Raw genomic sequence first — 53,256 nt, 5'->3', positions numbered from 1 at the left:
AAACTGAATGTGGTTAAAGCTTTCGCTCGCCACGTTTGTTTCGTTGTTGTTTAACGCCGCACTCAGCAATATTCCAGCTATATGACGGCGGTCTGTAAATAATCTGATCTGGACCAGGCAATCATGATGACATCATGAGCATCAATCCACGCAATTGGGATACGCACTCGTGACGTCGCAGGCCCGTGTTTGTTTCACCCCATGGATAGACTATGTGAAGCCCATTCCTGGTGTCCCCGTCTTGATATTGATGGGATATTGATAAAAGTTTGGTACAACGACACTCACTCACACATATACAGGCCATCCCACAATGTGACTATCTTCAATAAGGCCTTCAATAAGTTTTGCAACTTCAATATAAGACCAAGTCGCAAAATATATTTTGCACTTTTATTTTTCAATAGAATATCCATTCACCTCTATACACTTATTCCATTTGTCCTTCAAGCTTTTAATACCATTTTTACTGAAATCCTCAGATTGGCCCCCTAACCACGCCTCTGTGGAAGCCTTTATGTCCTCGTCATCCTGGAAGCGTCTTCCACGTAGGGCAGATTTCATTTGCCGGAACAGGAAATAGTCACTGGGGGCTAAGTCTGGGCTGTAGGGTGGGTGATTTAACTGTTCGAATCCACATTCAAATATGGCTGTCTGTGCAATTCTCGACTTGAACCGGGGCGTTGTCATGCAAAAGTAGAATACCACATGTTAACATCCCACGGCGTTTCTGGCGAATAGATTTTCGCAATTCTTTCATTACATTAACATAATACTGTCCATTTACTGTAGTTTTTGGTGGCATGTAATCAATCAGTAATATGCCTCTTGCATCCCAAAATATGGTGGCCATTACCTTGCCAGCCGATGGTTGAATGCGAAACTGCCTCGGAGGCGGAGAATTGGGGTGCTTCCATTGCATGGATTCCAATGAAGTTTCTGGGTCCCAGTGGTGGATCCATGTTTCATCACCTGTCACTAGACGAGAAAGAAATCCGGCTTCATCAACAGTATAGAGATCGAGGCGGTCTCGACAACTTTCAGTTCTATGATGGCGATCATGAGCTCTGAAGTTTCTGGGTACCCATCTTGCAGATACCTTGGACATACCTAGATGCTCATGAATAATGGTTACAACAGTTTCAACTGATACTAGTATTTGGAATTCCCTAGAATGTTCAGATACTTTCACTCGTCGGTAAGACAAAATTCTCCTTTTTATAGTAGCAATGGTTTCCGGTTGAGTGGCATCTGAAGGCCTGTCTGACCTTGGGTCATCGTCTATGGACTCCATACCCCTTTTAAACTGTAGAGACCAACAGTAAACTGTGGAATAGTCATGAGCATCCTTACCCATCACTTTACACATGCGATCATGGATTTCTTTTGCTTTACATCCCTCCATAGTAAGGAACTTTATTCATGTTTGAGAGAATCCATGATTGTGTCCACCCTTAGGTGAATAAAGCCATCACATCTAACTTATTGTTGTGTCTGGAACTTGTTATGACACGTGTCAACCTAATGTTATGACTAGTGTCACACCTGCCACAAGTTGACATTGTTTGTGTAAACACAAATGCCCAAGTTGCAAAACTTATTGAACGCCCCTCGTACCATACGCCGACCTTACAAACAGACAATAAAAGAGTACAATATGGACGTTTTGTTTGTTTGTTGTTTAACGCCTCCCTCGGCAATATTCCAGCTATATGACGGCAGTCTCTAAATAATCGAGTCTTGGACAGACAATCCTACGGCTGCGCCATATACAACACCCTATACAACTCTCTATCTAAAAAACTTGACTCAATACAATATCAGGCTCTCAAACTAATTACACGCACCCAACATGGCACCTCCTACACCTCACTTCAGGCCTTAACAGGAGAAATGCCATTAAGTCTACGCAGGGAACAGCTAAGCTTAAATTTCTGGGCCGCGTCCCAATCAAACCCTCTCATCCAAAACTTAATAAACCAAAACATCAGCTCCCAAAACCAAGCTCTAGCTCGTAAACACCCCTTACTTACCCCAATATCCCAAAGAATAACAAACTACCTAAATGAACACCAAATTAAAAATCTTAAACAAAACTGCAAACAATCAAATATCTTCACCCCTAAACTTAAAATACCCAAAATAGACACAACACTAGCTAGCCAAATAAATAAACAAACCGACCCAAACATAGCTAAAACTACCACACTAGCATACATACACGAAAATTGGCCAAATTGGTGTGACATTTACACGGACGGATCCTCAGATCCGACCTCCAAACACACAGGTTTCGGAGTCCATACCACAAAACCAACTAAAACCACGCAATCCTTCCGACTCCCAAACAACCAATCAATATTCACGGCAGAACTAATGGGCAAGGCCTCAGCCCTCCATAATCAAGAATCCAAAAAACACACAAAAAAATCCTAATACTTACCGACTCCCTAAGTGGACTGCAAGCCCTCCAAAACAAAAATACCAAAAACCGACCTAAATTAATAAATCAAATACTTAAAAGCTCCAACGACCTAACTAAGGCAGGCAAACAAATAACCTTCTTGTGGATACCCGCCCACGTAGGAATATACGGTAATGAAAACGCCGATAAAGCAGCTAAACTATCCCTCAAAATCCTAGAAATAAGCTTAAACTTACCCATCTCAAAATCAGAAATTAAATGTGTAAACAAGCAAAAAATCACCAAAAAATGGCATAACCTATATCTTAACTCAAATAGCCAAATCAAAAAAGTGCTCAGCAAACCACTAACCAAACCAAACATTCTCCATCCATCCAAAAAAATCGACAGAGTAATCACTAAACTCCAAACAGGACACACCAACCTAAATAACCATCTAAAAAAAATTAAAAAAACACACTACAGGTAACTGCCCACACTGCAAACAACCAGGAACCCCAGAACACGCACTCATCCACTGCACACACTACCTACCACATCGAACCGCATTACAAACCACCCTCAATCTAAACAAGGCTCTAACTCTAGAAGCAATACTAAACCCACAAAATAAACTAGAAAAATTCAAGGCCTTAGGCGTATTCTTAATAAAAACGGAACTAATAAAACGCATCTAAAAACACAATAACCTACCAAATCAAAATCACATAAACAAACAAACAAACATCCACCATACCCAGCTCCCTTAGTTCTCCTCCCCAATCCCATCGGCATCTATTCCAAATCTCAAAATTACCAAATTCTATATAAGCAACCCCTAAAACCCCCCTCTTGGGTTGCACAGACCACTTTCGCCCCTTTCGCAAACACAGTCACTGGCATCTTGAGGATCGATCTACGCAATTGGAATACGATGACATCAGAGAGTCTGACCACCCGATCCAGTTAGTCGCCTCTTTCGATCAAGACCAATTCAAACCCAACTCTTCATGGGGACAACAATAAGTTGTTATGGTAATTATTGACTGTCCGTGTAATTAAATCATTATGTGTAATGGCCTCGTTGATATCCATCAAAATGGTTTCGTTTAAACACGGAGCAGCTTTTGAATAACGCTGTTGATCTGAATTGTGACATATGTAGACTGTTTTCTTGGAGTTTGGTTAGAAAATCTTAAAACGTCCTTGACAGATCCATATGATGAATTATTGGCGTTGCAACAAACATGCAATATTAGGTCATTATTACATAAATATAGTATTTGCCTTGTAAGGGTTTGTTCACAAAAAATAATTAATTGAGGAAGTGATGCAATAATGCCATTTACAGTCTCAATTTGCAGCCTGCGAATTAAAAGTTTCGCAGGTTCTGATTCCCCTCCTACATGTTCACTCGCCGATGCCAATGTTGCATTCTGGGTGTCTTCTTGTGATTTGGCTTAAATATTTGCCGAATACTTTAGTCACCAGTTTAGAAATTGTGTGAAATTTATCTTAATGACAGAAAGATCTAAATATTGCAATCGCCGATCTCTTACACAAGCTCCCCAACTTCGATTAATTCGTTTCCCACTATATATGTATATTTATCACAGGATTGATCGTCTTTCTGTAATGTTTATGAATGCTGTTTAAAATACGGCGAGTGCATGTAACCTTAAAAAGAACTGCCTATGAGAATTGTATCAACACGTCCCATTTTAATTCTGGAAACGCATATGGTCGGAAACTTTCGTGTTGTGGGTAGTCTCGAACAAATGTATTTTAAAATTTCAACATGCTAATTTAATGGGTATATTCGAAGGAAGCAAAATATTTCTTTTTGTTACAATCACTGATGAAACATATATGTAACACATTTCGCCCGATGTACTAAACTTGCTGATCACCAGGCTCTCTTTTCCTGTCCACTTTGCCGGTAACCTGTGTTGTCGCACAGTGACAGTGAGTTGGTGACATTGGTTTAACGCCGTGCTGAGTGGTAGTTCACTCTATCGTGGACTGTCGAATGTGGGGGATTGGCGCAGGTCGTGGACGTTTATAACTTACGTGAAACCTAGGAGCACGGGTATGGTGCTGACCAGAACACTGACAACATACGCCAAACTGATACTTTTTCCGGTCTTTTCAGACAAAAGTAACGGAAACAATCAAACTCGCGGTTTATGTTTATCTAAACACTCGAACTATAAGGTTCAAGAAGCACTTGCACGTTTCAGACTTGGTTGCAGTAAACTTCACACTTGCACGTTTCAGGCTTGGTTGCAGTAATTTAAACTACACACCTGCCCGTCTCAAACTTTTTGCAATAAGTTTACAAATCTGCACGTTTCAGACTTGGTGCCAGTAAGCTACACGCCTGCACGTTTTAGACTTGATTGCAGTTATTTAAACTACACACCTTCATATTTCAGATTTGGTTTCAGTAAGCTACACACCTGCACGTTTCAGGCTTGGTTGCAGTAAACTACACACTTGCACGTTTCAGGCTTGGTTGCAGGAATTTAAACTACACACCGGCCCGTCTCAAACTTGTTTGCAATAAGTTTAGTCACCTGCACGCTATAGCCTTGGTGGCAGTAAGCAACACGCCTGCACGTTTTAGACTTGGTTGCAGTTATCTAAGCTTCACACCTTCATATTTCAGATTTGGTTTCAGTAAGCTACACATCTTCACGTTTCAGACTTGATTGCAGTAATTTAAACTACACACCGGGCCGTCTCAAACTTGTTTGCAATAAGTTTACACACCTGCACGTTTCAGACTTGGTGGCAGTAAGTTACACACCTGCACAGTTTAGACTTGGTTTCAGTTATTTAAGCTACACACTCGCACGTCTCAGACTTAGTTGCAATAAGCTACACACATGCACGTCTCAGACTTGGCAAGCTACACACCAGGTCCTATACGGTCGAAACACACATCGCTAAAAATGCATGTGGCACTGCTATAAAGGGACACTCCATCAACAAGGTTCTGAATCAATATGTACCCACAATGCCATATGGTTGATCACATAATGATGCATTTGTTTTATATACTCAAAACATGCTTTAGCTGCATCATTGCGTTCCAGTACACACTTTCATGACTATCATGGGTTGTTGAATCTCAGATAGTGTACTGCAAAAGACACGGGTGGCTTGTGAAACAATCCAGCCATTATATGGATAAATACTTTTATCCATATGCGTATCTCTGTACATGGGTAGAATAGGTCTTCAGCAACCCATGCTTGTCGTAAGAGGCGACTAACGGAATCGGGTGGTCAGGCTCGCTGACTTGGTTGATGCATGTCATCGATCCCAATTGCGTGTATCGATGCTCATGATACTAATCACTGGATTATCTGGTCCAGACTCGATTTTTTACAGACCGCCGTTATGTAGCTGGAATATTGCTGAATGCGGCGTTAAACAACCAATCAACCAACCAACAACCTAAGTCATAAAACTTGAAGGGGCTGAGCTGTGTCTATGAAGCAGCAAGATATATTGTTATGTTGTCGATTTCCAGATCGGGGAGCCCGATATTACAAGACTTTAAACTGATAAAAAATAAAGTTTATAAACCGCTAGTATCTGCTAGTATGTGCAACGTCGCGACATTTTTAAACAATATTCTTGGGAACCATGCAGACTGCTTGTAATATGGCACGGAGATTGTTGTAAATCTATTTGTCGTTATTGCTGCAACAAATGCTTGAAGTGTTAGTAAAATATCTGGTGCTTTCGGTGACAGCGAGTTGGATTCAGTTTTCGCCATTGCATACATGAACATGTCAGGCTTAATCATTGGGGAAGTTTCGGGAAGGGTGAGAGTGAGTGAATGAATATGTTTTACGCCGCTTTTGGCAATATTCCAGCAATATCACGGTGGGGGACACCTGAAATGTACTTTACACATTGTACCCATGTCGGGTCTTCTGCGTGACGAACGAAAGCTGTAACAAATAGGGGATCGGTCGGGTAGCCTAGTGGTTAAAGCGTTCGCTCGCCACGCCGAAGACCCGGGTTCGATTCCCGACATGGGTACAATGTGTGAAGCCCATTTCTGGTGTCCCCCGCCGTGATATTGCTGGAATATTGCTAAAAGCGGCGTAAAACCATACTCACTCACTCATGTAACAACTAGGCTACCCGACCGCCCCTTTCAGGAAGTGATCCGCTTCTAGAAGGCTGGCAGTTCCTGTGTAAGAGCGACGTCAGGGCCATTCGACACGACTTATCTACTTGACAAGGGTGGATTGGACACCTGATTGTTTCACGACAGTCGGCAACAGTGACAAAATTCCGGACTTTCGTTATTGCACTCACATTAATTTTTGTACCTGTTATCTTTATTTGACCCATTGAAATCATGACCTTTTTAATTGTAAAACCATGATAAAAATTGTTATTATTCATTGATCATTTGTTGTCCTTTTCTTATTGCTACGTTGTGTGCGTATTTCTGGGTTCACCGTTGGGTTTCAGTTTGGAAATCACCTTGTAACACTTGTTATTCACTTGTGAATGAGCTGTGTGGTTATTCAAGTCTTCCTGTGTTCCTGGTCTCACTCACAAACGACTGGTCTAAGTGACAACACTTTGTTATAAGGGTAACGCTATTTTTCAGGGCATTATCATTTGCAGAAGCTCGAGGACTTCCATTAACTGCCCGTCGAAGGAGGGCAGTTGAAAAGACCGATTACAATCGTGACTATGTCGTTACAGATTTTGCTGTTTTGGATCAAAATCGTAACAATGTCCTGTGTTGACTGGACGGTGTCCTGTGGATCGGGACGCAGTCGTGATGAACGAGCATGAATAGTTCCTTGCCGTTTCTTGTCGAGAGTCCAGATTGCGTCCAGATCTTGCAGAATGCGAACCGTCTTTGTCGGTTCACTGTCGGATCGCATTGGGGTGAATCGGGACGCTGTCGGGGCAGATTCGGTCGTTTTTTACCATGCGGAAGATACAAATTGGATCAGATTCGGATTGAGAAAGGGAGAATCGGGACGAACTCGGCTGGAAACGGCTGAATCTGGACGCTTCCTGAACAATACCTGATTATTTGTGAATTTCCCGCCACGAATCACAGGATCTTGATCAGACTTTTGACAAATTTTAATCGGGAATGGTCCTATCAAGGACGGCAGTCACAATCCTGAATGTGCGACTGAGCCCTAAATAATCAAGGGGGTGATTGATAATCAAAATTAGCCACCTCTTACAGTCGCCTCTTTCGACCAGCGTAGGTTGCTGGGGACATATCCTAACCTGAAATGCCTGCACTGAATGTCTGTCTGCCTTTAAACAAGTTTATCAGAAAAAAATACATAAAACTATAAATTGTGTGATGCAATGTTCAATCTAAATACCCATTGTAAGCCCGGATGCAGCTGTCTTTATGGTGATAAATATGACAGGTCAGGTCATAATAATCCCGCATGAAGATGTAGCCTATCAAACAATTCACCACCATAACGATAGTCTTCATTATTTGTTACAATGTCCAATTTATTGTGTTATCAGATCAAATTGATATTTCTATTTTAGGTTTTTATTATGTAAACACTATCCAGTGGAAATTATAATTTAACAGATGAGATAAACTTAAGAATAATTGAATCTGTTCAAGATTAATTTATCATAAGGTTTGTCTTTCCGGATTGTTAAAAAGGTATATTATAAATTAAGTAAAGCATCTGCTTATCTGCACTCAAAACAAAGTCCACCCATTTGGTGGTGGCTCAACATAGAACAAATAAAACATTGGTTGTGTTTTGTACTTTAACTTTGCAGTGTTTCGGTGATTGTTGTCAGTCCAGTAACGTTTTCAATTGTTTGGTAAAATCTACTTTAAAGTGACAAGATACTTCCTTTTCTAGGCAGTTTATGTCGTGTAACACACGGATGGAAAACTGGTTGAAGACCGAGGGGTGTCATGATACCAAAAAAACTCCAACAACTCCAAAAACAACCAAAACCCGTCTCCAAATCGTAAAACCGAGTTAAGTGTGGAGGACATCAAAAGGATTGGCATGTGACTTTGTTTTAATAAAAAAATTGATACAATGTCATTAAGGTAATCGGGTTGTCATCATAACCTCACACTGTTGTCTTAGCGCTCTCTTTATCTGAGAAGGGGTTGGTCAGTTGTTGTTTTACCAATCAGTACTGATCAGTCAGTGGGGACAGAGTGGGTTTAACTGTAACAACAGAGATGAGAGACGCCGACCATCAAAGGTTGGACTCACCCGGGTATATATTTGGCGTGAACATTGCGAGACTCAACCTGCGTGCCACAGAAGGACCGGAGTGTTGGTGGGTATACATAACTGACCATTTCTATTTAGGATGTGCTTATAGATCCAGGACCGGTTGGCATAATCAACTGAACTCGATATGCCTATACTATCCACATATGTATTCGTAACATTCTATACAATGGTGTGACAATACGTATTAAAGTGTAGAATTAATTTTTCATACAATTAAAGCTGGTTGGTTATGTAAATACAAGAAAATATCAAATATCATTTATACAGTGTACTATACCCTATAGTCTGTCACAGTCCCTGAACAATATTATTTTCCCTTTCATTCAGCCCATACTGTGATGTCATAGCCCAAAATGAAGTCTAGATATTCCACTCGTTCAGAATCTTCCATCTCACTGAGGCTAATTGTAATTGCTTGTTTCTATCGACATTATATATTTTCATAGTCTAAGCGTTCGTCTAGGTGGTCCGTGTACTTCCGTGTACTTTAGTAGACATGTTAACAATAAGGGTAATATGATTTATTTCAGTCATGCGCAGAACACGCCCTTGTCCGGAATACCCCCAGGAGTCATACCGTCCAATTTTGGGACATACTTTGTCCCAACCCCAGGCTGCTGGATATCCCTCTCTTGCCGACTGGCCACATCCTGACCATCTACGGAACCAACGCCAGCCATCACCTTACGCGTCCACAGCTTACATCCGTGACCATAACTACACTTATGGACCCTGGAATGCCTTCGTGCAGCCCATCTCACACGAGGCGGATCACAGCTATGCTAGCCGAGCGTTATTGTCGACCGCACATAATCTGGCCGATATATCCTTCAATCACCACAGGGCCGTCGACCACCAGAACATCCCCATCCCCTGCACGGCAGTGCCCAGCTTCACCAACACGTGGACCAGACTTGAAACAAACAGCCATGCCAATCTCCCCAGACCAATAACTTCAGTGAAGAGGACAAAATTTAGACGAAGTGTCACCGTTCCATCCCTCGGTACCAAGAAGACCGTATCTGACCAAGTCCCCGCCCCAGAAAAATGTTCCGATGACAAGGCAACCATGTTGCAATACTACAGGGACGGTAACGACAAAATGTCTCCAGAAGAACCAAATCCAAAGAAAACACGAATTAAGAAATCCAACTCTATCGGATCGCTCAGAAGTTACAACGTTGTACCAAGAGTACAGATGGGAGCCAAGTTTCAGACGGACGTGGTCACAGCTGTGGAAATGAAACCTACAGCTGGAACCCGTGGCTCTGTACGTTCTGGTCTTGAACAATTGAAGCATATCGGAGAGCAGATTGCAGAAGCCCAAAGTCGACGTGAATCCATCCGCGTGTGCGTGGAACAGGATATTCCATTGCGAGATGAGTCCGACGGTACACCGCCTCTTGTCATCGACCTACCAGATGAACTGCCTACTGAAGACTCCCCACATTCCAAGCCGAAGACCCGGGTTCGACCCCCCACCCCATCTACACTTGAAAGATCTGACTACACTGAAGATGGCCTTGATGATGGATCAGTTGTGGAGAAAAATCATTCCCCTTCTCTACGAGATGATACTGATGAATCTCCGCCACTTGTCATCGATCTCCCTGGAACGGAAGACAGCAGTAGATGGCGGTCTCGACCGACCTCAGGAAAGGCTCTAGATACCTCTAAATCAACCCTTGGCGCCGCTAAGGATGTGCCTTCTCAAGCTGTGTTCGCCAAACAGACATCTATACAACTCACAGGTGAGCAGCAGACGACAGAATATCCACAAGCTGCGCCGTATTGGCAGACAACAGCGCGTGCACAAGCTGCACAGTATAGGCAGACGACAGAATACCAACAGGCTCAATTCATCGAAAAACAACACCGTGACGTCATCCAGAGAACCACACCCGTACCCCAAGCTTACTACTCGCCCATCGCCGCTACCCGGTCAGCACATCCTGTACTCACACCCAACTTGACTAGACCCACACCGGACAGTGTGGTGTCCGGGAAATACAAGTGTATTCGATGCAGCATGTCTTTCCCCAATATCCAGATGTTACTACGTCACCGGATAACGTGTTTGGCCAAGGGATGCGTCACTGAACGCCTGACCTGCACCCAGTGTAACAAAACATTCACCAGCACTAAGACCTGTTCTGACCACTGGAAGGAATACCACAGCACAGAGAGGCAACATGTCTGTCACAAGTGCGGAAGGAGGTTCACTTTGGCCAGAGCTCTTGAGAAACACAGCTGGACTCACAAGTAGATGCAGGCTGTATCATCAAACCTGGATCATGTGACATGTCCTTACCTGCCCTTATCTTCCAGAGGGAGATAAGGGTCGTACCTTACCTTGTCGTCTGGTTAAAAGTTAACATGTAAATTTTGTTGAGTGTTGTTGAGTAGTCGTGTGATTAAAATTAGTTCTGATCAATTTGTATCTTGTGCTTTATTGACAACAGTTTTCGTGATCCTGGGCGCATGTTAATTAATTTCTTCAGCCTAAACAAACAGACAAAAAGAATGGCGGAGTTCATAGGTTGTCGTCATTTGAAAATACCCCTGATTGTTATAGCGAATAAAAAGTATCAATGCAGTGAAAGCCTTTTTAGGATTTCGGATTGCGTCGATAATACGATAATAACTCCCTTGTCATCCCTTGTTTTCTGGTGTAACCCTACACTTGTATATTTGTCGTCATTCACTTGATGCTCAGTTAATGAATTTATTACAGGTATAATTGGTGGTAGCACCACTCCAAATACCTGAGGAAACTTCCCATTTGGCATTTATTGTGTCTGGGGTAATTATTCAATCTAAATCCAGGTTTGAAGTGAGGTGAAATGTGTGTTATGTAATACGCACGTGGCCAGTCCAGCAAGAGATGAATGATCAGTTGATTTATTTTTTTGTAAATCAGCGGATCGTTCGTAGTCATCAAAGGATTAACAGAAAATACATTGATTGATTAATCACTTTTATCTTGCACGGTGGATATGCCAAAAGTGAGTGCTGACATGTCTAGGTTTACTAAAACAAAAGGAATACACTCATATCATGGCGTGAAGTGCCGATGTAAAAACAACATATTTTGTTCAAAGGTTTAACCGATAATATATTGATTCATTGCTCAATGGATTTGTTTAGGAACCGTGGACGTTATGAAAATAGTTGTCACGTGGGCTTTCTCAGCCGACCTTTCAGACTTGACGTCTATGTGAAACACGCGAAACAATCTAAGTGATCGGTTGAGAAACGAACACGGGTTAAAATATCCCGAAACGATATATATATTTTAAAATTTTTGATTGTTACAGAGACACGTGACATCGAATACATTTCTTTGAACAGCTACACACGTTTGGGATATTGTTGCTTTGTGTGGATATTCACGGATACATTCCTCGAACAAGGAAGCTGCCTAAAATTATACACATACATTTGGTAGGTTGTAATTAAGATATTCACATTTTGTTTTCCTTCATTTGCAGTAGCATTGGACAGCTTGGTTGGAAAATTCTTCGATGCACGATAGACGTTGTTTTCACAAGTCTTTTCCTTTGCATATTACAGCCTATTTGTAAAATGTGATTCTCTCAGGCAATTTATAAAATGAGTAAATATTTCAGTCTATTTTGGCTGAAAAATCTGTCCATTTCTTTAAAAGATTATCCAAAATTGATTAAGACGACCAATAGGACCTAAAAACATCACAATAGTTTATTATGTTGGATTAAAAGCCAAACAATATAGAAATGTACTTTTCAGTCTCTTGGTAACATTTTGAGTCTCTTGATGATGATATTAAACATAAAAAATGTTTGGAATTCGATGTCATAATAATACAGATGGACATATTTTTCAGTCAATTTGTAAAATAACTGAATCTTCAGGCTTCAGGAGAAATATTTACTTTGTGTTGTGATGCTACCCACAAAATACCGAATTTTCCTTATTATTTCCAAAACTGTATTTCATTTTGTTGATTAATGTGACCATACGCACTTATACTATCAATAAAAGTGACAAATGCTCTTACGAATTACGCAGCACAGGTTGCGAACTAGTCTAGGTTTCTGCTTTATCATCCGGGTACTCACGGGAATAAAAAAATATAAAAGGCAACAACCAGTCCCGGGGAATTGCTTTATATCAGTGCCCCATTAAAACAATACAAACAAACAAAAAACACCATAAAAAATGCGTACAATTACATTAAATATTTACTTATTATTTGCATAGTGTAATATGTATATTCTTCAAATGTTAGATCTGCAGCTCCTATATATGACAGTCATATCCAAATATGCGAAGTTGTGAATTTCCGTGTGTTGGTTCGGCAGGGGCAAATGTGTGTGGTATGCGAAGACGTTTAATGTTTTAGAGTTACCTCCCATTTCGATCCACGATGGCTGCCAGGAATCCCGGAGTCGAATTCGGTCAGTAATCAATCTGTCTGTGTCGTTGAATAATTAGGGATTCATGGTACATTTTATGTGAAAGTTCAACAAATTGTTGTCTGGTATTGACAATGCAAAACTATTTTGCATAAATTAGAGAGAAATGAAGGATTCACGAGATATGGGATTGGGAACGACCCTGACCTAAGTAGACCAAGTCCCTACAGCTGGGGTTGGTATGGGTTAAGCACATCTACACAACCAAATCTTGTGACACACAGGCCTATATCTGATAGTTTTGTTTCTTTGGAACACCGCAACAGAGGAACGCGGTATGAGTTTCACTTGTCAAACCTTATACTTGTACTCGTAGATCATTATTTGGATGTGTAGGTGTTGACCCTTATGCTTGTCAATTTGTTTACTGTTTTCTTTTACGCAGATCATTCATGAAGATGAAAAAATACAGATCTATACAGGTGTCAGGGACAGTTATTAAATGTGTGTGTGTGTGAGAGAGAGAGAGAGAGGGGGGGACAAAACATTTGGGGGACTCGGAGGCACAAAATTAATACGCATTGTAAAGTTGGCATGAATTGGTTTTTGAATAAGTGCATCATGCATGTTTTGACGACTCTTTAAACACTGATAATATCCAGGGTTTCGATTGTAAAATAATACAAAAATTACACAAAGAATTTTCAGAAAACTACTAGGCTGCCCAACCGCCCTTGAATAGACAACAATGCTACCTATTATGCTGAATAAAAATTAAATACAGACCATAAATCAATGTTTGGATTAGTCGGAATTTATCATGAAAAAATCAAATCATCGTTTAGAGCACAGGGGTTTCTATTATAGTCACAACACACAGTAAATGATAGTCACATGATGTTTGATGCAACGCACACAAGAATTTGTCAGATAATACTTGAAACCAAGGTAACGTTTCAATGAAAAATGTAGGCTGATATTAAAGGTGTGTTTTTTGTTAACAGATACTAGTTCTGTTGTAGCTATGTTCTGGAATCATCTGTTGTAGCTATGTTCTGGAATCATAAATCAAAGAGAAAAATGACTAAACAATTTTAACATGCAAAAAACTTACAAAAAACTCAGATGCAATATACACATATTTGGATGTAACATGATCACTACACCAACAATCTAATCTGCCCTCTGCTCTGGCTGCATTACAAGTCAAGTTGAAGAACTGCATTGATGATCATGTGGTTATGTGTGTGATGAATTGTGTGAGGGTCAAAGTGTGGTGCATTGTCAAAGTCAAAGTCTGATTCTGAGTCTTCGTCATACTCTGACTAAAACCCACTTTTCCTCTTTATGAATGTCAGCAATTCATGATCAGCTGTATATCAGCCTCATCGTTTATGAGGAGACACAGGTTGAAGATTAACCATGCTCATGTCAAATTGAATCAGAATGGCAGACCTGCCCTAAAGCACAAGATGCAGATGACCAGTCTGTCTATTTGCAATCTATTAAGGAACTCAACAACTTTTCAGGCCATGTGCATCATTTCAAAGACTCATGGACAGGGAGGGGAGTGAAAATATGTGAAGGGAATCTGACTGAAAACTATTAGTGTGGGTGGTGAGGTAAGCTAGTGGTTAAAGCATTCCCTTGTCAAGCTAAAGGCCTGGTTTGATTCCTGTAAGTGTACAATTTACTGAGCCCATTTCCGATGATCACAGCTCATATATTGCTGGTATATTGCTGAAAGTTATGTATGACCTCACTCATTCGCCTACTCACTTACTCTATTGTAATGAGCACCACCTCTGTGGCCTAGTGGTAGAGTGTCTGCCTGGAGAGCGGAAAGTCCGGGATTAGATCCCCGCTGCATCATACCAAAAGAGACCCGTGAAGATCCAGGGTAGAATAGGTCTTCAGCAACCCATGCTTGCCATGAAAGGCGACTATGCTTGTCGTATTGGATCGGGTGGTCAGGCTCGCTGACTTGGTTGATGCATGTCATTGATCCCAATTGCGTGGATCGATGTTCATGATGTAAATCATTGGATTGTCTGGTCCAGACTCGATTATTTACAGACCGCCGTCATATGGCTGGAATATTGCCGCGTAAAACAACAAACCAAAAACAATAAACATACCAAAAGACGTTAAAAGATGGTACTTGTGTTGTTACCCTGTCTGGCGCTTGGCATTAAGTGGCTAAAATAAGGACTGGTCGGCTGGGAGTCAGTATACTGTGTCTGAGTGGGGTATTCATGTTAAACTGCGGCATGGTATCTCAGTGGACTAGCGCTATAAAATCAGCATTAGTAAGGACGAGCGACGCACGCACAGCACGCACACATGTTGCTATATAAGTGCAATTATCTTGAATGTGACCTAAAACCCCATTTTGGGGCGGGCGGGTAGCCTAGTGGTTAAAGTGTTCGCTTGGCATGCCGAAGACCCGGGTTTGATTCCCGACATGGGTACAATGTGTGAAGCCCATTTCTGGTGTCCCCCGCCGTGATATTGCTGGAATATTGCTAAAAGCTGCGTAAACCCATACTCACTCACTCACTCACTAAAACCCTATTTCACCTCACCTATTGTAATGAATGTTTGCTTCTCTGTAGATGAGAGCTGGTTTCAGAATGTCAACATCAACCTGGCAGCTGTGAAGCGTCGGGCAGACACTCTGGGCACACGGAGGACAGTGAAGAAACAATGGCAGGTTGGTGATATATTAATAATATAAATCATTGCTTTCTACAAGTGGACTCTGTAATGATATCCTGTTTCAAGTGGGAATTTGGGACTGGGTGTTCCAGTGATCTAAAACGCAGTAACTGACATTGCAGACTTGTGTCTCTTATATGTGTGAGTGAGTGAGTTTGGTTTAGCGCCCATTTAACAATATTCCAGTTATATCACGGCGTATCAGCTTAATATGGAAGGAAAGCCCGAAGTAATGCAGGTCTCAGACGTTTACCACTTCGGTGAAACCCACGAGCACAGGTATGGTGCTGACAAACCTAGAAACACAATCGGGGCGAACCGTGATTCAAACCCACAATCATAGGTTTCTGGCGTGCCCAAGGGACGCAACTCTGCACAGCGAATCGCGGTGCCTTAGACGACTGGGCCACCCGTGCCCCTCGTCTCTTATATGATCTTCCAGGATCAACTATGGAATATGATGCTTGATGGTTATAACCAAAGCCACTGGTTCAACTAAAGTGGCAAATGTGTGCAAGAGGGCTTTAAAAATCTGGTCGTCTGCTCGTATTGACAAGTGGCAGCATGTGCAGGGTGAGAAATATTTGAACAAACGCTCGTCCTACCGAGCAAGTACATATTTAAATCATATTCAATTCATCTCTAATCGTTTTCAATAAAATATGCAGGATAACCTAAAATTAAATGAGAGTTTATCTTTTTAGTATAAACTCTCATTTAATTCTTGAATTTTTAAAAGAAATTGAATTAATTTTTAAATTTTGATATAGAAAGTTATATATATTATAAACTGGTAGTATATGATTATGAACTGTGATTGTTAGTGGCTGTACCCTTGATGGGGGTTGAAGTAGCGTAAAATTATTGTCCCCCTGAGAGGGTATGTAAACCCACTTCATTCAAAGTATTATGTATATACCAGTGTTTTAATCGTAGAATATGTGTTTGTTTTAATCTTTGGCTAACCTTCTCCATAATCACCTGTGACAAAAGGGATGGTGTCAATCCTGCTGGGGTCCATGCAGGTAGCAAAGTCCCCATGGTCCCCAGTATGGTGGCCTACCTTTAGTTGCTGGTGATATATAGCCCACTTTTACATTGTATTGTTATGAACATGATGAATAGTTAAGTCTTATGGTTATTTACTAGTTTTAAATCTACATCTGTGATAATCTAGTTCTTTTACTGTCCTTTGTCGACAGGTTTTTATTCTAAATTTATGTATTGTATAATTTGATATAGTCACTATATGGCTGAAATATTGCCGATGTGACTTTAAATATAAACTCAATAAAATGTTTTCATCTCTCGCACATTTACGTAATAACAATAAATACATAGTTGCTCGTATGATAAATTGGCGACATTCTTGGCCACAGTCTATTACAGAAATAAACTGGAAGTGCATTTGCGCAGCAGGCATTGATAGGGAGACAACTGTATTTATGATCTTTCTAGTAAGCGACTCGTTACTGACGCTCCAGCGATACTGAACAGTTGCTGAATGAATATGTGAGGGAAGTTTTAAATCCGGGGTGGTGTGGATGATGAGAAAAAACATGATTTTATTAACCATTGTTAACAAGCAGGCCAAAAAAAGGAAAATTGCTCATAAACAGTAATGAGTATGACTGTAAACAAAGAAAACAAGCTGTGGAAGACGCATGATTGGGAGAGTTTTAATGGGCAGAGATGAATGAGACTGTATTTTGTACTGTCTGCTGTAAATAATAACGGAGAACATAAAACTCCACAAAATTTAACAGGTCAAGTGAAGATACTGTCATGATTGTAGGACGAGTACAAAATATTCTCTATTTGCCCTTCAGGACAAGTTAGGCCTAAGAAATATTTTGAGCCCTGGTACAAGTACAAGATAATACAACATGTACAACCCACCGTACGGGGCGCACTGGGGCTCGTCTCCTTCATGGAGCTTAAACTCTGTGGGTGGTGGGGTAGTCTAGTGGTTAAGGTGATTGCCTGTCACACCGAAGGCCCTGGGCCCTGTTCCACAAAACGGTCTTAGCGCTAAGATGATTGTAACTCCCATACTTTAACATAGGCTTACGACAATCATAGCACTAAGATTGCTTTGTGGAACAGGCCCCAGCTTTGATTCCTCACATCGGTACAATCAGGGATTACGCTGGAAATTTTTACCTGTGAGAGAAAATCTCCCGTGGTCCAAAAGCAATGAGATTTTTGGGCGTGTGATGAGATTTTTCTAATTTCCAGAGATATTTTATTTTCACACACTGGAAACTGTTGTTGATTTTTGGTATTTATGACTCGAATTATGTTGCAATTAATGTTACTAGATACTGATTATATAGATATATTCTCAGATATCCTATTTGTGAACATTAATTTTTCCATTTCCACTGCAAATATTTAAAAATATTAGCATCAGTATGAAAAGAAAATTACATTTGTATTTATGTTTCTGTTCATTGTCGACTTTAAGAGGAATTATTCACTAGGACAATTATGGATAGTTTAGGAGGCGTGTTTACTACCATCAGCTGTTCATGTCATTGGCATGCAATGGACAACAATCTGCAGTTATCACATTTCGGGGTCTTTGACAATGGGTGTCCAGATGGTAATTTAATATATTCAAAGTGATGACCTGAAATAGCGACTGTTGTAAATGGTGTTACAGTTTGTTGGTGAAAATATATTATTTACATTCCCGAATGAGATGAAACACGATGCTTTCACCAGTTTTGATGTCTATTTCCATCTGTAGGATGTAATGTAGTGAAGGAACAATTATTGAATTTTCAATTAATTAGAAGTGATAGTTTATTGTTCCTAGTTCACTCTTTTGCTTAATTAGCAACAATTACCTCATTTTTTTTCCCACAGAAGGCTGTGTGTTTACCATGAGCAGCAACCAGAAAATGTTGACCATGTTTACGAGTATATTCATTGTACCTACAGCGCATCAAAAGCAGTTATGGGAGTCAGTCACTTCATCCATCAATCATGTCCTCTGTCCACATGATCTTTGATTCATTCCTCTTTCTAAAGTAATTATGAACATGTAGAGTACTTTACACCATTTCATTACTTTACAGGACCCTCATATTGCCTGCAAGGGCACTTAATTGAGAAATAAACGACAAGTGGTCGTTGTTTATCGTACAATAAAATGCTATCGGGAGAATAAATTATGAGGGCAGCTCTGAGTGGTTTATTCTCCCTGCAGTGTTTTATTGTATGATAAACATCAACCACGAAACATTATTTTTTATATGAGATTTTAACATTTGTATAGCCTTTTTAAGAATGTCAATAAATTGTATAAGCTTTAAAACATTTACCAGTTTTTAAATAATGATGACTCCCCGAATACAGTCTGACCCCAGCAATGTGGGACTACTTCTTTTTATGTACAGGTGGGCTAAATTTGGTATTCTCACAACTTTCTCATCAATTATCTGCACCATTTCTCCCAATACCGGTTGTCATATTCCTCCCACTTTTGGGTGTGATCGTTCAGCCATTGTGTTCATCTGCGCTGTCCAGCTACATCCATCGGGAGCAACTCAATAGGCATGTCCCTCTCAAAAATAATGTCATCCTATTTACGACGTCATGAAGTTGCGAGCGTGTGTTCGAATCTTCAGAAATGATGTCATGTTAGAACAATGTTTTGTTGTGAAATAAACCATGCTTCGTTCTTCATTGTTCTTTGCCATTTTTTGCATAGCTATCTAATCAATTATTGGGGTCCCTGGTCCCCAACTTTTGTAAGTCAAGGTAAAACCCTGACACACTAGTTTTGAGATATAAAACTATAGTTTTTCTTTCTGCTTAGAATACGCTACAAATCAATCAAATATTATTTTTTTTCTTCAAGGCTGCATGGCTGTTGCGGGCAGTCACCTGTATCGATCTGACGACATTGGCTGGAGATGACACGCCAGCCAACGTGTCACGGTTATGTTTCAAAGCCAGACAACCGATCCGAGAGGACCTTCTGAAAGCAATGGACATGTTGGACAAAGGCATCACTGTCGGGGCAGTCTGTGTGTACGCCAACAGAGTGTCTGACTGTGCGGCTGTGCTCAAGAAGGCCAATGCTAAACAGATCCCTATTGCATCAGGTAGGAAGCTGGTGACATCAAATTTGCTGAAAATGTTTAAGAAATAATGTTATTTACGTTTTTTGCCTTCCTCAGTCATTTGACACAAAAGGTTTTGAGAGACTGCTGGTGCTTTATCAAAAGGGCAAGATGGCCCTCTGTAAATATTTGATGATTTAACTTAAATGACTTCTGACTCGAACAGAGGAAGCCTGTAGATCAAAAATATCATTTTGAGGAAATCATCAGTCTGTCTAAAAAATGTCCTTAATTATCCAGATCATAATCAAAAATAAGAATTATCCCTTTGTTTACCCAGCAGTGAATGGGTACCCGGTAGGATGAGATGGTAATGTGACTGTTAACCTTCTAGCGCCTCACGGGCTGCTTGTGTTGTTTTCTTTCCCAGGAATTGAGAATGAAAATGAAATGCCCATTAATAATAATAATAATAATAATTCAAATTATAATAATAATAATAATAATAATAATGATATGCAACCATAGCTTCATTCCGGAAGTTATGTCTCCATCTCTCCTACCTCTGACCTTGTGAATCGTCACGATATGGCTGAAATATTGCAGATGTGACGTTAAACTTTAACTCACTCACTCTGACCTTGTGAAGAATGTCTCCAGCTCCTCCTCATGGTTAGTGCAACTTGTCATGTCAGGCAGTTGTGTCAGTGTTATCATCTCCAGGCTGACATTATCATTTAAATTAGTCCAGTCTGAACTGATTCTTTGTTTTCCTCCCCATCTAGTGGCCACTGGGTTCCCCACGGGACAGGTGCCCCTGAAGACGAGGCTGGAGGAGATCCGAATAGCTGTAGCAGATGGAGCCTCCGAGATAGACATTGTCATCAACAGGCACTATGCACTCACAGGCAACTGGAAAGGTGTGTAAACATGATTGACAGGTCTGGAGACTAGACATTAATCATCCCTGTGGAAGTGTTAAGCTGACTGAATCAGGTAGTCAGGCCTGCTGACTTGGTTGATGCATGCCATCATATTTATATTGGGTAGATCAATGCTCATGATGTCAATTACTTGATTGTCTGGTCCAGACTTGATTAGTTATGTAACACTGTTAAACAACAAACAAACAAATTAAGGCCTGGACAGCAAGTTCTAAGCATAGTTCAAGGTCATTCAAAAATGAGAAGCACTTACTGTAGGTCAATGAGACTTGGTACATGTCACCCATTGGGCAGGGCCTTATTGGAAATGGTGAGTGACCTATATATGTGAGGTCAAGGTTGCAGTTACCGGTAAGGTGATTAGTAAAGTATGCTTTTTGACTATGCCTTTCCATATTATTGTAGTGGTTTTTTAATTTGAATACTGTACTTACGATGTGTGACAGGTGATGGCAATGTTTTGACAACAAAAGGTCACAGTGACCTTCTAGTGAGAAACGTGAGCCACTTTGAATTCTACCCACTTCACATATTTGGGTTATTTGCTGTGTGGCTGCATTTAACTGACACTGAATGTCTAATTCACACTCAAGACCATACATTATATAATCAGTGTAAGTCCGCCAAGACCAGTTATATTTCCTTGTACACTATCACTTTTGCCATTATTAACATGGCTACTCTGTAGCAGATTTTTTTGTGCAGACTGGTGAAAATAACAATTATTTCTTTTCTCAGGTCTTTACGAAGAGGTGAAGCTGATGAGGGAGGCTTGTGGGGAGGCTCACATGAAGACGATCTTGGCCACCGGGGAGCTGGGGTCTATGGTGAATGTGTACAAGGCCAGCATGGTGTGCATGATGGCAGGTGAGTGTGTGGAGGGGGAGGTTTGTGAGTGGGTGGCATGTAGGGGCTGGGGAGGCTTGTGAGGGGGCGGTGTGGAGGGGAGGCCTGTGAGTGAATGGTGTGGAGGGGTTGGGGGAGGCTTGTGAGGGGGTGGTGTGGAGGTGCTGGGGGAGGCTTGTGAGATGGTGGTGTGGAGGGGTCTGGGGTAGGCTTGTGAGGGGATGGTGTGGAGGGGAGGCTTGTGAGGGGGTGGTGTGGAGGGGCTTATGGAAGGCTTGTCAGTGGGTGGTTTGGAGGGAGCTCTGGGAGGCTTGTGAGGGGGCAGTGTGGAGGGAGCTGGGGGAGGCTTGTGTGAGGGCGGTGTGGATGGGCTTGGGGAGGCTTGTGAGGAGGTGGTGTGGATGGGCTTTGGGAGGCTTGTGAGTAGGTGGTTTGGAGGAGGCTGGGGGAGGCTTGTGAGTTGGTGGTGTGGAGGTGGTTAGGGAAGGCTTGTTAGTGGGAGATGAGGAGGGGGCTGAGAGAGGCTTGTGAGTTGGTGGTGTGGAGGGGGCATCTTCCAGATGCAAGGGAGTTAATTGACTTTAAATGTCCAGTTATTACCCTTGCTGAACTAAGCTGCAATTGAGTTATATTTTGGATGAACTATCAAGTCTATGCTTAGTCCAAAATCAAAATCACATGACGAAATCGACATCCGGCGCTTAAACAAAATCACCAAGATCCACATAAATATTGGGTGAAGTGTTTATGTTGAATATTGAGAACATGGTGTCTGTGCAGGTGCTGACTTCATCAAGACATCGACTGGGAAGGAGGGAGTGAATGCAACATTCCCTGTGGCGCTGGTGATGGTGAGAGCCATACGGGAGTACCACCAGAGGACCAGCTTCAAGGTACAACACTGTACAACATGGTGACTTCAACACTGTACAACATGGTACCATCAACACTGTACAACATGGTACCATCAACACTGTACAACATGGTACCCTGTCAACACTGTACAACATGGTACCCTGTCAACACTGTACAACATGGTACCCTGTCAACACTGTACAACATGGTACCCTGTCAACACTGTACAACATGGTACCATCAACACTGTACAACATGGTGCCATCAACACTGTACAACATGGTACCCTGTCAACACTGTACAACATGGTACCATCAACACTGTACAACATGGTACCATCAACACTGTACAATATGGTACCATCAACACTGTACAACATGGTACCCTGTCAACACTGTACAACATTCTAGAACCATTGTAAAATTGACCAATTGACCTTCAATTAACCTTTTAATTTCATGAGTTATCAGCAACAATTATTTCCTATTTATTATCCCCCACCACGAAGTGGAAGGGGGATATAGGAACAGGTGCCGTCCGGCCGTCCGTCACATTTCGTTTCCGGAGCAGGTCTTGAAAACCGTTACCATATTTCTTCACCCAACTTGGCACATAGATAGGTCTAGTGGTGAACTGGTGCCTTTTGATAGTTTTGGATTTAAAAAAAAATATTTTTTGAGTTTCCATGGCAACGACTTTGAATTAGACTGAAAATGGCTGTAGTCCTCGTTTCCGGAGCAGATCTTGAAAACCGTACCATATTTCTTCGTCATACTTGGCACAGAGATAGGTCTAGTGGTGAACTGGTGCCTTTTGATAGTTTGGATTTTTAAAAAAGTTATGTTTTGAGTTTCCATGGCAACGACTTTGATTTAGACTGAAAATGGCTGTAGTCCTCATTTCCAGAGCAGATCTTGAAAACCGTACCATATTTCTTCGACATACTTGGCACATAGATAGGTCTAGTGGTGAAATGGTGCCTTTTGATAGTTTGGATTTTTAAAAAAGTTATTTTTTGAGTTTCCATGGCAACGACTTTGAATTAGACTGAAAATGGCTGTAGTCCTCATTTCCAGAGCAGATCTTGAAAACCGTACCATATTTCTTCGACATACTTGGCACATAGATAGGTCTAGTGGTGAACTGGTGCCTTTTGATAGTTTGGATTTTTAAAAAAGTTATGTTTTGAGTTTCCATGGCAACGACTTTGATTTAGACTGAAAATGGCTGTAGTCCTCATTTCCAGAGCAGATCTTGAAAACCGTACCATATTTCTTCGACATACTTGGCACATAGATAGGTCTAGTGGTGAAATGGTGCCTATTGATAGTTTTGGATATTTTAAAACAATATTTTTTGAGTTTCCATGGCAACAACTTTGAATTAGACTGAAAATGGCTTTAGTCCTCGTTTCCGGAGCAGATCTTGAAAACCGTACCATATCTCTTCGTCATACTTGGCACATAGATAGGTCTAGTGGTGAACTGGTGCCTATTGATAGTTTTGGATTTAAAAAAAATATTTTTTGAGTTTCTATGGCAACGACTTTGAATTAGACTGAAAATGGTGGTAGTCCTCGTTTCCGGAGCAGATCTTGAAAACCGTACCACTTTTCTTCGTCATACTTGGCACATAGATAGGTCTAGTGGTGAACTGGTGCCTTTTGATAGTTTTGGATTTTTAAAAAAATATTTTTTGAGTTTCCATGGCAACGACTTTGAATTAGACTGAAAATGGTGGTAGTCCTCGTTTCCGGAGCAGATCTTGAAAACCGTACCACTTTTCTTCGTCATACTTGGCACATAGATAGGTCTAGTGGTGAACTGGTGCCTTTTGATAGTTTTGGATTTTTAAAAAAATATTTTTTGAGTTTCCATGGCAACGACTTTGAATTAGACTGAAAATGGCTGTAGTCCTCGTTTCCGGAGCAGATCTTGAAAACCGTACCATATTTCTTCGTCATACTTGGCACATAGATAGGTCTAGTGGTGAACTGGTGCCTTTTGATAGTTTGGATTTTTAAAAAAAGTTATTTTTTGAGTTTCCATGGCAACGACTTTGAATTAGACTGAAAATGGCTGTAGTCCTCGTTTCCGGAGCAGATCTTGAAAACCGTACCATATTTCTTCGTCATACTTGGCACATAGATAGGTCTAGTGGTGAACTGGTGCCTTTTGATAGTTTTGGATTTTTAAAAAAGTTATTTTTTGAGTTTCCATGGCAACGACTTTGATTTAGACTGAAAATGGCTGTAGTCCTCATTTCCGGAGCAGATCTTGAAAACCGTACCATATTTCTTCGTCATACTTGGCACATAGATAGATCTAGTGGTGAACTGGTGCCTATTGATAGTTTTGGATATTTTAAAACAATATTTTTTGAGTTTCCATGGCAACGACTTTGATTTAGACTGAAAATGGAGGTAGTCCTCGTTTCTGGAGCAGTTCTTGAAAACCGTACCACTTTACTTCACCATATTTTGCACATTGATGGGTCTAGTGGTGAACAGGTGCCTTTTGATAGTTTTGGATTTTTAAAAAAGTTATTTTTTGAGTTTCCATGGCAACAACTTTGAATTAGACTGAAAATGGCTGTAGTCCTCGTTTCCGGAGCAGATCTTGAAAACCGTACCATATTTCTTCGTCATACTTGGCACATAGATAGGTCTAGTGGTGAACTGGTGCCTTTTGATAGTTTGGATTTTTAAAAAAGTTATTTTTTGAGTTTCCATGGCAACGACTTTGAATTAGACTGAAAATGGCTGTAGTCCTCGTTTCCGGAGCAGATCTTGAAAACCGTACCATATTTCTTCGTCATACTTGGCACATAGATAGATCTAGTGGTGAACTGGTGCCTTTTGATAGTTTTGGATATTTTAAAACAATATTTTTTGAGTTTCCATGGCAACAACTTTGAATTAGACTGAAAATGGTGGTAGTCCTCATTTCCGGAGCAGATCTTGAAAACCGTACCATATTTCTTCGTCATACTTGGCACATAGATAGGTCTAGTGGTGAACTGGTGCCTATTGATAGTTTGGGATATTTTAAAACAATGTTTTTTGAGTTTCCATGGCAACGACTTTGATTTAGACTGAAAATGGAGGTAGTCCTCATTTCCGGAGCAGATCTTGAAAAACATACTAAATTTCTTTACAAAAAGGCCTAGTGAACATAGTTCACAGGAGCTAATGCATTGCACACACCTTCGACATGTCATACTGGCAGGGGATGTGAATATTTCATGCTTGTTTACGATGTATTCTATATGCCGAAATATTTCTATGGGGCCTCAGCAGATCACTTATATAGCGATGTACATGCACGTGTGTGTGTGTGTGTGTGTGTGTGTGTGTGTGTGTGTGTGTGTGTGGCTGCTTTTAGTAGTCCAGACTAATGCCGAGGTTATAGTGCTAGTCCACTGAGAGACCATGCCGCAGTTTAACATGAATTCCCCACTCCGGCACAGTATATTGACTCCCATCCAACCAGTCCTTGTTTTAGCCACATAATGCCGAGCGCCAGACAGGTTAAGTTCCATCTTTTAACATCTATTGGTATGACGTGGCCGGGGATCAAACCCCAGACCTTCCGCTCTCCGGATGGATGCCCTACCACTAGATCACAGAGGCAGTCATGGTGCTGAACAAGTATAAGGGGAACAGATTTTGCATCACAAACACCTACAATCTGTCAATCTCCTTAAAATCAGATCTTAGTTCTCGCTATCGCTAAACAAAGATCTGAGAACATCCAATTACGGGCCACGACCTTTCATCTGACCAATCAAAGTGTCGCTTACCAGATCATGAAAGTGACAGTCGGAATGTCTTTTCTAATTATGCAAACTTGAAAATGTTAACATGAGATATTACAGCCCCTACGACTGATAACGTCAAAATTATTGTCTATCTCTCACTTCAGTGGGATAAACATTTGAACGGAGGAGGCTATGCACAGTACGTGGGAAGCACTGCCATACAATTTCAACCATATATTAGACATTCCGGAATGTTCGTTCAATGTTCAAAATTTTAATCATGAACTGTGTCAACATAGCTTTCAAGCGTGGTCTGAAATGGAAGTCGCCAGGTCGAAACAAGTGCCATAAAGCTCAAGAAAGCTGCTTTCTAATTGGCTGATGTCGACTTCTTGTTAGTCCTTTCAGTGGTCAGTCAAAGTCGCGAAAGGTCGTTCTGATGTGATCCGTAATGGGATGTCCTCAGATCTTTGTTTAGCGGTTGCGAGGACTAAGACCTGATTTTAATGAGATTGATAATGGTAATACCCACTACCCTGATACACTGTCCTTCCACTACCTTGCGTAAGACTTACCTGGTGAGATATATGCAAAATCTAGAAATCAACTGCCTCAGCTTTTTCACGGTCTGACACTGTCGCAGACATTAAGGCAACAGGTTAATATTCTGCAATTTTCAAAAGTGTAAATAAATGTATACTAAATGTGTATTATCAAGGGACACAACTCTGTCATGTTTACATCCAGTAATTGTCACAGTCCATAAAACAGCAGGTTAATTTTCTGCAGTTTTCATAGGAGTAAATATAGAATTATACCAAATGTATTTTATCAAGGGACACAACTCTGTCATGTTTTCAGCCATTAATTGTCACAGTCCATAAGACAGTAGGTTATTTTTTTGCAGTTTTCATAGGAGTAAATATGGAATTATACCAAATGTATTTTATCAAGGGACACAACTCTGTCATGTTTACAGCCATTAATTGTCACAGTCCATCAGACAGTAGGTTAATTTTCTTCAGTTTTCATAGGAGTAAATATTGAATTATACCAAATGTTTTTATCAAGGGACACAACTCTGTAGAGTGTAATGTCAGGAATGAAGCTTGTACAAGCCATCTAGTCATGCTGTAGGCCCACATATCATTTGGTCAAGGTTAATGTTAACAGGTCAAGGGAAGGAATTCTGTTACTACTATTTTGGCAGCTTCTATATCTTCTGAATAGCTTCAGTCTTAACAATTGTTTTTGGTATTTAGCAGAACAATGTTGTTCAAAACTTGTGTTTGAATTTTTAAGGGCATAAAACAAGGACTTGTCGGCTCACAGTCAGTGTACTGTGTCTGAGTGGGGTATTCATGTTAAACTGCGGGTGTTGTATTTTAGTGGACTAGCACCAAAAAAATCTGCATTAAGCCAGACTAGTACAAGCAGCCAAAAAAACACCTAGCTGTTAACCCTTTTTCACCTCAGGTCTGACGAGTGAAGATCCGGGATAGAATAGGTCTTCAGCAACCCATGCTTGCCGTAAAAGGCGACTATGCTTGTCGTAAGAGGCGACTAACGGGATCGGGTGGTCAGGCTCGCTGACTAGTTGATTCATGTCATCGATCCCAATTGCTTGGATTGATGCTCATGATATCAATCACTGGATTGTCTGGTCCAGACTCGATTATTTACAGACCGCCATCATATAGCTCGAATAGTGCTGTGTGCGGCGTGAAACAACAAACAAACATACAAACCTCAGGTCTCATGATGTCAACTATATTAACCCCGGATGTTGTATGATCACAGGTCGGGTTCAAACCTGCAGGGGGGATCCGGACAGCCAAAGATTCGTGTACCTGGCTCTCAATGATGAAGGAGGAACTGGGAGATGATTGGACGAAACCAAATCTGTTCCGTATCGGCGCCAGCAGTCTGTTGGGGGACATTGAACGGCAGATATTCCACTACGTCACCGGACACTATGCTGCGGCTCATGAGCTGTCAATGGCGTAGGTTGGATGTCGATGAATCACAGATACACACATATAATCATGGTGTTGGTTATTGCCACTGAGATCGCAGTGTGATAGTCAGACGTAAGGACCAGGTATTTCCGAGAATCATTTATATAAACTGGTTTTGCTCAGTTGTTGAGGGATGGTCAGCCTTAGAAATTTGCTTTTCTCAAGACTGCTTCAGAGGACTTGTGAAACCATATTTCCTTGTCCTGGTGCCTGAGATGAAGCAGGACTGGCAACATACATGATGTAAATGATACATACAACTGCTGCTTTGATATGTGTTCAAAGTAACAAGTAAGCTTTTTGCTTTGTATATCATGATAAAACACTTAATATATGCATGTTATCGCAAAGAACACATTTTATTTTGTGATTGTATTTTTAAAAATGTTTCTCGTCATTATGAATGCTAATGTACTCAAGATTTAACATAAGATCACAGTCTTGAAAAACATGCTTACCATTGCGAATGTATCTTGATAGGAAGCATGTGAAGATACGGGTTAGAATAGGTCTTCAGCAACCCATGCTTGCCGTAAAAGGCAACTATGCTTCTTGTAAAGGGACTAACAGGATCAGGTGGTCAGGCTTGCTGACTTGGTTAACGCTTGTCATCGTATCCCAATTGCGTGGATTGATGCTCATGATGTCAATCACTGGATTGTCTGGTCCAGACTCGATTATTATACAGACCACCGTCATATAGCTGGAATATTGCTGAGTGCTGCATTAAAAAACAAACAAACAAACAAACAAACAAACAAACAAACAAACAAACCAAGGAAGCATGCTTATATATACTTATCCACTTTTGATAGCGATATTTTTATCTTGTGATGATCATGATGATACACACAACTGATTGTCATAATATGTGAAGTGTATATTTTAATCGAATGACATATCTGATTATTCCTTTTAAAGGTTGAGTATAAATAAGTAAACAAGAAGATTAAGAGTGAAAGTATGTTTCTCCAAGATAATAATGAAGTGTACAGAAACCGTTGAAGCGATGTTTAAACAGAGCCCCCCAGCATTTAAAAATTGTAAAGTTTCAAACATATTTTCTGAAACTGACCTTGACAATATGAAAATGTTCATCTCAGGACCTATTGCAGTTTTGAAGGAGCTTTGAACACTGGCTCCCTCGTTTAGTTTGGAAAGAGTATTTCCATATTTCTCAGGAAAATGTATGCAGTTTTGAAAATGGTCAGTAAATGGAGTATATTTGAATCCAGAGTAATGTCATAGTTGTTATGCAGGGATGCAGGGAATCAACACAATGTAGGCAGACAGGTGGAGACTTAATTTTGGAACAGGATGCACGAGATAAGAGGTTATCTACTGATGTAGAGAAAGCAGGGTGGACTTATTGGCTTGTGGGCTGAAACACTTGCTGTACAGAGTTGCCTCCCTTAGCTGCTAAGAACTGTTTGTTAATTGATGATAAAACAGTTTGTCATGCTGAAGATGCAGTTTCGATTCCCCACATGGGTATGGTATGTGAAGCCCTTTCATGGTGTCCCCAGCCGTAAGGATGAAATAATGCTGACAGTGGCGTAAAACCTAAACTCACTCACTCACTCCTGGACATTGAGGTTGATGCGATCCTCTAAATGTGTTGACAATACTATGGCTGCCTGGTAGGGACTTCCTCCCTTTGACAGATTTGCCCTCAGTCTTGATAGAAGAGTGTTCATATTGTTTTTCTTGACAGCTGAAGTCAGCAATATCTTTATTATTTAACCATTTGTTATTTTGTTTGGATTGAATGTAGATTATTTGTTTATGGTTTTGTTTTGGTTTTATTCTTATCATCTGTTGTGTGTGTTATGTGTAGGTGTTCATCCAGCCAGGAAACCCTGTACCAGTTGGAAGTCATGTTTTGTTAAAGATATTGGCTGAGTGAAAATCAGAGTAAATATGTAGCGTAAACGCCAGTTACATAACTTTTTTTAAATAACTTTTTTTTCCAAAATGAAGCCATATTTTTTAATTCAATCTGCAGAAATGGGTGTGTAGGATAAATATTTTTCTCAGTTTGTAACTTGTGATTGTGTAGAAAAGACAGAATTAGGACATTAAGATACTACATACTGACCTCAGTAGTTTCAGTGAACACCATCAAGAAGGTAAACTGCATTTAAGGCTGACAAGTAATAGCATTTTAGTCACTGGCACTGACTTATGACAGGGTGGTTGAATGTATTCTCTTTACTATTGGGGAAAAAATGCCTTTTGGTTTTGTCTCAAATCAAATCAAATGCATATGCATTTATTTGTTTCAAACCTATATTTCTATCTTGACTAGGCATGAATCTCCCTCAAAGTATGAAAACGTGCTGTGTCCAGAGTGATTCCTTGTCTTGTGCTTAGTGTAGAGTCAGGATATATAATGGTATATATACAGGAAACATGCCGTCATTACTCTAGATCTTGCCATAAGTTGCCAAATTAATTGTCATCATTGTTATTATGTTGATTTGTTTTGTTCATTCTTTTTCTTTTCGTATCTATTTTGAGGAAATAAAGACAATTGATATCCAAATTACAAGATCATATAGCCTATATTAACAGTGTATTTGTGTGGGTACAAGCCTGGAATGTTAACACTGACCTGGGCCCCTTTCCTTGAAGCAATCTTTGGTCTAGGAGGATTGTAACTCCCATACAGTATCATAGACTTAGAGATAACATTGCCTTGTGGAAATGGCGCCCAGCGGTGCTCTCTTCTATGTGAACCAATCACCAGATTGGCTACCTTCCAGCACCTCTGGTCACTTTGTCAGCAGTTGCATGTAACAATTATTCCAATACCAGAACTGAATAGTGGATGATACAAGATGATCAGTGCCTGAAAATAGTGCATCAGTGTTCTTTTATCTAAACATTGTACTCTGTTCCCCCATTAAGCAATGTTTGTGCCATAAGTGTATGCTAGTAAACAAGAGTCATGATGCCGTAGACCCAAATCATTTTGTTTTCAGTTCTGACGCCGTAGACCCAAATCACTTTGTTTTCAGTTCTGACGCCGTAGACCCAAATCACTTTGTTTTCAGTTCTCAAACTGATCTCATTGCTAAACCTGCAGCAAGCCTGTGTGGAAGTTCAAGTATAGATTTTGATTGTCCATTATACTAATGCAGTCAAGTGTTCTTGTAGTACAAACAGAGTTTTGAAAGATGGCCTTTGTAAGCAGTTGTTGTTTACCTACAACCATCAAAGCACTACAGGTGTTCAACACAGACTTCAGCAGGACCCAAGATGAGTGTTTGGAACAGAGCCAATCTTCTCCCTGACACCCCTTCCTCCCCCTCCTTATCCTTCTAATGCTAATCACACCACTGTGTGGATGTTGCCTTGTCAGAGTGACATGGATGTGTATATTATATGTTATTCTGCCATTGTGTGGCAGCTATTAAAGCATTACTTATATAATATGTGTTGATGTGTCTTTATTTACTGCACAGTGTTTAATCAAAACTGGGTTGGTGAAATGAGCTGGTTGACGGGCCTTCATAAGAAACCTGTTTGCGCTCATTAGCCTGGGAGGTCACATCAGAATTCCTTGTAAATACTCAGTAAGTATCACAGCACTTGAATCAGTGTCCAATCTTCGAATTTCCAAGATCATGCAGGCTTAGAAATTCAGTTTAAGACTAGTCCAGACTAGTCCAGACTAGTCCCCAGAAATTATAGTTAGATCTGGTTGAACAAGATAATAATGATTGCTATGTTTACGTTTTCTGTCAGTTTCATTCAGATCCAATTTGAAAAATTTTGAAACATTGAGAACTGGTTCAGAAGTATAGCCCTACTATAATGCTACTACCATCACTGGATTTTTACTTGTCCTTAACACAAATTAGTAGTCTCGGGCTAGCAGACTAGCATGAATTTCAAAGGCTGGATGGTTTGTAAGTCTGCTAGTTTGTTCTCTTGTCACAAATGGTACAATGTGTTAGATTAGTCATGATTTTGCTGTAACATTACTGGAAGTGTAAAATCCTGCCCACACATACAATCACTCCCAGCAGCTAAAACAGGAGGTAACCACCATGGCCTTTCTGCTCAGACTCTTAAACCTTAGCTCTTAACATGATAAGATCAGCAAAAGGGCATGACAATTCATTGATTGTTCCTGCATTGCAATACATTGCCATGATACCAGTATTGTATTGTGAGGTCATGTATTGATACAATCTGATACAAGTATATTTTAAGGAGATATGTTAACACTGTGCTAAGTATGTTATATTTTTCTCCTTTGTTCCTTACTATTTAAATGTATTGCAACAAAGTGTATTGTTACAACCCTAGCCAGCATTTTAAAGATAACAGCATCAGATTATTGGAAATTTCTACAAAATGTCTGCCTTTTTTTACCATACCAGAACTGTTAAGGTAATAGAGAGTGGATTACTGCAATATGTGTTTATTCTAGTTAGCCATGTAATGATCTGTGAGTCCTGGGTTCAAATCCCATTTTTGTCCCGATTATGATCCTTGGCCTATCAACACCGTATCCTGTATGGCTGTTTCATCAAGTGGTAATAAGAGTCACTTGGGTCCCGCATTAAAGTGACACACTGCCACATGACTGAAATAATATTGAAAGTGGTGATCTCAACTCACATGAACATGCAGCTTAATTTGTGTAAGGCAGACACATGCTGTGTAATGTAGTGTGCTGACAATGTGTGTATCACCAATTTGCCAACACAACCAGTTTAAGGACTATGGAACACCCAAGTGTTTCAGTTAACAGATGGAATTGCTTATCCACATAGCCGAAAATGGTTGCCATCCTTTTGTTCTGCCTCTCAAAATGTCGACCGCCTCTATGGTCTAGTGGATAGGGCATCTTCCGGAGAGCGGAAGGTTTTTGGTTCGAACCCTAGCCACGCCATACCAATAGATGTTAAAATATGGTACTTGTGTCCCTGCCTGGCCCTCGGCATGAAGGGCTTAACACCAGGGTACCGTTGTACAAAACAACCTCAGCGCTACGACTGTCGTAAGTCTATGGTGAGGTATTGAGTTACCATCACCTTAACACTAAGATCGCTTCGTACAACGGCACACACACACACACACACACACACACACACACACACACACACACACAGGTGTGGCCATTTTAGTGGAATGATATTGAACGCGACCTTTAACCTTATTTCGCATTACCTCACCACCTCTAAATGCCCTCATATTACGCCGTGAATCCCGCATAGATCCGCGTTCACAGGCATTCACTTGACAGGTCCAAGATCTATTGGTGTCCATGTCCGAGCTTGGTTGTATTGACATATTTTCAGCAAATATGGGTAAAGCATAAGTTGAACACCGTCTTTCCCCAGTGCCTGTATTGAAAGACTTGCAGTGGAAATAGGTAGGTATTACTCGAATACCAGTGGAAATAGGTAGGTATTACTCGATTACCAGTGGAAATAGGTAGGTATTAATCGATTACCAGTGGAAATGAAATATGCATGTATATTAATTTACTTAGGATAATTTTATCGATTGACATCCTCGTAATCTTTTATATGTGAACTCGTTTCTTGCCGAAGGCTGGCGTTCGTCTCTGTTCTATCCTGGAATTGACCTTTGCATGTGTGTTTGAAGTGGGGTGAAAAATTAACTTTAAACTCACGCTTATATCAGAGTCTTCCGACTGCCCTGGTGTGTTTATTGTGTAACGCCGCACTCAGCTAAACTATATGACGGCGAGCCTGACCATCCAATCCCGTTAGACGTCTCTTGGGTTGCTGAAGATCTATTCTACTCAGCATCTTCACGGGTGTGTAGGAACGTAATACTGCCATGCGCAATGTGCAAATTGGCCGGGTAGCTTGCATATCTGCTTGGTCTACAAAACTACCGGCTTCCATGAAATGTTTAGTGCATGAGCAATATTTTAGCAATATTCCAGCAATATCACGGCGGAGGACACCAGAAATGGGCTTCACACATTGTACCCATGTCGGGAATCGAACCCGGGTCTTCGGCGTGACGAGCCAACGCTTAACCACTAGGCTAACCGACCGCCCCCTCGTTTTTAAAAGAGTGAACACTGTCTAATGACAAACACAACATTTTAAATTATACAGTATTATTGGTTTTACATGTAATTGTTTAATACATAAACCTTGTGTCTTTTATACACTGTCCTATCACAGCTAATAGTTGATGCGGTATAAACAATGTTAATTCAGTCACTCATTGCTCATGCAATGCAATGCTCTACTAGCAGATTGTTTTTGCTGGGCACACGCCCTGTAAACTGCTATAGTAGTGAAATACTCTGGAAACGGGTCCGTCCCATAAAGTAACATTATCACCGTAATAACGATTACAATATAAGATCGTAACATCGTGAAATGGGACCCTGCTTGAGTACGTCTCGACATCAGTTTTATTGCCTCTTGGCATTTGCCTGTGTCTCGAGTGGAGAAATGAATGTGATGCTTTGATTGTGGACAGACGCAGCGGATGTCTTCTCCTTAGCCCTGGATTCGCTTCTCGTATCTTTATCATCCTCATCACTTAACTTGTGTTCCTTTGTCCCCACTTTACCGTGAGTCCCTGGATCCACCGCTTTACTGTGAAGTCTCGGCTCAATATTCGACTCTTTCTGTCTCTGAATGTCTGCCTCCACCTCGTCACTGTCACTGACACTGACACTGATGGTAGGTCGAGGTCGATCCCCTGACCCCGGATAGAGTTCAATGTTTGTGACCTTGACCTCCGGAGACGGCTGAACTTTCCTAGATGTGGATGGACCATCATCAGCCACGGGGTTATCTTTTCTTGGAGGACGTTCCCCCCAGATCAGTTCCTCTTGAGGGCGACGCTCGTTCCCCTCACCTAAAGGCGGAACGCTGAGAAGGGAGCTAGACACCGTAGACGCATTTCCGTCAGAGAGATGTTCTCCTGCCGGGGCCTGTAGTCTAGAACTCTCGCCGACCTCTTCCTCGTCCAGTGTAAACATGGCTGCTGGGTCTTTGATGTGTGGGAACTCGAGGTCATACAGTCCAACCTCAACACTGGGAGGAGGGTTAGCTACTGATGCTGATGTACTGACACTAGATGGAGACCACAATCTTTGCCCTGTCCCAACACCCTTCACCCCCTCCACATGGAATGTTCCATTTTGTGATTTCTTTGGTTCAGGTTTGTTTGCGTCTTCATCAGACCCGCCCTCGTCTTGGTCCGGAGTCCCAGTCATATCTGTAAGCGACACAACAATCTGGCGTTTCTTTCTGGTATTTGCCTTCGGTTTAACCGGCCCGAAAAATGACTTCTTTTCTGCCCCGTACGGGAAGTGAAGGCCTGGCTTGTGTTCCTTAATCACATTGTACCTCATTTCAAATCGACTTGGCTTCTTCTCCGTCACATGCTGTTTATATCGCTCTATTTGATTATAGTTGATGTCCTTGCTTTGTTTGGGGATGTTGACAGAGGGTCGGGGTTTACGGGGAAGGTCCGAGAGAGACTGTCCAAGGGACACCACACTGAGACTTTTTTTTGTGTTTTTTTTTTCCTTCACGGGCGTTCGTCTCGGCGTTCTCACCGGCGTCGTAACAGCTGTTGATGACGTGTAAAAGTCCACGGACTGGACACTTGGGGTAGAAGGAAGGGCGTGCTCAACCACGTCCTTACCGTACCTCTCTTCAATCTTTTTTAACATCCGGGCAATCCGGCTCTCGCTTCTCACGGACCTCTCCTCCCATGCGTCAGCCATGTCGACTTTCTGGGGAAGTGCAAGAGGTGCCGTGATCTGACTAGCCGTCACTGATCCCGGCTCAAGGACCATGCTTTTGACCCCAATGTTCCGCGGAGCCCTGGATCCAAGTCTCTGCCTTCGTGCCCGGTAACAGTTCACACCTATTGTAACATGGCTCCTTTCCCGAGCTATTCGTACCGTATCTGGCATATTGGCACCTAAAATGTCTCGTCTGCGCATGGCCAGAGGAGGCTCCTTGAATTCACTGATGGAGCTAAGACCTTCGGTGAAATACATCGCTCCGGGTCTGTCAACTCTTTCAAGACTCTTTGTTGTTATCCTCTCCCTCACGGGGACTGTCCTCGGCCCTCCCGTTCTCATAGCAATTTTGATCTGTGGCAGAGTCTGCGGCCCCGTGGCATCATCAAGTACTATACTATTGTACTGGTGCAGGAGCGACAGAGCCTCGTTCTGGGAGAGACGCGCTATGTTGACACGAGCTGTAGTTTGATCATTCGCATTGTCTGCTGCAGATGGTGGCATCACTTGGTTCGAGCCTGTGATGTCCTGTAACAGTGGTAGCTTAAGAGGGACGCCAGGAGCATCCGCTGCGTCTCTGGTAGTGCGTTGAGTGCGCGACATCGCTGCAGCACCGTGTTCCCCCTAGGGTCTTTGTTGACGAGGTCCTGACCAAATCTTCATCTCAAGACTGCGGCGACGTTAACGTCATCTGAAAAATATACGTTTTCGATGAACGTTGAAAACATCTTACTTTAGATTGGCTGTGGAAGTATATTTTAGTGACATTAATCAATTATAAGTGGGTGAACGGCGCAGTAGTAACATTCCAATTATATCACCACGAACAGTAAAAAAAAAAGAGTCTTCTAGCCAAACCAATGGTTAAAAACACGAGCAAAGCTTTCACGCCATCGGGGTGTGATGACACACAGTCAGCTGGGATATACCTTCTACACGGCTATTGCGACAGTTAAGGGAAGCTGGGCACTATTCTGATCCTGAAGTTCCAAAGGGACATTTAATCAAAAACATCAATGAAGCAATTAACAAATTTAGCGAAATATATCAAAACCGACGTTTTGGATATTGCGAATTATATTTAATAAATACTAATACTACTACTAATAATAATATGATGATGATGATGATGGTGGTGGTGGTGGTGATGATGATGATGATGATGATGAAGATGAAGATGATGATGAAGATGAAGATGAAGATGAAGATGAAGATGATGGTGATGGTGATGATATTAGAAAAAGATGAATAAAACGTCAATAAAACATTAAACGTAGAGAACAAATCGGCATAATGTCAAAGACCCATAGTATCTCATCGAGGTATCGGTAAATAACGGCTGAGATCTTCTACTGCAGACACTGAGATGATGGTTAACTTACCTATTGTGTGTCCGCTTTAGTGCCTGACAATTCCAGTGTAAATATGTATGTGACCGTTAAGTAGCTCACAGGTTAATGCCTACATGAAAGTGACGGACCCACTGAAGTGTAGGTAAAGCTTCTGACTAATCTGTATCGATCATGAGCTGGAGGGTAGGGATTAACCATCAAGGTATATCGACTGCAGGGAAGCTGAAAGCATTAACTACGTCCTCTGTGACGTCAGACGTCGTGTCACCACGAGACGTGCTCTGCTCTGGCAGACACGTGAACTTTGGTATTACCGGTATTGACTGAGGCCAGACTTTATGTGTGACTTTGCCGTATGGCATATTTAGTGGCTATTACAGACTACAGGGTAATGGGTAGGTGCACTCATTAATGGCAATCCAGTGATAAAAGACGATGTCGCTGAATCAGTAGTCTCGTTTCTGAACGGATCGAAATACAAATTTGAACAAGAAGTTTCTCTACATAATATCTTGAAATTAATAAAATACAAAGTAGGTAATATGTCATCACGTAGCGGTAGGTGTATTCGAAATCGTCTTTTTTCATTGATTAGTAACGACGAAATAGTCTATATTAAAGTGATTGTTAACCTCGAAATGGGCTACAATTGACTGATGGGTAACTCGGAGTAAAGTAGTGATGTACCTCAGTTGTTCAAAAGGCGGTATTTCATGACTAAGGATGCTTTTTTTAACCCAAGAATCAATTAAACTTCAAGTAGCGACGTTCAATCAGATTGTATTGGTTTCTGTGTATCGTAATGACTCAATAACAACTGATGACAATAAGACCGATGCAATTCTCAATTTGATTTGTGCCATATGTCCCTTGGTGTTTTCAGCTGAACAAACACCAAGGGAGCATATGGATGAAGCCAGGACTTCCATGTTGCTGATGTCAGTGGAGCCTGCGCCATCACTCCGCTGAGTCATTCATACACGCCCGTGTGCTATTGGTAAATATATTTGGTTTGTTTGGTTGTTTTGGTAAATGAACACCCCCAACAATTCAGCGATATACCACAGCTTTTCAACTCGATTCCCCTCTCGCCATGTATATATGTACCCGTATCGTTCCACGCATTGCATCAATCAGCGTCACATCAGATTGTTCATAAACTACAGATTAACATTTTAGCGTTGCCTTTCAAGCAGTATTTCAGATATATGAATTTATAAACAGTTTAGTTCTCACTGTTTTTATATTACTTTTGCAAAGTTAATTAGATATCGTGATTCATCGTAAACTTGGCAACATACTCGAACACTTCAGCCTATGATATAATTAACGCTACCCACACCAATTTACAAGAACAGTTGTACACATACTATACGTTATAAATGTCTACGAAGAAGGTTGTTTTGGTAATGGGAAAACAACTGTTGTTACCATACATAATATTATGGTTCATTTTCGTCATTTCACAAAGTTCCCACTGCCATTCGTTCCCCTCACACAAACTGCTCCATGTAACAATTGTTATATTTGGGATACCACTTTCTTAGTAAAGTACAGATTCTCGTACTGTTTTGGTTGAGTCCCGTCCGGAATTCGAAGCCACACTGCCAGAGTGAGGCACCTAATCGCCAACACACAAAGTCAGTGGCAGTGTGGGTTCGAATCCCAGACGGGACTCAGTTATGTAGAAAAGTATTGTCCTTGTTTGCTGAGGCATAACATTACAGAGCCGTGGGAACCTACCCTTACTATGTTCGTCACGGGAGCTGACGTATACTAGTATACACGACTTGGCACACGCACGTGATCATGAACATCGTCAACAACACGCATATCACGTGCCTCGACATGCGGAGATAACGATCAGTTATTGGTTTAACGACAACCAAAGCGGGATCTATTGAGAACATATTCTGGACCTGGTACTCTCATCAGTTCCGGGTACCCACACCATGACAAGCCGTGTCTCCAAACATTCGGAATCATTCAGGAACCTTTCCAATATATACCTGGAAGTGTCCTGTCTCTAATGTTTACTCTGTGTGAAAACAAGATAAACTAAATAGTGTTTTGGCACAAGAAGATTTGAGTTGGCCTCCTGGCCACTGAAAGCAGGTACCTAATTGCAAGATATCCTGATTCTTTTCCCGAAAATACGAAATGGGATTTTTTGTATATTTTATTGCACTAGGTTTCTAATCTGGTTTCCTAATATGCTTAGTCACATGTAACAAAGTACACGAATAACAAAATGCAACATTTCATGATTTAACACATAATTCCACCTAGTTTCATGCGCTTGACACACATTCAATGAAGTTTCATGCTTTTGACACACATTCAAACATGTTTCATGCTTTTGACACACATTCAACCAAGTTTCACGCTTTAACACACATTCAATCAAGTTTCATGCTTTTGACACACTTTCATCCAAGTGTCATGTTTTTGACACACATTCAACCAAGCTTCATGCTTTAAAACACATTCAACCAAGTTTCATGCTTTTGATACACATTCAACCAAGCTTCATGCTTTAACACACATTCAACCAAGTTTCATGTTTTGACACACATTCAACCAAGTTTCATGCTTTTGATACACATTCAACCAAGTTTCATGCTTTTGACACACGTTCAACTAAGTTTCATGTTTTAACACACATTCAACCAAGCTTCTTACTTTAACACACATTCAACCAAGTTTCATGCTTTTGACACACATTCAACCAAGTTTCATGCTTTTAACACACATTCAACCAAGTTTCATGCTTTTGACACACATTCAACCAAGTTTCATGCTTTTAACACACATTTCAACCATGTGCTTGCTCTTAACACGTGACTCAACCAGATGGCTTGGAGAACTAAAATCTTGTTCATTATGCCAGTAAGTGTTGAGCATCCTCATCGATAAGACAACTGTTATTACTCACCTGATCAAGGTCTTTAGTGTGTCAACAAAGCCGAAATTAAAGCACAATATTGAATTTTTGTCAACTGACATACATTTTCAGCAATCAGCTTACGATGTGACAATCTAATAATATATATATATATATATATATATTGATCTCCAATAGTCCCTCTACGTGAACTGAAAAAATGTATCATCACGGATGTGTTTATATCACGATATTCCATATATAGCTTTAATTGTCTTTGATATATCTAAAACATGTGCGCCTGCAATCTACCGGCGAGGGCAGAGTGTGTCAATTGTTCTCTTTATATGGAAATGAAACGTAGGTTAATCGACGTCATGCGAATGTTGGCCTTGTTGACCAAATCGAACTTTGTGCTACGTGAGTCGTAAGTCATATACTTTAAAGTATAGACCCGTGACGGCCGTAGCACTAGGATCGCTTTGTTGGACTGGCTTCTAGTTCGATCAATGGTTATAAGTACTATTATTTTTTCTGTTGCGAGTACTATCGTGAAGTAAGAGAGCGCTTCGTCGAGGGTTAATGTAGGAAGCACCAAATGAACTGAAACATGACTGTCTTTATAATACAACGTCAATTCTGCACATTATACAGCACCAGTTGTTTAAAGAAATGCTCAGTAATGGTCCATAAACGATTAATTTAACACTAAAAAGATACTGTTAATCCGCGAATGATGACGAAAGAATTTTGAATGAGTTACTCCCACTGTTTTTAATGTACTGTTGTACTGGTATTGTGGTCTTGTACTGAATACCTTCCTTGTTAGTTTTATCATTGAACTGGTGCTGCAACAGGGGTCATGCTAATAACATAACTCGCCTCCCTGTAGCACTCAGTGCACACCTGTCCTCCAAGCTGTTTGTCACTATACCGTCAGGGGTATAACAGGTGAGTGAGTGAGTGAGTTGGGTTAAACGCCGCTTTTAACAGTATTCCAGTTATATCACGGCGTGTCAGCTTAATGTAGGAGGAAAGCCCGAAGTGATGCAGGTCTCAGACGTTTACCACTTCGGTGAAACCCACGAGCACAGGTATGGTGCTGATAAACCTAGAAACATAATCGGGGCGAACCGGGATTCGAACCCACAATCATAGGTTTCTGGCATGTCCAAGGGACGCAACTCTGCACAGATCCGATCAGATTATTTATTTCATAAATTTGAGTAGGGTTATATGCCCTTCGTCAATATTCCGCCATTAAATTACAGAACATGGCTAAAACATATGTGACGTTAAAAACGATGCAGTAAAACCAGTTTTCATCGATGTTTGGGTAATGATTACGTACATTGTGTTTATATATATATATACATCTGTTCATTTATAATGCGCCAGATTTAGTGTTCAGGAAGCTAGAAAACCATTATTACGCCATGGCATCATTCCTGCTATCACTTCTACAAGGTGCTCGTGGGTTTCACCAGAGAACGTCTGATTACATACACTACAACGCAAAAGTCTTTTACTTTAATTCGCAAAATTTCCGCAAAATCTTTTGCGTAGCCTCGCGGGGACTACCCAAAATGTTTGTAAAACATTTGCGTAGCTACGCGGGTACTACCCAGAATGTTTGTAAAACTTTTGCGTAGCTACGTAGGGACAACCCCGAATGTTTGTAAAACTTTTGCGTAGCTACGCGGGGACAACCCACAATGTTTTTAAAACTTTTGCGTAGCTACGCGGGGACTACGCAGAATGTTTGTAAAACTTTTGCGTAGCTACGCGGGGACTACGCAGAATTTGTTGAAACATTCCACGAAGCTACTGCGGAGTATCTGCGAAACTAATTGCCCCTTTAATGGGACTAATTAGCTTTATAACCACCGGGCGTCGGCACAAGCCTGATGTATGCAGACAAGTTATATGTTCGTCGAAGACCTGGCATCGCTAGCTCCGTCCTCCGACTTCATGCTGACGCGCCATGGTATAACTGAAATGCTGTTCAAAGCAGCGTAAAAACATATTCACTCACTCACCCACTTTATATACAGTTGTCTGTTCAACGTTGCTGAGATTTGATGTCGACACGTTTCAGTGCTGCCGTAATCAACAGATAGAACGTGAAGACACAATGAGGAAGGTTCGAAATTAGCGAGATTAATTTGTTTTCGTTTGTCAGAACTCCGCTAACCAGAAACCCCGCCTTTAAATCGATTTCACAGCGGCCGGCCTAAAATGATTGTTCTTTGTATCGAGAGTCGATACTATGTAGCTTGCTGGCAGGATTGTTACCGCGCAGTGAATCGAGCTTTAAGATCCATTAGACTACATTGCGTTGTGTAGTGTAGTGGTTTAGGTTGGGGCGTGGTTCGATGATGATGGGTAGCGTTTTAATCGGACCACAGAGTACTGACGTAAGGAGGCACGAGAGTAGGGACCAGGGCTTGTGTAAAAAGACGGTAGGGAGTAGGGGCTTGGCAATGGTGGGGGGCATGGTGTTAATGTGATCACGTGATGGCAGGGTACGGGATTGGCCAGGGTCAGTGGGTTGGCAGTGGTAGGGTTAAAGCGATCACGTCGTACATGGGCATGGGTTTGATATTATTGGGGGCATGGTGTTAAAACGATCACGTGGTACGGGGGCATGGGTTTGATATTATTGGGGGCATGGTGTTAAAACCTTCACGTGGTACGGGGGCATGGATTTGATATTATTGGGGGCATGGTGTTTAAGCGATCACGTGGTACAAGGGCATGGGTTTGATATTATTGGGGGCATGGTGTTTAAGCGATCACGTGGTACAGGGGCATAGGTTTGATATTATTGTGGGCATGGTGTTTAAGCGATCACGTGGTACAGGGGCATGGGTTTGATATTATTGGGGGCATGGTGTTAAAGCGATCACGTGGTACTGGGCACGTGTATGGTATTATTAGAGGCATGGTGTTTAAGAGATCACGTGGTGTGGGGCATGGGTTTGATATTATTGGGGGCATGGTGTTTAAGCGATCACGTGGTACAGGGGCATGGGTTTGATATTATTGGGGGCATGGTGTTAAAACGATCACGTGGTACGGGGGCATGGGTTTGATATTATCGGGGGCATGGTGTTAAAACGATCACGTGGTACGGGGGCATGGATTTGATATTATTGGGGGCATGGTGTTTAAGCGATCACGTGGTACAAGGGCATGGGTTTGATATTATTGGGGGCATGGTGTTTAAGCGATCACGTGGTACAGGGGCATAGGTTTGATATTATTGTGGGCATGGTGTTTAAGCGATCACGTGGTACAGGGGCATGGATTTGATATTATTGGGGGCATGGTGTTAAAGCGATCACGTGGTACAAGGGCATGGGTTTGATATTATTGGGGGCATGGTGTTTAAGCGATCACGTGGTACAGGGGCATGGGTTTGATATTATTGGGGGCATGGTGTTAAAGCGATCACATGGCAAAGGGGCATGGGTTTGATATTATTGGGGGCATGGTGTTAAAGCAATCACGTGGTACAAGGGCATGGGTTTGATATTATTGGGGGCATGGTGTTAAAGCGATCACGTGGTACAAGGGCATGGGTTTGATATAATTGGGGGCATGGTGTTAAAGCGATCACGTGGTACAGGGCACGTGTATGGTATTATTAGAGGCATGGTGTTAAAGCGATCACGTGGTACAAGGGCATGGGTTTGATATTATTGGGGGCATGGTGTTAAAGCGATCACGTGGTACTGGGCACGTGTGTGGTATTATTAGAGGCATGGTGTTAAAGCGATCACATGGTATAGGGCCATGGGTTTGATATTATTGGGGGCATGGTGTTAAAGCGATCACGTGGTACTGGGCACGTGTGTGGTATTATTAGAGGCATTGTGTTTAAGAGATCACGGGGTATAGGGGCATGGGTTTGATATTATTGGGGGCATGGTGTTAAAGCGATCACGTGGTACGGGGGCATGGGTTTGCTATTATTGGGGGCATGGTGTTTTAGCGATCACGTCGTACAGGGTCACTGGGCTGTAGTGATGGGAGCATGGGTTTAAATCAGTCAAATTGGTACTCGTGCGTAATAATGGTAGTGGTATGTTTTGACGATCATTGGGAGAAAGCCACCATTTATTTTGGCGGAGGAGTGGGACATAGGGCGCAGAGACAAAATGGTATTGTGTCAAGCAAATTGACCCGCATGTACACATGAAACAATTCAATTCATCAAATCGGCGCAAGACATGCGTGATACACAATTGTATAATCCTAATATTAACACCACTACATAAGTTTTCATTTTGTTATTGAAGCACCAACATAAGCTAATATTTCTGTAAATCTGAACCTATCATGATAAAATCAATCAGGGTTTCTATCCCCAACTTTGATAGAATACTTACCTTTCCGCTGTTCTCTCTCCACTGTTTCACAAGCGCCACAGGTAGGAGGTCATACACTACACTAATTTGTTATTGAAGCACCAGCATTAGCTAATATTTCTGTTAAACTGAACCTATCATGTTAAAATCAATCACGGTTTCTATCCCGTACTTGGAAAGAATACTTACCTTTCCGCTGTTCTCTCTTCACTGTTTCACAAGCGCCACAGGTAGGAGGTCATACACTACACTAATTTGTTATTGAAGCACCAGCATTAGCTAATATTTCTGTAAAACTGAACCTATCATGTTAAAATCAATCACGGTTTCTATCCCCAACTTGGAAAGAATACTTACCTTTCCGCTGTTCTCTCTCCACTGTTTCACAAGCGCCACAGGTAGGAGGTCATACACGACACTAATTAACACCTGTCCACTGCCACACGGGACGCAACACCTTCTTATCCAATACCCAGATTACAAAAGACTTCGCCAAGGCCACTGACGACTAAAGTAGGACATACATAAACATCACACAAGAAGATCTCCGGTGATACGGATACTACTTGATTCTAGTTCCAAATACTCACCGACATATGATGCATCGAGGGTTTCATGAGACTTAAACGTGTACATACAACGGATTAGTGGCCCAGTGTAGGCCCAGAAAAGCTGGTGTAAGGAGCCGATACGTTAAAGCCTTTATCAATCTTTTCTATGTATAGTCAATATGTATGGTTGATATAGGTGTATATTCACCTAGTTATACAGGCTATACAAGACAGTGTGTTCGTATCTAATGTCCACACAAGGCTACACTGCCCTGGCTGTTGTATTGTCAGCACTGGGGGTCACCTACCCCACACAAACTTGCTTTAATGAGCTGTTACGAGCTCTGAATAACGCCTTTACTTGTATTCCTTTTCACGCCCCATGATCGTGAAATAGGTGGTTTTCGCCTTTAACACTCTGGTTATGCCCAGTATGTGTTTGTTTGTTGTTTAACTCCGCATTCAGCTATATCCCAGCTATATGGCGGCGGTCTGTAAGTAATCGAGCCTCGACCAGACAATACAGTGATTATTATCATGAGCATCGATCCACACAGTTGGATTACGATGACATGCATCAACCAAGGATCCTTGGCGTTAATAAACAACAATTAAAAAAAATACATTGCATTAATGCAGTTTTGCGATTTAATCTAATTAAAGCTGTTACTGTAATATACAAACTGGTACTTCAGATTCGAATAAATAAGGGGGCACGGGTGGCCCAGTCGTATAAGGCGCCGCGATTCGCTGTGCAGAGTTGCGTCCCTTGGGTACGCCAGAAACCTATGGTTGTGGGTTCGAATCTCGGTTCGCCCCGATTATGTTTCTAGGTTTGTCAGCACCATACCTGTGCTCGTGGGTTTCACCGAAGTGATAAACGTCTGAGACCTGCATCACTTTGGGCTTTCCTCCAACATTAAGCTGACACGCCGCGATATAACTGGAATACTGTTAAAAGCGGCGTTAAACCCAACTCACTCACTCGAATCAATACCGTGTGCCATTATCATATAATCTTACAAGACAATCACAGATCAATAACACAAAATTTCATAATATGAAAGAGACAGTTTTGTACTGTCAGTATCTGAGTATATAATTGCAAGAGATTGATCAATAGAATAATTGAACGAAATTGATTATCAAACAGAAAACAATGTCGTCCTTGTAACCCGAGTACATACACCCGTGAAGCTCTAGGGGGAGTAGGTCTCCAGCAACCCATGCTTGCCGTAAAAACCGACTATGCTTGTCGTAAGAGGCCACTAACGGGATCGGCTGGTCACCCTCGATGACTTGGTTGATGCATGTCATCGTATCCAAATTGTGTAAATCGATGCTCATGATGTCAGTCACTGAATTGTGCGGTCCAGACTCGATTATTTACAGACCGCCGTCATATAGATGGAATGCGGCGTTAAACAACAAACAAACAAACATATAACTGCACTCGTCGTGTACGTTGTGTGGGTCACGACGACTGAAAGGTCGGCCCGAACTGTATGCAGCTGTCACGCCTAGGCAGATCTGACACAAGTACGTGACTTACAGATAACCTTTTAGTTTTAATACCAGATATGACAACGAATATGCCGCCATACTTGTAGAACGAGATCAACGCACTCGTTGCTTCGATCACTCCGTTGCATGTCAAGCCGTCATTGTGACAGTATCGAAGATTGCTCCCCAATTTGTTGTGTTATTTGTGTGGACGAGTGCATAAATAATGACAATCACGATAACATGTCACGCAACACGGGGAGCTGATGTTCCGTTGGTAATCAGTGAATGCTGGAGAGCTGGATAGAGCTGGGTAGAAGTGGGTAGAGCTGGGTAGAGCTGGGTAAAGCTAGGTAGAGCTGGGTAGAGCTGGGTAAAGCTAGGTAGAGCTGGGTAGAGCTGGGTAAAGCTAGATAGAGGTGGGTAGAAGTGGGTAAAGCTAGGTAGAGCTGGGTAAAGCTAGGTAGAAGTGGGTAGAGCTGGGTAGAGCTGAACAACATCTGTACTCGATTTTGACACCAAAGAGGTTGGTCGACGGAGTGAGTGAGTATGTGGGTGGATGAGTGAGTGAGTTGGAGGGTGGGCGAGTGAGTGAGTGAGTTGGAGGGTGGGCGAGTGAGTGAGTGAGTGAGTTGGAGGGTGGGCGAGTGAGTGAGTGAGTTGGGGGGTGGGCGAGTGAGTGAGTGAGTGAGTGAGTTGGAGGGTGGGCGAGTGAGTGAGTGAGTTGGAGGGTGGGCGAGTGAGTGAGTGAGTGAATAAGTAAGTGAGGTCATGACTGTCTTGAAGTTATCTGACATGTTTTGCAAACTAGTGGTTGATAGTCTGGACACGGTCAGACCATACGTTGTACTTAAGTCTATTATTTCACCTGAGGGGAAAATAAATAGTCATTCGTGAAGAATTCCCAGGAGTGAATATATGCCAATATTGACTGTTTCGAGAGTTGGTGCAGGAATTAAAGCGGTAGGGGCGGAAAGGACCAGTGTACGATGAAACTAAGACTAACATTTAGTCTTATGTTCAAACCGCTATTTTTGATAACTTTGGAATTAATTTCTAAAGGTTTTGCTCAATTCTCAAATCATTCAGATGGTTTGAGAAGAAAAGGGTTCCTGTCTTGCCGGTCAGTTACCTCTCGTATGATGTTAAACAAATTTAAGGTTTGTTTGTTTGTTTGTTTGTTTGTTATTTAACGCCGCACTCAGCAATATTCCAACATGACTGGTCTGTAAATAATCGAGTTTGGACCAGTCAATCCAGTGATTGACATCATGAGCATCGATCCAAGCAGTTGGGATATGATGACATGAATCAACCATGTCAGCGACCCTGACCACCCGATCCCGTTAGTCGCATCTTACGGCAAGCATGGGTTGTTGAAGACCTATTCTAACCCGGATGGTCATGGGCCTCACGTTTAAGGAATGCATACCCATTTGTTGTGATATAAGAAAGACAGCGTTAGTGTGAACTGCAGCAATTGGTATATGAAGATTGTAATAATAATTGTCTAATACATTACTATTATTTTTGTTATTCTTATTACGTTACTTTCAGAACAATGATACATATAAAACTATATGTATATGTTTGGTAATGAATAGAAATACATTGAACATATGAGGGATCTGGGGCGGTCGGGTAGCCTTGTGGTTAAAGCGTTCGCTCGTCATTCCGAAGACCCGGGTTCGATTCCCGACATGGGTGCAATGTGTGAAGCCAATTTCTGGTGTCCCCCGCCGTGATATTGCTGGGTGATCTCTTATGGTCCGGAGTATAAGATGTTCTGAAAAAAGGTGTAAGTAGAAGCGATGCTTCCACTGCGATAGTGGTCTGTAATTAGTTGAGGAATGCTTAAAAGCGTAATACCAGCACGTGTGTTGCTCAAGTTACCTTCAAGAGATTTACTGTGTCTGTAGGCGACCTCTGCCCAGGTAATACAATCACGGTCATAATTGAGGCCAATTTGTTTTGATTTGAGAGGTGTGTAAATACGTTCAATAATGCAGAATTGATAACTGTGTGAGAGACACAGCCGCAAGCAGACCCAGGTCAGGTGCATTGCTGCAGTGGAGGGTAGCGATTAGGTGTATGCCATTATATGTGTTTTGTAAAGGGTAGCGATCAAGTATAGGATAGTATATGTGTTTTGTACAGGGTAGCGATTAGGTATATGATAGTATAGTTTTTTTTACAGGTTAGCGATTAGGTATATGATAGTATATGTGTTTTATACAGGGTAGCGATCAGGTATATGAATGTATGTGTGTTTTATACAGGGTAGCGATCAGGTATATGATAGTATGTGTGTTTTGTACAGGGTAGCGATCATATATATGAATGTATATGTGTTTCGTACAGGGTAGCGATCAGGTTTATGACAGTATAAATGCGTTTTGTACAGGGTCACGATGAAGTTTATGAAAGTATATGTGTTTTGTAGAGGGTAGCGATCAGGTATATGATAGTATATGTGTTTGTACAGGGTAGCAATCATATATGTGAATGTATATGTGTTTTGTACAGGGTAGCAATATGGTATATGAAAGTATATGTGTTTTGTACAGGGTAGCGATCAAATATATGAAAGTATATGTGTTTTGTACAGGGTTGGGCTCAGGTATATGAATGTATAGTTTTTTGTACAGAGGAGCGATCACGTGTATGCCTAGTATATGTGTTATAGTACAGGGATCAGGTATATGCGTAGTATGTGCCCTAGCGCAGAACACAATCCGGGTATAGGCCCAGTATATGGGGTTGTATGCGTCCCTGCTCGTGGTCCTGCTACAACGTATAGCGTCACAGTCAAGCTAACACCTCTGACGTCATATGTGATGTCAAACATGACGACAGTTCAAACTCTTTGGCAATCTTATGTTTACACCCCTGGGTTATGAGTAGTCATGTAGGTAAAAACTCATTGTACGTACGGTTCATGGTCTGGATCACATTCCAAACGATCACAGTCACGTTCCAAATCTTTCCAAATTTCTTTAGTGGTTTTTTTTGCGCATATTGTCATTTGTAGGTCACTTTATTCTTATTCCGTGTCGCGCTAGTCCTCGACGATAGCCACAATACCCAGGCTCGCTTTGTCTACATACACTCTATTCCAGTCCATGTACATGCATACGGCGGCAAATGCTATAATCCAGATCGGTTAAATCTGAGACAACGAATGCATTGCGCTACGAAGCACTAGCGTTGATATATGTACATTCTGTGTTTGTATAAGATAAGTATACTATAGGTCTAGTGGTGGCGCCGCATAGGGACAAATGGAATGTATTACAAGAGGGTCGGCCACTTCCACCCTCTCGACTCTGTGAATTGTCTAACCCGGGTACTTGACGACTACCCCTGCCCCGTCAATACCCTGTTGACATCGCCGTCAATAGCAAGCGGGGGGGATCGGTACAGGGACATGCGGGGTTGCGGGGAGATCGATGGCATGTTGTAGAGCATATTGTGAGAGCACAATACAAAATAACAAACTACTTTCAGTATATCGAGTGGACGACCTTTTACTGACAAGGCTGTAATCAATGTTAATTGTTAATACGTCGTGTTGCGTACTTGCAGCATGTCATGGGTATTCTCGGAGAATTATGTCTTTCGTGAAATTAATGTTACAAAAACAAACAATTTTTAAAAACTGACTTTAAATTAAAAAATGCAATATCATTGTTTGTTTTTTAGTCCTTGCATGTATTCAAATCGTGTTTTTGTGCTAATATATTGGAAAATCATGTTAAACTTCGAAACATTATTTTTGTTTTTTAATTGACACGCCACCGACCCACCGTACAAACAATATGCCTCCCAATAGAATGAACACTATATTATGTTCTTGACAGACTACAATGAATATATTAAATAATATCCATGCTATTGATGGTTATGTATGGCACACATGTTCACTGGGACAAATTGGGGATCTTTGTGGAATGTAGGGAATCCCTGTTTACGATGATACAATGCCAGTTACGATTAATATATTTCCAGAATGAAGATCATTGATACATTCTTATAGTTCTGTGAACTAGCGACATACCCAAGAGAAATAGTCAACAAGCAGAATTTCACAACGAAGCGTGCTCATAATTCCATGCAATAGTTTAGGTAGGTTTAACACAGTCTAATTTGAATAACAATTACATACATACTCTTAACTAGATAATAAAATATTATTTATAAAATATTGAATAAAAGTAGGAATATAAGAAAGAGATTCAAATATTTATAAGAAGATCTCCTCTGCAGAAACGTATACATATAAATCCAGCTTATCATAGAAGGGCGTTTGAAATGGTAATACTTACTTATATACTTGATCAGTAGAAAGGCCGGAGCGGACGATAATCAAGTGTGTGTCCAGGGACTTCAAGTGTGAATTTGGTGTAAGATAATGACACATGGACTCCCTTCATCCGATCACGTCATGCTGGTTTCACAGCCGTCTGCTCTTTAATCACGTGGCGGGAAAGCCAATAGGTCACGTGCCTACTGTAGACATTGATCTATAATATATCCCAACAGACGGAACGTCCCCACTGCCAAAGCCTCGTTCACACCTCCGGAGTGAGTGTTCAACCTGTCGTCTGCTCCTCACGGAGATTTATTCCACTTGAGCAGACGACTTCCCGGCTTGACTCGAGAGAAAGTCTTATGGCAGCCACTCTGCGCACGGTATCTTAAAAACCAAACAAACACCCGGCTGTGCCGATTCTATTGCCAGTGAGCAATTATTTACGGTAGAAGAAATTAGTGAATTTGCTTTGGGAGAGCGCGTTAATCTTACCTGACATGGCCGAAAGCTATAACTGTGCTGTGTAAATGCCAAGTTGACATGTTTCAGCTATAATACTTTAGAGCCGTTAGATGGGAATGGCGTTAGACGGGGAAGACATGGGCGTTGACACTGCGGCAAGGAGTATAAGGGTGTGTTACTTACATATATTGTTTTGGCAAACAGGGTATATATCCAGGACGTACTTGACAGGTGTTTTAAAAGGACAAGACTACCTATGAAGTGACTACTGACTTGACCTGACAGCGGCCAGATGGCGTTGGCGGTGATTAATGGCTGACGGCCTTGACATTTAATTTGATAGGCCACGCTAATAAGTCGTGCAATTGAGATTGACGATATTTGTATAAATCTCGAAGGTATTTGTGGACGTATTCGTGAACCGTGTGCGCTAGCTGACCTCTTGGACGAGCAGTGTCGTTTGTCCTATACGCATTTAGGGACGGCTGAGTCACCAATGAGGCCCGGGTACCATTCTAAATTACAATAAACAATACACGTTTATTTATTACGTTTATTTTTGCTATTGTGACCAATAACACGTCAAAAGGTAAGAAAATGCCTGAACAAGTATTGCTGAATTGGGGCGGTGGGGTAGCCTAGTGGTTAAAACGTTCGCTCGTCAAGCCGAAGACCCGGGTTTGATTCCTCACATAGTAAATTTGTTGTTGCCTTCGCCATGATATTGCTGGAAAAAGTGGCGTAAAACCATACTCACTCATTCACTCTAGCTGACGTCCTTGGCGATGAAGCAACATCACCTTGCTGTTTCACCTTCCATATACAGATACAATGTTGCTGTTTTGAGTGACTATAAATAAGATCATATTGTTGTTGGAAGCAACATCATGCCTTTCCTGCCGAGAACAGAGTTAATAAATATGAGAATCATCATCGCAAAACTTGCCCCTTTTTAATAGCATATTGGTGAAACCCGTGTTACAATTCCAGTGTAGCTAACTATTTGCACCAATAGAAGAAGGACGTGCAACAACAGCAGAAGAACATGCAACAACAGCAGAACATGCAACAACAGCAGAAGAACATACAACAACAGCAGAACATGCACAACAGCGGAAGAACATGCACCAACAGCAGAAAAACATGCAACAACAGCAGAAGAACAAGCAACAACAACAGAACATGCACAACAGCGGAAGAACATGCACCAACAGTAGAAGAACATGCACCAACAGAAGAACATGCACAACAGCGGAAGAACATGCACCAACATCAGAAGAACATGCACCAACAGAAGAACATGTAACAACAGCAGAACATACAACACCAGCGGAAGAACATGCACCAACAGTAGAAGAAATGCACCAACAGAAGAACATGCAACAACAGCAGAACATGCAACACCAGCGGAAGAACATGCACCAACAGTAGAAGAAATGCACCAACAGAAGAACATGCAACAACTGCAGAACATGCAACACCAGCGGAAGAACATGCATCAACAGTAGAAGAAATGCACCAACAGCAGAACCTGAAACAACAGTAGAAGAAATGCAACAACAGCAGAAGCTGAACCAGTACAATACAGTAACTTTCTAAGCAACACGACAACAACAGAAACTGAAATATTTAGCAACACGGTAGCAACAGCAGCGACAACATCAGAAGCTTCAAGATCAGGAACATGGCAGCAGCAGCAACTATACTTATAAAACTGCAAGGTCAGCAACACACCAGCAGGAAGCAGCTGCAC

At 41.5% G+C, this 53,256-nt stretch overlaps 2 protein-coding genes across 4 annotated transcripts; one reads left to right on the top strand and one right to left on the bottom strand.

Moving 5' to 3' along the window:
- The first annotated feature begins 13,089 nt into the window (after nt 1–13,089).
- LOC139474337 (deoxyribose-phosphate aldolase-like) lies at nt 13,090–31,674 on the top strand. The gene is made up of 7 exons (XM_071257314.1): nt 13,090–13,130; nt 15,704–15,801; nt 19,675–19,921; nt 20,665–20,799; nt 21,562–21,690; nt 22,450–22,562; nt 28,084–31,674. Exons 1-7 carry the CDS (start codon nt 13,100–13,102, stop codon nt 28,288–28,290), a joined length of 960 nt encoding a protein of 319 aa, XP_071113415.1. The 5' UTR covers nt 13,090–13,099; the 3' UTR covers nt 28,291–31,674.
- Nucleotides 31,675–34,420: 2,746 nt separating this feature from the next.
- Nucleotides 34,421–51,131, bottom strand: LOC139474447 (uncharacterized). 3 transcript variants are annotated; one of them, XM_071257477.1, is made up of 2 exons: nt 51,055–51,131; nt 34,421–36,757 (listed from the first exon to the last, which is right to left on the bottom strand). In XM_071257477.1, exon 2 carries the CDS (start codon nt 36,667–36,669, stop codon nt 34,717–34,719), a length of 1,953 nt encoding a protein of 650 aa, XP_071113578.1. In that variant the 5' UTR covers nt 36,670–36,757; nt 51,055–51,131; the 3' UTR covers nt 34,421–34,716. The 3 variants fall into 3 exon arrangements, with proteins under 3 accessions (XP_071113578.1, XP_071113577.1, XP_071113576.1); XM_071257476.1 differs by lacking the exon at nt 51,055–51,131 and adding an exon at nt 45,266–45,310; XM_071257475.1 differs by lacking the exon at nt 51,055–51,131 and adding an exon at nt 44,697–44,763.
- Nucleotides 51,132–53,256: the final 2,125 nt, after the last annotated feature.

Source organism: Haliotis cracherodii, unplaced genomic scaffold (assembly GCF_022045235.1).
Source record: "Haliotis cracherodii isolate W230 unplaced genomic scaffold, xgHalCrac1.p SCAF_3, whole genome shotgun sequence".
Taxonomy (NCBI): Eukaryota; Metazoa; Mollusca; class Gastropoda; order Lepetellida; family Haliotidae; genus Haliotis; species Haliotis cracherodii.
This window is presented reverse-complemented; position numbering and strand designations above follow the sequence as displayed.

Excerpts from the sequence above, each read along its gene's own strand:
- LOC139474337 (XM_071257314.1), top strand. The coding sequence starts at position 13,100 with ATGGCTGCCAGGAATCCCGGAGTCGAATTCG. Across the intron at positions 21,691-22,449 it reads CATGGTGTGCATGATGGCAG|GTGCTGACTTCATCAAGACA; the intron begins GTGAGTGTGTGG and ends GTGTCTGTGCAG. Across the intron at positions 22,563-28,083 it reads ACCAGAGGACCAGCTTCAAG|GTCGGGTTCAAACCTGCAGG; the intron begins GTACAACACTGT and ends GTATGATCACAG.
- LOC139474447 (XM_071257477.1), bottom strand. The coding sequence starts at position 36,669 with ATGTCGCGCACTCAACGCACTACCAGAGACGCAGCGGATGCTCCTGGC.